The 72089-nt window shown below is 39.2% G+C and overlaps 2 protein-coding genes across 8 annotated transcripts; one reads left to right on the top strand and one right to left on the bottom strand.

Annotated features, from left to right (window-relative positions):
- The first annotated feature begins 33502 nt into the window (after positions 1–33502).
- Positions 33503–55358, top strand: Crbn (cereblon). Of its 3 annotated transcripts, none has more exons than XR_001785159.1 (11): positions 33503–33611; positions 37605–37720; positions 38405–38607; positions 39265–39414; positions 42611–42770; positions 49123–49185; positions 50093–50177; positions 50576–50691; positions 51075–51139; positions 51768–51955; positions 54135–55358. XR_001785159.1 is itself a non-coding variant. In NM_021449.3 (11 exons), the coding sequence occupies exons 1-11, from the start codon at positions 33545–33547 to the stop codon at positions 52670–52672; spliced, it is 1335 nt and encodes a 444-aa protein (NP_067424.2). In that variant the 5' UTR covers positions 33515–33544; the 3' UTR covers positions 52673–55358. The 3 variants fall into 3 exon arrangements, 2 of the variants coding, with proteins under 2 accessions (NP_067424.2, NP_780566.1); NM_021449.3 differs by having other exon boundaries at positions 33515–33611; positions 37608–37720; positions 51768–51899; positions 52492–55358; NM_175357.3 differs by having other exon boundaries at positions 33515–33611; positions 51768–51899; positions 52492–55358.
- Positions 51128–64464, bottom strand: Trnt1 (tRNA nucleotidyl transferase, CCA-adding, 1). 5 transcript variants are annotated; one of them, NM_001242358.1, is made up of 9 exons: positions 64346–64464; positions 63599–63772; positions 60124–60317; positions 59058–59196; positions 57357–57483; positions 55491–55684; positions 54561–54814; positions 54135–54416; positions 51128–51955 (listed from the first exon to the last, which is right to left on the bottom strand). In NM_001242358.1, the coding sequence occupies exons 2-8, from the start codon at positions 63744–63746 to the stop codon at positions 54168–54170; spliced, it is 1305 nt and encodes a 434-aa protein (NP_001229287.1). In that variant the 5' UTR covers positions 63747–63772; positions 64346–64464; the 3' UTR covers positions 51128–51955; positions 54135–54167. The 5 variants fall into 5 exon arrangements, with proteins under 5 accessions (NP_001229287.1, NP_081572.1, XP_006506644.1 ...); NM_027296.3 differs by having other exon boundaries at positions 64411–64464; XM_006506581.4 differs by having other exon boundaries at positions 64311–64455.
- Positions 64465–72089: the final 7625 nt, after the last annotated feature.

The raw sequence follows: 72089 nt of genomic DNA, 5'->3' as shown, positions 1-72089 counted from the left end.
TGTGTCCAAATATCTGCATCTGACTCTTTCAGCTACTTGTTGGGTCTTTTGGAGGGCAGTCATGATAGATCCCTTTTTGTGAGCTCTCCATAGCCTCAGTAACAGTGTCAAGCCTTGGGACCTCCCCTTGACCTGGATCCCACATTAGACCTATCACTGGAACTTCTTTTCCTCAAGTTCCTCTCCATTTCCATCCCTGTAATTCTTTCAGACAGAAACAATTATGGGCCAGAGGTATGACTGTGGGATGGCAACCCCATCCCTCTCTTGATGTCCTGTCTTCCAGCTGGACATCTATAAGTTCCCTCTCCCTACTGTCAGGCATTTCATCAAAGGTCTCTCCCTCAATTGTACCTCACCCAATACCAGATCAGATACCCCCTCCCCATCCACTTTCCCTCCGAAGTCCTTCCCTCTCTCCATCCCCACTTATATCATTGCTTTCTCTCTCCCCAGTGGGACTAAGGTGTCCTCACTTGGGCACTTCAGCTTGTTGAGTCTTTTGAATTCTGTAGACTGTATCTTGTGTTTTCGGTTTTGTTTTGTTTTGTTTTGTTGCTATTATCCACTTATTACTGAGTACATACCATGCATTTCCTTTTGAGTCTGAGTTACCTTACTCGGGATGATATTTTTTAGTTCCATCCATTTCCCTGCAAAAGTCAGGATGTCCTTGTTCTTAATAGCTGAGTAGTATTGCATTGTATAAATGAACCACATTTTCTGTATCCGTTTTTCTGTCGTGGGACATCTAGGTTGTTTCCAGCTTCTGGCTACCACAAATATGGTCACGATGAACATAGTGGAACATGTGCCCCTGTGGCATGGTTGGTCATCTTTTGGGTATATTCTCAAGAGTGGCATAGCTGGGTCTTCAGGTAAATCTATTTCCAATTTTCTGAGGAACCTCCAGATTGACTTCCAGAGTGGTTGTACCAGTTTGCAATCCCACGAGCAATGGAGGAGTGTTCCTCTTTCTCCACATCCTCTCCGACATGTGTTCTAACCTAAGGTTTTGATCTTAGCCATTCTGATTGCTGTAGGTGGAATCTCAGGGTCATTTTGATTTGCATTTTTCTGATCACTAAGGACTTTTAACATTTCTTTAGGTGCTTCTCAGCCATTTGAGATTCCTCAGTTGTGATTACTGGTTTAGTTCTATACTCCATTTTTTTATTGGGTTGTTTGGGTTTTTGGTGACTAACTTTTTGATTTCTTTATATATTTTGGATATTAGCCCTCTATTGGATGTAGGGTGAGTGAAAAATTTTTCCCAATCTGTAGGTTGCCAATTTGTCTTATTGACTATGTCTTTGCCTTACAGAATCTTTCCAGTTTTATGAGGTCCTATTTATCAATTCTTGATCTTAGAGAATAAGCCATTGGAGTTCTGTTTAGGAAATTTCTCCCTGTAACAATGAGTTCAAGGCTCTTTCCCACTTTCTCTTCTAATTTTATTCAGTGTATCTGGTTTTATGTTGATCCACTTGGACTTGAGCTTTGTACAACATGACCAATATGGGTGTATTTTCATTCTTCTACATACAGACAGCCAGTTAGACCAGCACCATTTATTGAAGATGCTTTCTTTTTTTTCCATGTATATTTTTGACGCCTTTGTCAAAAATCAAGTGACAGTAAGTGTGTGGTTTTATTTCTGGGTCTTCAATTCTATTCCATTGATCAACATGTCTGTCTCTATACCAATATCATGCAGTTTTCATCACTATTGCGTTTAGTAAAGCTTGAGGTCAGGGATGGTGATTGCCTACCTGTTCTCTTATTGTTAAAAATTGTTTTTGCTATTCTGTGTTTTTTGCCTTTCCAGATGAATTTGAGAATTGCTCTTTCCATGTCTTTGAAGAATTGTGTTGGGATTTTGTTGGGGATTGCATTGAATCTATAGATTGCCTTTGGTAGGATGGCCAGTTTTACTATGTTCATTCTGCCATTCCATGAGCATGGGAAATCTGTCCATTTTCTGAGATCTTCTTCTGTTTCTTTCTTGAGATATTTGAAGTTATTGTCCTACAGGTCTTTCACTTGTTTGGTTAGAGTTACCCCAAGATATTTTATGCTATTTGTGGCTATTGTGAAGGGAATTGTTTCCCTAATTTCTTTCTCAGCCTGTTTATCCTTTGTATAAAGGAAGGGTACTGATTTATTTGAATTAATTTTATATCCTGCCATTTTGCTGATGTCGTTTATCAACTGGAGAAGTTCTCTGGTAGAATTTTGGGGGTTGCTTATGTATACTATTATATCATCTGCAAATAGTGATACCTTTATTTATTTTTTAACAGTCTGTATCCCCTTGATCTCTTTTTGTTGTCTTATTGTTCTTGCTAACACTTTCAGTACTATATTGAATAAATATGGAGAGAGTGGGCATCCTTGTCTTGTCCCCGATTTCAGTGGGATTGCTTCAAGTATGTTTCCATTTAATTTGATATTGGCTGTTGGTTTGCAGTAAATTGCTTTTATTATGTTTAGTTATGGGCCTTGAATTCCTGATCTCTCCGATACTTTTAACATGAAGGGGTATTGTATTTTGTTAAATGCTTTTTCAGCATCTAAGGAGATAATCATGTAATTTTTTCTTTGAGTTTGTTTATATAGTGGATTACATTAATGGATGTTCGTATATTAAACCAACCTTGCATCCCTGGGATGAAGCCTACTTGATCATGGTGAATGATGGTTTTGATGTGTTCTTGGATTTGGTTTGCGAGGATTTTATTGAGTATTTTTGCATCAATATTCATAAGTAAGATTGCTCTGACATTCTCTTCTTTGGTTGGGTCCTTGTGTGGTTGATTTAGGTATCAGAGTAATTGTGGCTTCATAGAATGAGTTAGGTAATAGTCCTTCCATTTCTATTTTATGGAATAGTTTGAGTAAAATTGGTATCAGGTCTTCTTTGAAGGTCTGGTAGAATTCTTCACTAAATCTATCTGGCCCTGGGCTTTTTTTGGTTGGAAGGTTTTTAATGAGTTCTATTTCCTTGTATGATATGGGCCTCTTTAGATAGTTTTCCAGCTTTTGATTTAATTTTTTTATGTGACATCTGTCTAGAAAAACATCCATTTCATCTAGATTTTCCAGTTTTCTTGAGTATAGGCTTTTGTAGTAGGATTTGATGATTTTTTGAATTTCCTCCATTTCTCTTGTTATGTCTCCTTTTTCATTTCTGATTTTATTAATTTGGATACTGCCTCTTGGCCATTTACTTAATTTGGCTAGGGATTTATCTATCTTGTTGATTCTTTCAAAGAACCAGCTTTTGGTTTTGCTGATTCTTTGTATTGTTTTCTTTGTTTCTATTTGGTTAATTTCAGCCCTGAGTTTGACTATTTCCTGCCTTCTACTCCTTTTAGGTGAGTTTGCTTCTTTTTGTTCTAGGGCTCTCAGGTGTGCTGTTAAGTTGTTAGTGTAAGATGCCTCCAGTTTCTTTATCAGGGCACTTAGTGCTATGAACTTTCCTCTTAGCACTGTTTTCATTGTGTCCTATAGGTTTGGGTATGATGTGTCAACATTTTCATTAAATTCCAGAAAGTCTTTAATTTCTTTCTTTATTTTTTCCTTGACAAAGTTATCACTGAGTAAAGAGTTGTTCAGTTTCCATGTGTATGTGAGCTTTCTGTAGTTTTTGCTGTTATTGAAGACCAGCCTTAGGCAATGGTGGTCTGATAGGATGCACGGTATTATTTCAATTTTCTTGTATCTGTTGAGGGTTGTTTTGTGTCCAATTATATGATCAATTATATGGAGACAGTACCATGAGGTGCTGAAGTGTTCTGTAGATAGCTGTTAAATCCATTTGGCTCATAACCTACTTCAGTTTCACTGTGTCTGTCTCTCTTTAGTTTCTGTTTCAATGACCTGTCCATTGGTGAGAGTGGTGTGTTGAAATCTCCCACTATTATTGATTGGGGTTCAATGTGTGTTTTGAGTTTTAGTAAAATTTCTTTTATAAATTTAGGTGCTCTTGCATTTGGGTCATAAATATTCAGAATTGAGACTTTCGGTGGATTTTCCCCTTGATAAATATGAAGTGTCCTTCTTCATCATGCTTGATAACTTTTGGTTGAAAGTATTTTATTGGATATTAGGATGGTGACTCCTGCTTGTTTCCTTGGACCATTTGCTTGGAAAACTTTTTTCCATCCTTTTACTCTGAGATAGTGCCTGTCTTTGTTGTTGAGGTTTGTTTCTTGTATGCAGCAAAATGCTGGATCTTGTTTGTGTATCCAGTCTATTAATAGGTGAGTTGAGTCCATTAATATTGAGAGATAATAAAAGATGACTGTTGGTTCCTGACATGTTTGTTTTTGTAGGTGGTTTTAGGTGCTTGTGGCTCTCTGTTGTTGACTTTGTTGTGAGATGCTTAATATCTTTTCCTTTCTTTGGTGCAGGTATCTTCCTTGTGTTGGAATTTTCCATCCAGGATCCTCTGTAAGGCTGAGTTGGTAGATAAATACTGTTTGAATTTGGTTTTGCCCTGGAATATTTTGTTTTCTCCATCTATATTGTTTGAGAGTTTTGCTGGGTATAGTAGCCTGAGCTGGCAATTGTATTCTCTTAGAGTCTGCATGACCTCTGACCAGGCTTTTCTGGCTTTCATAGTCTCTGTTGAGGAGTCTGGTGTAATTCTGATATGTCTATCTTTGTATGTTACTTGGCCTTTTTCCTTGCAACTTTTAATATTCTTTCTTTGCTCTGTGTGTTTAGTATTTGGGTGATTATGTGATGAGAGGATTTTCTTTTCTGGTCCCATTTATTTGGTGTTCTATACACTTCTTGTACCTTTATGTCCATCTCTTTCTTTAGGTTGGGGAAGTTTTCTTCTATGATTTTATTGAAGACATTTTCAGGTCCTTTGAACTGGGATTCTTCGTTCTTCACTATTCTGATTATTCTTAGATTTTGTCTTTTCATTGTGTCCTGAATTTACTGGATGCTTTGGGTTAGGAGTTTTTTATGTTGTGAATTTTCTTTGACAGTTGTGTCAATCTCTTCTACCTTATCTTCTACACCTGAGATTCTCTCTTCTATCTCCTGTATTCTGTTAGTAATACACACATCTGTAACTGCTGAACTCTTTCCTAGGTTTTCCATTTCCAGGTTTGCCTCCATTTGTGTTTTCTTTATTGTTTCTACTTTCACTATTATATCCTGGATCACTTTATTCGATTCCTTCACCTGTTTGCCTGTGTTTTCCTGTATTTCTTTCAGTGAGTTATTGATATCCTCCTTAAAGGACTCTATTATCTTCGTGAGGTAGGATTTTAGGGCAGATTCCTGATTTACAGGTGTGTTGGTGTATTCAGAGCTTGCTGTGGTGGGAGAACTGGATTCTGATGATGCCCACATATTTTGGGTTTTGTTGCTTATGGCCTTTCGCCATCTGGATATTCCTGGTGTCTGCTGATCTGGGTGACTGTATGGAGTCCCTGGGTTGCTTCAGGTTTCCTCTTAGGCTTGCAGCCCTGGCTATACCACACCACCTGTGGGGCCTTCCAACTGGGGGCACTTCACAGGGACAGATAATCTGCTGATCTGTAGTGCTGGATGCAGTAGGTCTCGAGAGAGGCCTTCAGATTGTTGGGTCTTCCGTGAAGCAGTCAAGCTGTTGTCCAACTGTGCTGAGTACAGCCAATATTCAATCGCTCTGAAAGCAAAGGATCCTCAACTGCTCTAAGTGTAGTGTGTCCAACTGATCTGAATGCAGCAGGTCCTCTAGGATGTATCTGGATATGGAATCTTCATGGAAGTAGACCAACTAGGAGTCAACTGATCTGAGTGCAGCAGGTTCTCTAGGATGGATTGGGATATAGAGTCTTCATGGGAGCAGACCAACTATGGCCAGGTATCTTATTATTGGAATCAAATTTATTTTACATGTGTGATTTGTACTGGTCAATATTAAGAAACAACTATAGCAGTCCTGCCTAGTCTCTCAGATGGGTATGTTCAATGTCTTTTTCAGTACAGCCCAATTTCCACACCAAACTAGTGAGGAGGTGGGCATTCATTTTCATTTTTTTCTTATTTATTTATTTATTTATTTATGTCTCCAATCCAAACTTGCCCCGAAATCCATATATAGATGAAGATAATCTTGAATCTCTGATTTTCCTGCCTCCATATCCCAAGTGTTAGGTTTAAAGGCATCAGGGTGTGGTGCTTACAAGGGAAGGACTCCATCAACTCAACCACAATGCAGACTTAAGCATTCAATTTCATGCTTTTCCATTTATGTGTCCACCCTTAATGGCTACCATATGGGGCCACACAGAGCTCCTAGAGACTAAGAAGAAGGTAGTACTGGCAGAAAAAATAAATAAGTAAAGGCCCTGTATTCTTATGGAAGAGACGTCTTTGAAACTTGTTACCAGCATGTATTGGACTGTCTATGGTTTTGTTGTTTTGTTTTGTTTTGTTTTGTTTTGTTTTATTGTCTTTCTGTAGTTAACCTTGGAATTTGGTGATACCTGGCTAAGCAACCAAAAGCTCTTTCCTAAAATGAAGTGAGAAATAGTCTCAAATTCCTTGGTTCTTCAGAGTAGAATTATTTGTGGTTTGCAAACAATGAAATTCAAAGATTTGTTAGACATATTTTGTTCATTAGTGCTTCAATTTTTCATTCTCTCTCTCTCTCTCTCTCTCTCTCTCTCTCTCTCTCTCTGTGTGTGTGTGTGTGTGTGCACATGCACATGCATGTTTGTATATAAATATCTGTGCCATGGAACACATGTGAGAGTCAAAGGACAATGTGTGGGACTCAGTTCTTTCTTTCCATGATATGGGACCTAGGAATCAAACTCATGATCAAGCTTAGTAACAGATAGCTTTCCCACTTTGGTACCTATGGCCACAAGTAGGTTTTTAAAATGGTTAAAAACTTAAGAATATTAAATGAAAACAAATGTATTTCCTTCCAAGTGCTTCACTGATGGGCTGTAATAGTGACTTATTGGGAAATAATGTGTTTGCTGCTTTAAATAAGATAAATTCTCTACAGCAGAATTTGCTGAAGGGGCAAAAAGAAACAGCAAAAAGATCAGTTCAGGGCCTAGGCCTGGTGTGGCAAAGTTCTTGTTCTCTTATTCAAAAATAAAATAAAAGCCCACACAAATTCCAAGGCACTAAGAAACCTTCATTCAAAGTAAAACAATAGAAAAGATCAGAACACTGCAAGAAAGCAGTGTCTCCCATAAGTGAAGATGTTCAGGGGCCCTGATTATTCTTTTGGCCTTTCTTCTATGCAGGTTAAAAGAATAAGGAGTTTGGTTATTAAGAGGTTTAGTTTGAAAGTTTCTTTATTTTGATTAACACAATTATATATATATAATTAATATAATTAATAACTATGTATATACACAATAGTATATATACTATTGTATATATATATATATATATATATATATATATATATATATATCCTTTCCCCTATGTGGAATGTCCCTTCCATATGCACCTGAATTTTGTATATACATCTGACTAATAATGTCTATGCATAAGATGGTAAATAGGGGATTCTTCCTAGTTTACTTTAGGACACAATTTTAGCTTAATGTGCATTTATTCAAAACCAGTTCAGACCAGATTGACCTTTCCATTTTTATACTCAGACAGAAATAGAATATGATTAAATAGAATCGGTCTCAGTTTGGTGGTAATTGAAGGCAAGAAAAATTGAGTCCATTGTTCTGAGTGGAGTATGTATGCAGCTCAGGATAGGTGCTGCCACCTATATATGTGTGTGCATCCTGCTACAGATGCTTCCATCTGTACATGTGTGTGCAGCCTGGCAGGGAATTGTGCTATGGAGAGTATTATTAGAAGAAGCATGTATATAGCTCAAGTTAAGTGGAGTCTAAGGTTGTTATTCCCTCCATACCCTGCTTCAGAAAGTTAGCCTATCCTCCAGAAAACTCACACTCTGAAAAGCCTGGCATAACTAAATGGGTTCTGAACTTCGTATACACTCTTATGTCAATCCAGAGCAACTTTGACCATGCATGAAAATGATGAAATTTCTCTCCTACTAAAACGAAGTGGCTTGTATAAGAGAGACCAGTGTGCTTAAGATGTCTGCTCAGATTTGAAGCCTGGTTTACCACTTCCCTGTGTGACTTTGGGCAAATGCTTCTCTGTCTCACTTTCTCCACTGTCTCTCTAAAGTACGGTCCTTGGCCAATTTACATAGATAATGTGCATAAAGCTTTCAGAGTGAGGATATACAACATGCATCCCAATGCATTCTGGCAACAAGTAAAAACACAAATGAAAATATGTACAATTCAGCAGAAGATTATAGTTTGAGTGTCTTTTGCTAGCTTAGAGTGCTACCAAGGACCACTCAGTTTCAGGACTTCCATAGTGTGATAATGAAGAGGTTTTAGCCCATCCTAGCAACTCAATGGAAAGAAGCTAAAAGAGCAGGAAAACTGATTCTGACCTCCATTTTCTTGCAGTTTCTCCCAGCTTCCTGCATTACTTGTCTCGTGGTCCCGTTTTCACATCACATCAACCATGTTTCTGTTGAAGCATCTCCTTCCATTCAGAAAGACAACCTTACTGTGGTTTTAGGAAACACTTGTTACTATATTGACTCACTCATGGCATCCTCAATACTTTCCATTTCAAGATACTTACTTTAAAGGGGTCTGCAAAGTTCTAGTTTTCCATAAAAAGTACTCACAGGGTTTGAAGACTGAGGTGTGTGGAACCACCACTCTACCACTGAATGAGCAGAGATTAACAAATAGTACGGGTGGTGTAGGGCATTGGATCAGATCCTCCTGCTTTATTCAGAGTGGAGGTTCTTGTAGAGCAAGCAGTTCAGGATCAGCATCATTTGGTAAGTACTCAAGCTTGAATACGCAGAATGGGAAGCAGCCTTGGCAACAGTACCAATGCACAGCTCCAGGGTAAAAGTCAGAAGCTGTCGAAAGCAGGGGGTAAACAGAGACCCTTTCCTGCTCTTGGGAGCAGCTGACTTGCATTTATTCTTTGTCCAAGAGAAATGTCACTGAGAGACCTATCCATTCTTTGAAGGTTAAATTATCATTTTTAATATCACTCTGTATTTAACTTGTTTGGTCTTACCATTGTTCAAAATGGGACTTAAAAGATGACTTGTAAAAGTCACTATGCCACTTAAACAGGATTTAAAAGAAAAGGTGTTTGTCCTAATTTTGTTATTAACTTTTGCAGAAGGGAGAACACGCTTTTATAGATGGGGGAACTAAAGGGCTCATCCCTAGCCTCTAACCAGCCACCTGCCACTTCACCACTAACACACAATAGCAGTACATATTAGGTAGAAGTCAACAAAAAACTGGGAAGTGGTGGCACATGCCTTTAATCCCAACACTCAGGAGGTAGAGTCTGGAAGATCGGATCTCTGGGAGTTCGAGGCAAGCCTGGTCTACATAGTTAAGTTCCATGACAGCCAGGCCTGAAAATAAAAAGCAAACAAACAAAAGTCAACAAAAAGTATAGAAAGAGGTTGTGCAAAGTACATATCACCTAGTTATGGACTTATAAAATGTTAAAGGCCAAGTGTTCTCTAAGAGCAGGCACCACAGCCTTCACTTTCTAGAGGACTCAGAGATCTTGGAAGGTCACCAAATGATCCCACAGGAAATATCGCAATCAAGACTGGTGGCCACATTCCAGAGTATCCACTAGTCAGGTGGACTCCAAAATTTCAAATAGAAAGTATGAACTGATTAGGACCCTAAATCAAGAATCCTGGCTGCAGAAAGCTTCTGCAGTGTGAGGATAATCAGTTAGCAAAGTGTGAAGATTGAGTTATTCAGTCTTCTGCCTGGGTGTACTGGAACTGAAATGTATAAGGAGGTACCTCCAGAGCGAAGGAAACCATGAGAAATCCTTGTAGCTCTGTAAGGATGACGACTGGCTGGAGGATAAGATCACGAAAGAAAGAAAGAAAGAAAGAAAGAAAGAAAGAAAGAAAGAAAGAAAGAAAGAAAGAAAGAAAGGAAGGAAGGAAGGAAGGAAGGAAGGAAGGAAAGAAAAGAAAAGAAAAGAAAAGAAAAGAAAAGAAAAGAAAAGAAAAGAAAAGAAAAGAAAAGGAGAGAGAGAGAAAGAAAGGAGGAGGAAGGGAGGAAGGAGGGACGGAGAAAGGAAGGAAGGAGGGAGGGAGGGAGGGAAGGAAGGAAGGAAGGAAGGAAGGAAGGAAGGAAGGAAGGAAGGAAGGAAGGAAGGAAGATCAGCAGTGGCAGTAAGCTTTAAAATGTCAATCGATAGATCAGGGCTGTGTTGTGTGTATTGGGAGAGAGAGATGGAGGCTCATATGTAGAAACAGAAGCCACACAAAGGGACTGCCTGAGAAACAATAAATAAATCTGAAAGCTCAATTCTAAACACAAGCCTAAAGGTTCCAGAGAGTTATCTACAGAAACAAAGACGGAAAGAGTTCACAGTGTGGCAAGGGCAGCCAGTTAGAGTGGAGAGCATAGCAGGCATCTCCTTCCAGTGAAAGGTGACAGTGAGACTGCTTCAGCAGGGAACTGTGTCACAATACTGGGGAAGGGGAGCCTGCAAGGGGCTGAAGTCAAAGGCACAGATTTGTCATATTTTGACCCATAAAAAAGATATACACCAAAGGGCAAGGCCACTGACTAAAGTCCAAGCTATTTTCTCTGTTTTGTTTGTTTGTTTGTGAATACTTAATAATCTTTATGAAAGTGAGAGGAGAAAGGATGTACTAGTGGCAAATGTGTTTTAGAAAAAGAAGAATTCATGTTATTGACAACATTTTGTAAAGTCAAATTTTCTAGTAGAAATTGCTCACACAATTAACATTGGTTTTCAGGTACAAGTTTGGAGGTGTTTTCTTTTTTAAATTTCTAGTTGAGTACTTTTAAAGAGAAATTCATTTTCTTGTATACTTTCATTTTGTGCTTCACTGATAGCAATGAGAGAGGAGGGAGGAGAGAGGGAGAAAGAGACAGAGATCACAGTTCTCAAAATGTTACCAACACACACACACACACACACACACACACACACCACAAACCTTTCTGTATAAATATCAACCACGCCATCTTGTGGCTTGTACATTTCTGCAGTCCTGCTTTAAGTCACAGTTTGAACTGTGCACACACTAAAATTTCTCATTACCTTTAATCATTAAATAAAATATGAATTCTGATATGATGAACATTGACTCTTGTGCAGTGTTAATGAACTAGATTCATATTGTAAAATATTTATTGTGAGACCAAGGGCAATTACAAAGAGAGCAGATACAAAACCCTTACCAGACATTTATGCCTTAATACGGGCTTATGAACTTGGAAGCAATTGTTTTCTGTTCAGCCTAAAGCCACTTCCCTTCATGTTCTCTGCATCATCTCCTCTGTTTCTCCGTTATTATTTATTATTTTGTTTTCCCCTCTGGTCTATATTAGAACTTAATAGACTCCTTGTGGTGAGAGATTTTTATTTCAGTGTTTCAGCATTACATACCCAAATGCCTAACACTGCCCCTGACACACAGCAGGCACTCAACAAATATGTGTCAAATTATGATAACTAATAAAGAAGGCTGAATAACTAAAATTTATCTTTCAAATAAGACTAATGAGAGCACTTTGTAGGAAAGCATAAATTAGAAAAATCTCCGTGACTGATGTGAACTGATGTTTCCTCAAAAATTCAGTAAAACTAGTTTAAATGCATACCTCTAGTACTTTCAAAAGATGCAGCAATTCAGGTCATGTTGCTGAAAGCGAGACTGTTAGGATAAGGCATCCATTATTCAGTGATGTGTCATGAGTCATGAGAAGCCCTCTTACAGAAGCTGTGGCTTTACCAATGAACTGGTACCTCTTTGAATCAATAGTCAAGTCAGAACACCTGGGAAAATCACATTTTGATGTTTGCCAGAGTCTATGGGGTTATTAAGTGACATTTGGATAACCGATTTAAGCCCTGCCATTGGGAGGCTCCTAACTTGCTGACTGGGCCAATTTGCATGCATAGAAAGAAAGTACCAGGGTCTAGCTTCGTGAATATGAACTTAGGTCACATCAAACATGCCTTTAATGGTATCCAATTTATACTTTGAATTCTGATTAGTGCTGTTTAAACACACACACACATACACACACACACACACAGAGAGAGAGAGAGAGAGAGAGAGAGAGAGAGAGACAGAGAGACAGAGAGAAACAGAGACAGAGACACAGAGAGACAGAGAGACAGAGAGAAGGGGAATCATAAGAAGAATCTATTTGTGAGCAAGAGGACATAATAGAAAAGTATCAATGGGAGAGGAGGTCCTTGTTCCTGTGGGGGCTAGATGCCCCAGCATAGGTGGATGCTAGGGCAGTAAGGTGGGAGTGGGTGGGTGGGTAGGGGAGCACCCTCATAGAGGCAGGAGGAGGACAATGGGATAGGGGATTTTCTGGAGGGGGGGACTGGAAAATAACCGATAAAGAAGTAAAGTAAAAACAGAATTGTACATAAGTTCAAATTTTATATTGCATAGAATTTCAGCTTGTGGACTTTATTGCACTTAGCGTCTTTACAGGTTCCCAGATGATTGTTAAGGGAAATGTTCACTTCATTAGGACATTGACAGTCATCCCAAAGAAAATAAAGCACAGACAATTGGAATAAAGCCTTGGAATATTAGAGGGCATGTCCTAATTGGCTGTTTGCCCCACTCCCTATCCTCTTTCAACTCCTGGACAGGATCCCACAGAACTGTGCAGAGGGCAGGAATGTGGTATCTACCAGTCCAATTCAGTTCCTTTGTCACTTGATTCTAAGACAGTATGTTAATATCACCTTGAGAGCTTGTTGAATTGCATAGGTCAAGCACAGGTCAAGGTTGCTTCTTTCCACCTCTATAGATGTGTAAGTACAGGAATCTAACATTCCTGGCATCCTGGTTTAGGTGAGCTTCAGGACACACTTTTGAGTACCTTGGTGAATTTCTATAAATCATGTAGGAGCACACTGTCTTTTGTCCATCCATATATCACAGGTCTTCCTGACGCACAGTCTGTGTGGGTGACTCACTTGTAGGTGTGGATGATGGATGAAAGATTACATATTCACACACTTGAAGAAAGACAAGGGCAGAAGGCAGAACCTTGAATGTTCCAAGGTCCAAAGATCCTTGGGACCTCATAAGTTTCTTATAAATAATATTTTGAACCCCTCAATTTTGTGTGACCATTTTTGTTTTTTCTTTTAAATACCATGTCCCTTTGGCAACTGAGTAATTTTGTCACTTGGGATTAAAAATGGTTCTTTTGTAAAATGGCAAACCATCTTGATGTTTCATCTTCAAACCTCTAACAAATTTCTGTTCTCATACTAAACTGTTCTTCTAGGAGAACAGAGGTGTCTATCTGTAGTTTTATAAAACAAAACACATTTTTATAGTGAGTGCCCAATCAGAGGAGCCACAGAAGAGGAAGCGGTGTCAAAAAGCTTGGGTGCCTGGGTGGCTTGTTGAGCAACATTGAATAAGACATGCAATTCTCTGAGCCCTACTTTCCCCTTTTGGAGAAGTACTTCCCATGGCTCTTTGGACTCTGCATATATATTTAATCACTGAAGTTTTAAACTTTCACCTCGTCTTCTGATGTAAAAAGAAGGTCTTCCTACAGACTTCCACTAATGATAGTGTCGAAATCAGAGTTTACCCAAAGGTATCTACATTCTGATCCTCAGAACCCATAAATGTCTTCCCTTACATAGGGAACTTCACTCACTTAATGAGGTCAATCCTCATCACATCTAATTACAAAACCAGAGAACTGTTCTTAGATGCAGCCCAAGGGAGAGGAACACAGGAGGATGGAGGAAGGGTCAAGGAGAGGCAACATTTGGTAACCTTGTACATGGAGAGAAATGACTGAGTATGGTCCAAGGAACATGAATAGGCTCTCAGAGCTATAAAAGGCAAGGTTTCTTATTACATTTTCAGAAAATAAAACTGCCAACACTTTTATTATAGCCCATTTAGACTGTAAGATTATAAATATGCAGTGCTTAAACTTGTAAATCATGGTTATTTCTTATGACAATAGTAAAAAAAACTAATAAATGTATACTAAAATTAAAAGAAATAGGCAGGAGTCCAGTACTGTGTACCATTTACTGGGCAAGCCAGGACCTACTATAAATGTATTGACAGTGTTGTTTGGCCTGGACCTCATACTTATGAGGGTTCCAAAATTTAGAATTTTAGCACTAATTTACAAGTAATTGGTTTAAAACATGTATACATATAAATTGTGTACATAGAAATACACACATATATACATATTTGTGTATGTACATATGCATGCATTTTGACATGAGTTCAGTTCCCAGAACCTTGCATTTAAAAAAAATATGGGCATGGTAGTATATATTTATAATCCCAGCACTAGAGAGGTAGAGACAAGTGCATTCTTGAGACCCTATCACCAGCCAGCATAGCCTACTAAAGAGCTCCTGGCCAATAATAGACATTGTCAACAACAACAACAACAACAACAACAAAGTGGCAAGAGATAAATGCATCTTGAGGAAATATAACTAGGAGTGACTTGTGATTTACACACACTTACACACTTTCACACACAATCGAAAGGAGAGATAGGGGATAGAAAGAGAGCTTGGAATTATCTCATGACTCTGCTTCGTTACAGAGACTCAGAGGGTCAAGGGATACTCAAAATCACACTCAAAAGTATTCTCACAGCTACAGGAATTCTTATCTTTCAAAGAGAAGCAGGATTGTAAAGTAACCTTATGTCAACAGTATTTTATTTGAGCTTGCCTTTTTAAATTTGGATATTTCTTTATTTACATTTCAAATGTTACCCCTTTCCGAGTCCCACCCTCAGAAACCTCCTATTCCATTCCCCCTCCCCCTGCTTCTATGAGAGTGTTCCTCACCCACCCACCCACACACTCTTTCCTCCCCACCCTCTCATTCCCCTACACTGGGGCATCAAGCCTTCACAGTACCAAGGACCTCTCCTCCCATGGATACCAGATAAGGCCATCCTCTGCTACATATACTGCTGGAGCCATGGGTCCCTCCATGGCCCCTGGGAGCTTTGGGGGATCTGGTTGGTTGATATTGTTGTTCTTCCTATGGGGTTGCAAACACCTTCAGCTCCTTCAGTCCTTTCTCTAACTCCTCCTTTGAGGACCCCATGTGCAGCCCAATGGTTGACTGTGAGCATCCACCTCTGTATTTGTCAGGCTCTGGCAGAGCCTATCAGGAGACAGCTGCATCGGGCTCCTGTTAGCATGCACTTCTTGGCATTCACAATAGTGTCTGCATTTGGTGACTATATATGAGATGGATCCTCAGGTGGAGCAGTCTCTGAATGGCCATTCCTTTAGTCTCTGACCACACTTTGTCTCCATATTCCTCCTGTGAGTATTTTGTCCCCCCTTCTAAGAAGGACCGAAGAACCCACACTTTGGTCTTCCTTCTTCTTGAGCTTCATGTGGTCTGTGAATTGTATCTTGGGTATTCCTAGCTTTTGGGCTAAAATCCACTTATCAGTGAGTGCATACAATGTTCTTTTGTGACTGGGTTACCTCACTCAGGATGTTTTTTTTTTTTTTTTTTTTTTTTGTTGTTTTTTTTTTTTTTTTTAGTTCCATCCATTTGGCTGTGAATTTCATGAAATCATTGTTTTTAATAGCTGAGGACTCCACTGTGTAAATGTACCACATTTTCTGTACCCACTCCTGTGTTGAGGGACATCTGGGTTCTTTCCAGTTTCTGGCTATTATAAATAAGGCTGCTATGAACATAGTGGAGCATGTGTCCTTATTACATGTTGGAGCATCTTCTGGGTATATGCCCAGGAGTGGTATTGCTGGATCCTCAGGTAGTTCTATGTCCACTTTTCTAAGGAACTAGCAAACTGATCTCCAGAGTGGTAGTTCCAGATTGCAATCTCACCAGCAATGGAGGAGTGTTTCTCTTTCTCCACAACCTTGCCAGCATCTGCTGTCACCTGAGTTTTTGATCTTAACCATTCTGACATAAGCCATTGATATTCTGTTCAGGGAATTTTCCTCTGTGCTCATGTGTTCGAGTTTCTTCCCCACTTTCTCTTCTTTTAGTTTCAGTGTATCTGGTTTTATGTGAGGTCCTTGATCCACTTAGACTTGAGCTTTGTACAAGGAGATAAGAATGAATCAATGTGCAGTCTTCTACATGCTAATTGTCAATTGAACCAGCACCATTTGTTGAAAATGCTGTTTTTTCCCAGTGGATAGCTTTAGCTCTTTTGTCTAAGATCAAGTGGCCATAGGTGTGTGGGTTCATTTCTGGGTCTTCAATTCTATTCCATTGATCTTCCTGTCAATACTGTACAGTTCTTATCACTGTTGCTCTGTAATACAGCTTGAGGTCAGGGATGGTGATTCCCCCAGAAATCCTTTTATTGTTGAGAATAGTTTTCGATATTCTGGGTTTTTGTTTTTCCAAATGAATTTGCAAATTGCTCTGTCTAAATCTATGAAGACTTGAGTTGGAATTTTGATGGGGATTGCATTGAATCTGTAGGTTTCTTTCAACAAGATGGCCATTTTTACTATATTAATCCTGCCAACTCATGAGCATGGGAGATCTTTCTATCTTCTGAGATCTTCTTTGATTTCTTTTTTTCAGAGATTTGAAGTTCTTGTCATACATATCTTTCAATTGCTTGGTTAGAAAGCAACTAGCATATCAGCTTATGCAGATTTTTTAACCAAACCAGGAAATTAATCCTGATTTTGAGTACATCAATTGGAAGAGAAGTACTTTTTATATTGCAAAATACCATGACCAAGACAACCAATAAATGAAAGTTTAATTGGCCTTATGGTTTCAGAAGCTTAGTCCATTATGGTAGGACACAGGCATAACAGCAAAAAGTTGTCAGGAATCAGAAAGCAATCTAAGAATAACTTAAGTGTTTTGAAACCTCAAAGCTGGCCCCTTAGTGACACACTTCCTCCATCAAGGATACACTTCCTAATTGAAGCATATTGAATCAATATGGCCCTCATAGGCTCATGTATGGAATCCTTCTTTATTTTTTTTTCTTTTTAAATTTTTTATTAGGTATTTTCTTCATTTACATTTCTAGTGCTATCCCAAAAGTCCCCCATGCCTCCCCCCACCCACTAACCTGACCACCCACTCCCACTTCTTGGCTCTGGTGTTCCCCTGTACTGGGGCATATAAGGTTTGCAAGACCAGTGGGCCTCTCTTTCCACTGATGGCCAACTAGGTCATCTTCTGATACATAGGCAGCTAGAGACATGAGCTCTGAGGGTACTGGTTAGTTCATATTGTTGTTCCACCTATAGGGTTGCAGATCCCTTTAGCTCCTTGGGTACTTTCTCTAGCTTCTCCATTAGGGGCCCTGTATTCCATCCAATAGCTGACTGTGAGCATCCACTTCTGTGTTTGCTAGGCCCTGGCATAGTCTCACAAAAGACAGCTATATCTGGGTCCTTTCAGCAAAATCTTGCTAGTGTATGCAATGGTGTCATTGTTTGGAGGCTAATTATGGGATGGATCTCTGGATACGGCAGTCTCTAGATGGTCCATCCTTTTGTCTCAGCTCCAAACTTTGTCTCTGTAACTCCTTCCATGGGTGTTTTGTGCCAAATTCTAAGAAGTTGAAAAGTGTCCACACTTTGGTCTTCATTCTTCTTGAGTTTCACATGTTTCACAAATTGTATCTTATATCTTGGGTATTCTAAGTTTCTGGGCTAATATCCACTTATCGGTGAGTACATATCGTGTGAGTTCTTTTGTGATTGGGTTACCTCACTCAGGATGATGCCCTCCAGGTCCATCCATTTGCCTAGGAATTTCATAAATTCATTCTTTTTAATAGCTGAGTAGTACTCCATTGTGTAAATGTACCATATTTTCTGTATCCATCCCTCTGTTGAGGGGCATCTGGGTTCTTTCCAGCTTCTGGCTATTATAAATAAGGCTGCTATGAAAATAGTGGAGCATATGTCCTTCTAATCCTATCAAAGAGTTTTAAACTCTTTTTTGTTCTGTTTAAAATACAAAAGGTAGATTATATCCTTCTAACATAAAATGTCAAAGAATATACATTACCATTCCAAAAGGAAGGAACCTGGGCATAGTGAGAAAATGATAAACCAAAGAGTTTTAAATTCTTTGATAGTATTAGAAGGATTAGGTGTTATGGCCTTGATGGAGAAAATATGTCATTGAGGATAGGCTTTGAGGTTTCAAAAGCTCATGCCTGGACCAGTCTTTCTTTCTCTCTGACTATGGATCAGGATGTCTATTTCAATTATCTCTCCAACATCAGACCTGCCATACTTGGTATGAAGTTCCCTGCTATGATGATTATGTACTAAGCTTCTGAAATTATAAGGAAGCACCAAGTTAAATGTTGTTTTACAAGATTTGCTATGGTCAGGACAGCAGAAGGTATTCTCAACACAAAATAATAGGCATAGACTTCTTTGAAATATTTATCTTAATATGTTTAACTTGTATTGTTATTATACATAATAAATATATAATATGTATATATTTCACAGATATATACAGACTTATACAATACATAAACAAATATATAAAATATATTATATAATTGCCTGCATGTTTATGCAATACTTGTTTGCCTGTGATCTACAGAGAACAGAAGAGGGTGATATATTCCCCTGAGTTCATATTCTCCAGTTGAGTTACAGATAGTTGTCAGCCACCATGTGAGTGCTGGGAAACAAACCCAGGTTGTTTCCAAGAGCTACCAGTACTCTTAGCCATTGAGCCATCTCTTCAGACTCCTCCGTTAAAGCATTTTACAATTCACCCCATCTTAAATTATATGGATAATTTTTATGTTATCTCTGATGTGTTTGTTTACCTACTGATCATTTATTGGCTTCTATGATGTTAGACCTGAGAAAAACTTGGATTACCTTATTTTTCTCCAAAATTATACAAATGGAAACATCCCACAAAGGTTAAAGGTCAGTCTTAATGATACAGCCAGAATTTCATATGGGTTTGTTGACTCTCATTCCTGGGATCTTTCTCCTGTGTTCACTCTGATTTAGATGATGCCTTTATCACAATATTTTAAAAGTTTCATAAGCTGCTTTTATAACTCAGCACCATGTGCAGCCATTTTCTAACCTCCAATTTGAAAGTGTGTTCACTAGGAGAGAATACATGGCCCCAAAGAGGAGAAATGATCTCATTCCTCAACTCCTGGGTGAATAAAGGAAAGGCAATACCCTTTCTTCAGAGAGAAGGAAAAGAAAGGCCCTAACTATTTGCTGGTGCTCTGATCATCTCCTTACCCAGACTCTATTTGAAAACTATGGATTTCAAATTTTCTTCTCCTCTACCATATAATACCATGTTATCAAGTTGTCAGCAATTACTCCGACACTTAGTGCAATATACTTAATATTGGATAAAGTTGGTGATTATGAGCCACTTTTATATTAAACCTAACACAAAGATATCATTAAAATACTTAAAGCTCCTAAGACCTTTGCTGGGCCAATTTCTTAGATCTTTGTTCCTGATTTCTATAAATTCAGACCTTGAAAGAAAAAGCAAACCAAATTTCTACCTGTCAAGTGATTCAGTTGTAAGAAAATTCATTTCACTGTTGATACTTCAGGGACAATGGGATTTCAGATTGAAGGCATTTGCATTCCATGGGGACACTTGTTATGTGTCCCTATGCTAACTTTAAATCTCATTCTGGAAATGAAATGTGTAACTAAGAAGAATTTTGTTAAACGATCACTACACATTGAATAATCACTTGCAAAGACGATCATTTAATAAACTAACCTGAAAATATAAAAAAAATGCAGTGTAATTTTTCTTTGATGATTCTGAATGTACTCAAAGACTGAAGTACCTTGAAGTCATCACAGGAGATATAACTTTGGAATTGAAAGGGTATTTGTTGGGTCATATCATTCATGGTACACAACGGAGCTTTGCCAATTTATTTATCTCCAACTATAATTCATTGTGTGGCTCTTGTGTACTAAGCTGAGAGTTCCAATATTATATTTGGACCTGGTAGAAAAACATGAAGTTATTGACTAGTGATATCTACCTTGAGTAGAGAGAGATTGACAAGCTGGTACAGAAGTTACTAACTTTCCTTCACAGTTCCAGACCAATCCAATTTAAGGCTGAGTATCCTAAAGTATTTTCCAGAATAAATCAGCTGATCACAGATATTAATAGTTGGCCTAACAACTATTATCATTATCCTAGCATTCGAGTTCTGAAATTATCAATGAAAGCATCCTGAAAATGGAAAAACAACTTTATTATCTTGGATATCTAAAAACATTTGCAGGGAAAAATAATTTAAGCAGAAAATGTATTTGGAGAGTGACATACATTACCTAGAAAATTGGTGACAGTTCATGGCCTAGTGAAAAAGAATGTGAAGTCACTTTCCCTGTGAGACACCATGTAGCTTAAACTGTAATTATGGTTTCTGAATTCATTTTCAAATACTCAACAAATATGTTTGAATGTCTTCACTATACAAGATACTATATTAAAGTGGTGAGAACAGTAATGAGATATTTTAAGCAAATATTCCCTAGACTTCACTCAACAGACACTTATTGACCATTTTCTGGAGTCAGGCAATGCCTTGAGCCATGGAAATTCAAAACCAACTAAAATCCCTCAATAATAAAGTTGAGGGTTTGCTTCGCACTATATAACGTATAACTAATGAATTCAGCACACTTTGTTTTGTGACTTAGGCCTATAGGAAGCTGGAAGAAACTAAAGACAAGTCTTGAATTCTAAAGACAGTTAAAGCATAGTAAGCAACCTTGAAAATACATTTTCAAAATAAGTTCTGAATGAAGTTCAGAAATGTCTGTCTTTAAACACTTTAAAACCTTTTTTTGAATTTAACACATACATAAATCAAAAATTTTAAAGTCAATGAATTATCATTATATGGTAATTATATGATAATTCATTACATATATGAAACTACCGATCATGCCTAGAAATAGAATCTTACCAACACCAATGATCCCTTTTCTTCTCTCACTCAGTGCCCCTTACACCAGGTCAAGGTTAACTACAGTTCTACAATTTTCATTTTCAACACCAAATTTGTTTTTCTTTTTCTTTATTCTTCTCTCAGAAAAACAAAAATTCATCCTGACCTCAGCTTCCACTCCTTTCCCAACTCCCAGTAACCCAACATATGCTTTCCTTCTCCCCTTGATCCACTGTTCCTCTGTTTCCCTTCATAAAAGAGCTGGCCTCCTAGAGATTTCAACTGAGCATGGCATAACATGATGCAATAAGACTAGACACAAACCCTCATATCAAGGCAGGATATGGCAATCCAGTAAGAGGAAAACAATCCCAGGAGCAGGAAAAAGACTCAGAAATACTCCTATTTCTACTGATAGGAGTCCTCCAAACACCCCAAGATAAACAACCACAAAAACACAATCATAAGTGCAACCACAGCATGTATTTAGAGGACCCAACACAGACCCCTGTAGATTCCATAATTGCCATTTAAGTCTCTGTGAGCCACTATGAGGCCTGCTTAGTTGATTTTGTGGGATGTGTTCTCTTGGTGTCAACTCCTCTGTCTCCTACAATCCTTTCTCCCCCCTCTTCCATAGGATTCCCCAAGAACTGCCTAAATGTTTCAGCATGCTAGATTCACTTTTCTACTTTTTAAGTTTCTTTTGGACAGATTTATATGCACTGCTGTATAGCTGGCTTCCTTTACTCAACAGCATTTTATCCATCACCTATACTATGAGTACTTATAGTTTGTCTAGTGATTTTGTAATCTAATGTCACAATGTATATGGATACTGACTCAGTATTTCAGTGATTCTGAAATATAATTTTCCATATTACTAAAGAAGTTAAATATCCACTCATATTTTGGGGACATTTAAACATCATCTCTTATAAGCCTTTGACTCAGTTTTCAAGTCTCTCGCTCAATTGTCTGTATTATTGCCTTATTTCCCTTAACTGTTTTTTGTTGGGTGATATTCAAAGTAAGAGCTTATCCTTGGAAAGCACACACATATACAATACAAATCAATCAGGATACAGACCCAAAGCATGTGTGCTATCCCTGATATATGAAAAGAGAGGTTGCAACCTGAAGAGTGGCTAAACATGTGCAGATTTTATTAGATATTTTCTTTATTTACATTTCAAATGTTATCCCTTTTCCTGGTTTCCCTTCCAAAACCCCCAATTCCCTCCCCTATACCCCTGCTCACCAACCCACCCACTCCTTCTTCCTGGCCTGGCATTCCCCTACACTGGTGTATTGAGCCTTCACAGGACCGAGGGCCTCTCCTCTCATTGATAACTGACAAGGCCATCCTCTGCTACACATGTGGCTGGAGCCATGGGTCCCTCCATGTCTACTCTTTGGTTGGCAGTTTAGTCCCAGGCAGCTCTGGCAGTAGTGGAATATGCAGTGGGTAAGTGAAAACAGTAAGACATACTGGAGGCAGTATTTTCCAAGAACTAGCTGCTACCAAAGGAACCTAATTAAAGTTACGAAACTCAAAGTTCAAGGAGGAGTGAGTTGAGTTGAATTTTGGACCTCAGAAGAATTGTTACTGGTCAACTAGTGCTAAATCTTTGAGGGAGTGCAAGTCAACTTTTGTGAATGTTGGCAATGATTGCTAGGAAAGCAGGCTGGCACTACTGTGAAGTGCAAGAGGAATTAGACTGGTGCCTCCACATGCCAGATGAGGAAAAGGAGGTTGGTGTCCTTCCAAGTTCCACTCTAGCGCCATGTAGTAGCCGCCAATGTCACACAATAGACTGGGGTGTTAGAGCATATAGACAACAGCTTAATTGGTGGCAAGAAAACCACAGAGCAAGGCAAGGAAGTAGAACAATTCATTTATCAGGGGGAATCGCATCTTGACAGGAGTGTTGTTTAGCAGTTACTAATATCTAAGCTTTGAATGTGTCTACTTTGTTCTTCTCTACAAGCATGCCACAAGCATCTTGGAAGGTATGAACTATCAGGAGTCGGGATAACTCAGCCATCTAGTGGGAGAGCCCACAATAAATCAGTCTGCCTCTATCTTAAGCTTAAAAGCCATGTTTGTCTTTATTATAACTAAATCTCTGTTTTTCAAGGAGAGGGCTGTGCTCCTCCTGTAATCTTAACTACAGATTAGATTACTGCCTGTTCCTGAAAGTGACAACCATGCCTTTGTTTCAAAAGATTGTTATGGTTACCTGTTGTTATGACAACCTCATTATGATAACCTTGCAAACATATCTTTGTTTCAGGTTGTTGTTATGACCAACTTGTTATGTTTATGCTGGTCCTGTAACCCCATCTATTTGCCAGCCAAATTCTCCATTTGGAAACACCACCACCACCACCCTGTGCACACACATACATGCACATACACTCCTGAACTATAAAAACCCTTATCTTATCCATGTCCAATGTTGATCTCTTAAACCCCACCTTTAGGGAGAGATAGCTTATCTACATGAATAAAAATATATTTCTTTAATTAATTACTTGCTTTAATAAAGTTAGCCATGATAGTTTGTATCAGTGGTCTTTCTCCTCATATTTACATGGTTAATAATGCTTAGCATGCACAAGGCATTGTGTTTCATCCCTAACACTCCCTGCCCTAAATCTGAAATATCATTTCTACTGAAAAATTTTATGAGGATGCAAAGATCAGGGGGTTAAGCAGCCTATCCAAGGACATACAGCCAAGAAGGGCCAGATACACTAAATAGCATCTGAGATGAATTTCATCCACTTTTATCTTCATGCTCATATTCAAAAGTAACTGTGATTTACTATTTTACACTGAGAATTAAAATATTTGGTAAATGAGAAACAAATTGAACAACAGGTTTCCTGATCTGAAGGAATTTTACAGTAGTCAATACTTTATGTTCATATGAGATCATAAAGACTTGTAAAATGACATCAAGATCTTTCATCCTTTACTGTCTATATAGTCTTTATACAGCTTTTACTTGGTATTTTAGGAATCTTTGTCACAGACGTGAGAATAACCACAGACTTTGTTGTTGTAGATTGTGCTTCCAGACAGCTTTTCTTTTCTGTACTTGGCTGTTGCAGACAATAGTCATCTTTGAGGGAAAAATTTTCCATGCTCTATAAACAAAACTTAAGCCCAGTCTGCTCCCAGTGCGTGGATCAGGACTTTGTTCATTCCCCATGGATGACAGCTTGACCACAAATTATCTGAGTTTATGCATACTCATAGTTTTCTCCAACCCCCTTTTTAAACCCATGATTGCTGCCTCCTTTTTTTTTTTTTTTTTTTTTTGCTTAAACTGTGAATACTTATTGCTGAATATATAAGAAATTTCACTTGATCCTTTGTGCTTTCTCTGTAGAATAAGGTGAGGTAAATGACCCCCTTTGAAAGTAAGGGTAAAAGACCTCTTTTAAAAGTCCCGTTAGTGTGGATTAGTGTGGGATGTTGAATCATGGACAACGAGAGAATTTAGCCAAGTCAATATTTGGATAGAGAAAGACCTTTTTTTGAGCACTGTAAGAGAACAATAGGAAAGGTAATATCAGAAGAACTATTTGCTGTAAGAATGTGAGGCTATAGGTTTCTACCTGGGAGCTACCTTCCTTTCTCACAACCTAATTCCTCCCAATATGCATACTGGGGTTGATCAATATTTTCTTCTTGGCGGAGGCTGAATTTGTAGTTAATGTACGCAGGCACATGATTTCTATGTTTGCCGTTTGGCTCGAAAACAAATCCTGGTTTTTCATTATGGAAAGGATAGCTCAAAAAAATCTGGAAGCTTTTTGAGAGACACTCCTTGCCTTTGCTCCTGGTGTCTCACATCTCTGAACCTTTGTTTCTACCATCACCATCACGTCATCTTGGACTTTTACCTTCCTGTATCCTTCTTATAAGGGACCATCAGAGAATGTTGAGCTCACCTGGACAACAACTCAAAATTTCCAATTTGGCACATTTGCAAGTTCCCTTTTGCCATGGAAACTAGCATATTTATAGGTGGACATCTCTGGAAGGCTGATATGCAGCTAAAGATATACTGTAACTCTCACCTCTCTTTCCTTCTATACAACTTCCAGGAAAGAAATTCTTTTTCCTACCCTGCCTGTTTTTCCTATCCTATATTAATCCCCTTCACTATGCTTAGTGATTGTGTGCTGCTTCCCTTTGGAAATAGCCTGGCCTAGATTTTCTTTCTCAGCTCTGCTTATTCAGCTGTGCTACCCTAGTCATGGTATATCAGCTCTCTGGTACATTTAGGTTGACTTATAGATGCCTATCTTCTGGACTACTAAGATCATTAAGTAAAATCATGGAAAGAAGTTTCTCCTAAGCCTTGGCAATTAGAGAGCATTATGTGGATATAGGTTATTATAGCCATTACTTTCAGTGTTTCTTTTTTTCTGTCCTGGCTTGGAGTCTAGACATCCATACAGTCCTGAAAGATGATCCCTTTCTGAAAAAGCCATCCCTTTCTGGCTTGAATTAAATTCAACCATCTCTTTTCAACATCTTACACTTTACTTTTTAGCCAACATAAAAAGATGAATAAGTCATCATCTCCTTATCATAAAGGCCCATTCTGCAGAGCACGACAAGTAGAAGAGAAGAATAAAGTTTCATATGATATGGAGGTTATAGCCTATAAGTCCAGTGCTCAGAAAGTAGAGACAGAAGATCATAAATCTGAGGACATCTTGGTGTTTGGAGTCAACTCAAGTATAGCCTGGACTATATAGTAAAATCTTGTCTCATAAAACTAAAGTAAAAAGGAAGAAAGATATAGAAAGATATAGAAAGATATAGAAAGAAAGAAAGATGTAGAGGAAGGAGAGAAGAAAGGGCTTCAAAATAATATATGGAATATCTTTCTTCCTTGAAAAATATCAGAAAAGATTTCCAGCTAAGAGTGAGGCAGAAAGTAACGCTTTGGGAAAAGAGTTAAATAAGGAGCGTTTTGTGCTCTTTGTCTTCATCGATTATATCCCTATCTGAGGCACTGGGCCAGTTTCTTCATTCAGCAGGATTTATGTGTCAGTGTTTTCAAATAATCTGACTTTCATCACTGTTTTTTTTTTCCAACCCAAGTCTGGCAAGGAAAAGGATTGTGAATGTGAAGGGTGAGTTGCAGGATGCTCTGCTTTGCTTGTGGCAGGGTCTGACTTTGGGTTTTGTTGCTGTGAAGAGATACCATGACCACAGCAAGTCTAAAAGAAAAACCTGTAAATGGGGCTGGGTTATAGTTTCAGAGGTTTAGTCATGGGAAAAAAAAAACATGTCAGCCTGCAGGCAGACATGATGTTGGACAAGGAGCTGAGAGTTCTACATCTGGATCCACAGGAAGCAAAGGGAGACTGTGTGGCACAATGGGCTTAGCATGAGCATAGGAGACATCAAAGCCTGCCACACAATGACCCACTTGCTCTGTCAAGTCCATACTGACTCCAACAAGGTCACATCTCCAACCAGTATCATTCTATATGAGCCAATCATTCAAATACATGAGTCTATGTGGTCATTCCTATTCAACCTACCATAGGTGGCATGGTATAAATTGAAATCAGCATAGTCTGTGTATTGGTTAGAATATGATGACTTCTCAAGCACCTTGAGCGAGTCCCGGGAGATGCCAGATGACAAGAAAATGGCCATATGGCAAAGCTCAGAAGACACCAGACTGGGCTGCAAATCATGACACTCTCATTCTCTAGAACCTGACTCCAATCAACAGAGCAGTAGATCTAATTCATCCTATGCTGTACTCTATAAAGCAAAGGCCCTCTAGAAGATGAAGGACAGGAAAGGCAGCATAGTCTCTGAAAGTCAACCCCACAATAATCAACCCAAGCAAATCCTTGTGCATTTTCTGCCACATCCATCAAGAACACTAACTGAAACCCACCCACTTAAGACCGTGTTGATGCTGGAGAAGTAATAAGTGCCAAAGTAGAGCTTCCTTCCAGAAAGTGTTGGGAATCTCTTGGTGTTATGCTTGTACATTCTCCGTGGAAGACTGCAGTATTGCCATAATATTGGGTGGCTGCCAGACTTCTTGACAGACTACAAAATTAAAGTCAGTAGCAATTTTTAATTGAGCCCCAATTTTATTTTGTAAAAACCGAACCATAATCTTCTATATTTTTACATTCCACTAAAAAGTAGTCTTTAGTTAAACATCAAAATGATAACCTATGAGGTCATGTCTATGTATCGGTTACTTTCGATGTTGCAGTCACATCCTTGAAAAATATCAGAAAAGATTCCCTGCTAAGAGTCTATTAATCGGAGTGAGGCAGAAAGTAACACTTTGGGAAAAGAGTTAAATAAGGAACATTTTGTGCTCTTTGTATTCATCGATTATATCCCTATCTGACAAAAAAATGGCCATATGGCAAAATCAATACATTAACCCTCAAAGTTTACAATCTTCAAATGATGGCTGACAGTTAACTCATGGTCTATTGTGGTGTGACTGTGCGTGTGTGTATGTGTGTGTGTGTGTGTGTGTGTGTGTGTGTGTGTGTGTGTGTGTGTGTGTGTGTGTGTGTTTTGACTCTTGCTCCCCAGGTTGCAATGCTGTTTGGGAGATTTTTGTAAACTTTGGAAAGTAGAACCTAGCTGGAAGAAGTAGATCACCAGGTGGCAGGCCTTGAGGGCCCAATTTTTCTGGTCCCATCTCTCCTCCCCAGTCCACATAGATACGATCAAGCAGCTCCACTTGCCTCTGATTTCACAGCTGAGAGATGCTTCCACCATGTCTTCTTTATCGTGATGTATTATATTCTCAAACCACCAACAAAATAACCCCCTCCACGCCCCCAAGGGACTTCTTGTTGCGTCACAGCAATGAGAAAACCGTCTAATAGTTGAGACTACAAAACAAAACATACAACAGTGATTTCAGTGACAACACATATGTAGTATCCTGGGCAAGGATAAGAAATGACATAGGGTGACAAAAAGCAAGATCCATAGTAAGAGAAAGGCTCTGACAGGGTTGATCTAGGCAGTTGAGCGTGTTCCAGTAGGGTAGGGCAAAAGTTAGAAACACAGTAAACAAAGATGTAAGGAGGCTCAGAGAGACAAAGCTGCAGAGACTTGGACACTGATTGAGATGTTGAACATCCTTTGGGCTGACTATCTTTCATCCATGGAAACTGCCTTGTGATTGTAATGTATTGGGATAGGTTGAGAGCAGACTTCTCAAGAGGGCCCTACATTCAAAGAAACCACACACAAAGCCCACATGTCAATCTTGAATCAGAGTTAAATGTTTAACAAACACTTGCTCACATGTGAGTGACAGACCAGAAGTAACTCTTCTGATTTAGAATCAAGTGCCTGCCAGGCGGCCAGGAATTCCAACCAAGCACAGGCATTCTGGACTGCTTTTATTATGGTGACTCATGAAGGTATGATGCAACTAAAGAATTACTGCCACCTAGTGATGTTACAATGTCATAGCACAATACACTGCTCTCAACAATAGGTCATGTCACCCATATAAACCAGTGCACTGTCGTCAGTTGTTACATATCTAGTAGACAATTATTGTGTTATATATTACTAATTTATATATTTACTGTAATATATGATAATGGTTATTTTAGAAGGTATTTATTCTACTTTTTTTAAAGTTAAATTTAAACAGCTCCAGGCAGGGCTTTCTCAAGGTATTCTAGCAAAGACTTTGTGATCTCAAGAGGTCACATTCCAAATATTATGGCCCCAAGTAACCTCCAATGGGACATGATACAGAAGTGGAGCACAGTGGTAGTACACCTGGCCCTCCATACACATCAGCTAATGTGTGTGTGTGTGTGTGTTTCTTAGTTTTAGCCAAAAGAAAATAAGCTTAGAAAATTTAAACATGTATTTTAAAATATAAGAATAAATTATAAAAATCCCAACTTAAAAAAAAAAACAGTGTATGGTGATACAATGTGTTTTTGTTTTTAGATACAAGTCAAAACATTTTTAAAAAATAGTTCTTAAGGTAAACAGGTTTCAATATGCTAACCTTTAATCCTGAAGCAAATACTTTGTATAAATTTATAATATTCTATGTGTATTGTGTTTACAAAGTCTACAGAGCTGTACATAAGGTCTCTTGTCCTCATATACATTCATCACTCACTCACCAACTCATCCAGAATAATCTCTAAGTTCTGGAAGCGTCATGAAGGGCATTGGCCTTGCACGGTGGGCCAGTTCTCATCCTTGGTATCATATCCTCAGTATGGCTAGATCCGAAAGTACTTAACATGTACTACAAGTGTCTATCAAATTCAGGACAGCAACACGCTGTGGAAGGTTTAGGTGTGATGGACTAGACCATGTAGCCAAGATATGTAGTAGAATATATAATATATATATTATACATATTCTATATATATTCATATATATACATACACACACACATATATATACATATACACACACACACACACATATATATATATATACATAGAGAGAGAGAGAGAGAGAATCTTTATATAACACTGAAATCACTTAAAGATGTATTTTTTTAGTTTAGTCCTGTGGCTAAGTAAAACATGACCAATCATTCATATAAAAGTGTCTTTCTGTGTGTGTGTGTGTGTGTGTGTGTGTGTGTGTGTGTGTGTGTCTGTCTGTCTGTCTGTCTGTCTGTGTATGTCTCCACATACATGAAAACCACTTATTTAGTCCCACCCTGAGGCAAATGTTCCTGATATGACCAAAGTCCACTTCTGTGAGGAATATTATTCTTTCACTGCAACTTAGACGGAGCCCTAGCTTTTGCTTCAGCCAACTAAGTATGAGTAGAGGTTGTTAGGCTTTGCTCTGAAGTGAAGGCATTTAGATGACAGTCATTCATTCTCCAAGCCACTGCCTTCTGCTGTGGCAGCTAGTGATTGGAGAAGAAAATTCCAGTGGGGACGTGCTGCAATTGGGAAGTGGCCTAATAATCCATCAAGAGAGAAGAGTAGTGGAGAAGCCCCATCTCCACCTTCTTTGAGTAAAATGTATAAACTTCTGTTGCAGGGAGCTGTTGGTGTTGTGCCATTGTAGCAAGAATATCCAACCACTTGGATACAGTCAACTGTTACAGCAACACCAAGAAATCAGAAGCAGGAGAAGGATGGAGCAATTACCATCCAAAAGGTGAGGAAGAAAGTGGAACCTAGAGCCGCTTCCTGTGCAGTGATCCTCGGCTGTGGTAGAAGAGTCACATGCCATTCGAAATATCCAGGTGAGTCATGAAAACAATTTCGTACGAAAGTCTAAGAACCATAAATTGCACCACATTTTACCATCTTGCAAAATCTTCTCTACTTTACCTGTCAAGGCAGAGATGGATGCGGTGGTAGGAGGTCGCAGTAAATTGAAGCCCTAAGTATTGTCCCAAACAATCATTTCTCACAAATAACCCAACCTCTGTGGAACCTATATACACTCTGGAGGACCAGAAAATATTGCAGCAGCTGTGAAAGCTGCATATAACAATTTCTTCCAACCCTGTATTATTCTACATATAACTGAAATATGAGAGTCATTAATAAAATTGTTGACACTGAGGAGGCCATGAAAGATGCCCTGCCTCTGATGATATTCCAGCTTACAGAGCATGTTTCCCCCTTTCCTCCCCTCTAGACCTGTGCAGAGCAGACAAGATTTATCTTTTATCCACCTGTAACTGGGATTTACAGCGTGAGATGCTGAAGTACGCATCTCACAGCAATAACTGCCAGACCCAGCATTTGACAGAGTACTCTAAAGAAAAGATGTCCTCCTACCTGGCTTACTACACACACACACACACACACACACACACACACACACACACACACACATGCACACCAGTATATGATCATGGTTCTTGATTACTTCTAGTATGTAGGGCTTTAATACAAGAAGTGTGCTTGCTTCAGTACTTTTTTCCAGTGCCACGTCTTGTGAGCCTTACTGAAAGGTAAAGCTACAGATACATGTGTCCACGTTAGAGGGATGACAGGAAGAATGAAAAGAACTAGGTAGTGAATTTAAAGGGAGCAGAGATAAAAGAAAATCGGGAAAGACATACAAATGGGGGCTCTGATGATACTGGAGCATGGCTACAAGTGAGAAACAGGAGAGAGAGAGAGACAGGGGGTGGGGGGAGAACTTTTTTAAGTTCTTCCCAATGATTCCTTCTTTCCCAGACAATTCTTTTTTTTTAATTAATTAATTAATTTGTTTTTTTCACTCCATATTTTATCCCCCGCCGATCCATCTGCAGGAGGTATGAGATGTGGCACAGACAATTCTTGACTGACTGACTCGGGGTTCAGATAATTGAAAGGCACTTTTGAGACACCACCAGCAAAGTAAGAGCTTCCTTATTTAGAGACTACCTACTCTGGGCTAGGGAGGATGCTCGGTTGCTGAAGTGTTTGTTGTGCAAGCATGAGGACCCGAGTTCAATCTCAAGAATCTATATTAAAATGTACTTTTTAATCCAGTCGTGTGGTAAGCTTCACTTGTAATATCCTCCAACACAACAGAGGCAGAGACACTGGATCCCTGGGGACCACTGGGGAGTCACCCTGGCCTAATTGCTTACTCTTAGGCCAATGAAAGACATTGCCACAATAAACCAGGTGTATTACTCCCAAGTAATAAAACTCTAGGTTGATATTTTGGCCACCATACTCACTGACACACTTGCTCCCCTGTGAACCAAAAAGTGTCATCTTACACATGCACAGATAGATATATAAAATAGAAACCAGATGCTTGCTGAGATAGAAAATTCTGCAGCTAAACAATTTATTGAAATTCTGTGAACTGTATTTAAATTGATCCAGCGACAACAAAAATATGTGTGTGTGTGTACAGCTATGCACATTCATTCATCACTTGGTTGAACTTCTTGTTCTCTCTTTAACAGTCACCATCTATGTTCCATGCTCTCTGGTGGTCTAGACCTGAATTGTCCTCTTACTAGCGAGAAAAACACCTTAACTCATTACAATGGCTCATGCAGCTGTTTTTAACTCGATCATAAAAGGCATCAATATTGTATATGCTATTAAAGGGAATACATCTGGGACATTTGCGTTCTGGTTTTAACATTGGGTAAACTGAGTCCTGGGGATATAAAAGTGACTTGGCCAAGGCCAGAGTGACTCAGGGACAGAAGGCTGAGTGATATGGAATTGATAGTGTTAGGCTGAACCCCTGCTCTTCCCCTGTACAAGCTGGGAAACCCAGTCTACTCTCCTTCCCTGATCCCCAACCGCGGAGTGAAAACTCCACCTCTGTCTTGGAGAAAACTCCGGGCTAACATGTCAGCATTTCCTGGAACCCACCCAAGAGTGGCTGCCAGGGGATCAGTTTTTAACCAGGTATGGGCAACAACCCCATCTCCTAACCAACAAGTAATCACTCCTCACCAAAACTCTATAAAGTCACGTTGCTTAAACCTGGGTGTTTGACTTCACTGACCTCCACCTGTGAGACCAGCGAACTCCCCTTAGAGCTGCCTCCTGATAACTATGCCTTTACCTACTTTTAATCTGGTCTAATCTGGCCTATGTGTTGGTCACCATAGGAAACGCCTATCGGATCCAGTTACCATTCCAACGTGTTTTTGGGTTGTGAATTTTTTTTTAATGCAGCATTTTTTTCTTGGGGTAAAAATGTCTTCAAACCTCAGATTCATTAGTTTACTTTTTTTTCCTTCCTCTTATTCTCTGCCTACTACCACTACTTCCTTCTTTAGATATCGTTTGTCATTCCATTATTTTCTTTTCTTCAGTGAAAACGTGTTAGAAATATATTGTATACACTCTTAAAATTGGAAAAAAAAAATCCATCCACAACTCCAGTGCTAGACAATTCTCTTTCTTTTAGCATGTTGTAATTGTTTTTTACCATACATTGATCCATTTTTCTCTTAGTGAAGCCATTATGACTAGGCTAGTTTATATACTGACAGTTTTATTTTCCAGGTGATTATCAGCCTTTTTTGTCCTTGCAAATCTTTGCTTCATACTGATACATGTTAATTTGGGGCTATATCCGAGGGCTACTGAAATCGTTTTAAAAATCTGCTATATTCCAACGGCCCCTGGAACAGTCCATACTTCCAGACAAAAGAGGATGCTGTATAAGGACGTGTTTGCTCCAAGTGGACACTAAAAACACAGACTTGGGTTTCCCACCTGTCAAAACGTCTTTGTGGCTGAGAAGGGAGCTGTGTAACTTGTGTGGGGTCAGTGGGTCATGGATAACTTTGGGTTTCTTGTCCTCCTTAAAGATGGTCCTCTTCATTTGGCTCCGCTGTGCCGCTCTCGGCTCGCCTCGTTGGAGCCGCCAGGGGGCGCTGTGGCCCGGGAGCGTGGCGGCGGCGTATCGCAGACCCTCCCCCTGCGTGCCGGCACCGCCCTTTCCCAGGCTCCTTTGCGGGTAAACAGACATGGCCGGCGAGGGAGATCAGCAGGACGCTGCGCACAACATGGGAAACCACCTGCCGCTTCTGCCTGGTAACCTCCGGGACGGGCGCCTGGCCGTGGGTGGAGACCGAGGACCGGGGCCGATCCCGCAGGGAGGACGGGGACAGCTACTCGGGCGCAGCGGCCGGTGGGAAGCCTCCCGTGTGAGCCTCGCCCTCCGCAGCTCTGCGCTTTCCTCCCGGCCTGTCTCCTGGGCTGTCGGGGATGTTGGGGCCACGGACTTTGGTTTCCCAGAGCAGGGACCCCCATTCCTTTCCATCTTTCTCCCAAGCCGGCCTCCCTGAAAATTTTGTGGGAGTAGGCGAAGTTGAGAACCGGGTGACATTAGCAGCCGTTACTTTTCCTGCTCATCTGCTTTCTCATAAGACTGACAGCTAACATGCAGTAGGCATTTGCACGTCGTGGGCCCCGCAGTGAATGCTTTGCGTGCATTTCTGCTTTTATTATTACACCTGTCATCTGTCCAGAGCCTTGCTTATGGAGGAGAAACTTATCGACGGGTTGTTAAATGTATACCATCCAGTGACGTGGAAGGTCACACAGTTGCAGATAGGGCTGCGCGGTGTACTGATCTGCCACCACAGCTGGTATCTCTTAGCTATCTCTCTGTGGAGGTAGTTATTTAGCGGTTTTTCTCAGGTCTGCAAATAATATGCCTACTTTTAGGGTACTCAGGAGAACGGTATTACCGATTTCTCCTGCTTACTTTATGCCTTTATGGTTTATGACAACTTATGTTGCAGTATTGAATGCTGAAAGTGGATGAACTAGTGGTACGGACTGTTCTTAGAATGCTGTAGAAACACAGACTATTGCCAGAGCCTTTTGGTTGTAGTTAAAAGCCATGCAGTCTGTTAACCTTGTTTGTAGGAAAAACATCAGTCGGCTACTTTTAGGAGGGTCACAGTTAGGATAAGGCTATTGAGAATAATTACAATCACAGGTGCAGTTCATTTAGAGCCATATAAGCAACTGCTGCTGGGTGTACTGGGTTTGTGTTTTTTGCTGGATTGGATACCAGGCACTCCCAAATCCTCTGAGCTATGTCTCCAACTCCTGCTGTGATTTTCATGGGTAGGGATTATTGTGGGATTTGAAAATCTTGTGATGGAGATTCACTTAGGGTTCATTTGTGGACTAGGTTAGTCCTACATTGTTGAAACCGTGCATCCTTAGTCATTTCAGTTAGGAACTTTTTTGTGTGGGGTGTGAAGAAATAATTTCAGGTTTCAGTTTGTTGCCTCAGAAGGTGTGCTTCAGGTGTGAATGTGTTCCTTGGTGGTAGTGTAGACAGAAGAAGAAATGCTGGGTGCAGGGCCAGTGCATAGAAAGCACCTTTTCTGTAAGCCACTGGTTATTGAGCTGTACTCGCGGCAGTTCCTAAAGGTGATCATCTTTCAACAGAAGAGATTTCAGGGACAGCAGCTCCACTGTGAATGGAGCAGACGTTTAGGGAAAGTGGTGGAGTAGGAGAAGGGTGCTCCCCCGCTATTGGCATTCATCAGGTGCTTCTGTGTGAGCCACCGGGAGCTCTGAAAACTCTGTAGTTTCTCAATTTGAAATATTAGAAGGAAGAGGCTCACAGATGTTGTAGATATAGAATAGTGGGTTTCCAAATTATAATAGTTTTATTTCTGGAGACACTTTGGCTTGTCCCCTGAATTCATGTAGTGTAACTTGCTTTGAAAAGTGATCATCCTTAACAGCTAAGGGAATTGCTTAACATTTTAGGTGTGAAGAATCCATATTGGACAAATTAAGTGCTCAAATAAAAACATAACCAAGTTGGAGAAGTTAATTATAGCCTGTTCATAAGCAAATTCTTTTAAAGAATAAACATAGGAAATTTCAGGTGTATTAGCCCTGGAGCTAATAGCAGGTACTTTAAACTTGCTGTAGTAAAGAAGAGAATGGGTCTCTCCAAATGTCAAGTAAAATCTACATTCTCGGAGTTGTAGATGAAAAAATTAAATTCAGAATGTTTTTCTTATTTTAGCTTCGTCTTTATCGCTTGATAAACTTCCCTATTGTCAATAAAATCATGTTTAGAAATGTTAAATAGAAACTATCTGCATACCACTTGAATTATGTTCTTCTCTTTGACAGAGCCTTTTATCTAGGAATTTATAATAAAAATAAAGTAAAATCTTCATGTTTTTTCATAAGAACATCCTTTTAGGTAGTTTGGTGTAAATAATAATTTTCAAAAATGGAAAAGCTGACCAATTTGTAATGAAACCTTATGCATTTTAAAACTTTTTGGATGTATTTAAAAACATTTGAAGAGAAATGAGACTTAGTTTAGGCCATTGTTTCCCAACCTTGAGACTGTCACCCTTTCAGCCTGGAAAACCCCTGGCTATGTTGCAGCACAGTGTGTGTAAGAGCCTAGACAACTCCTAGTCTGCATTACCGGGGTTTTTATAGTTGTGACAGTCAAAGATATCTTCAGACAGTTCTAAACATTACAAGGAACAAAGTCATCGAGTTGGAAATGTTCCCATAGTTAGCAGGAAAAGAACAGCTCACACTTGATAGAATACCACTTCTAGAAAGTAGCGTTGTGTTTTGTTTCTTCAGACTTTCATCTCTGCCCTTGGCAGCATCATGTTATCAGGTGGATCAGCTTAGCTTTCATTTCATTTCAAAAAAAAAAGTGCAGGTAGAGTTCTTAAGATATCTCCTTTTGCCAGGCAGTGGTGGCGCACTCCTTTAATCCCAGCACTTGGGAGGCAGAGGCAGGCAGATTTCTGAGTTCGAGGCCAGCCTGGTCTACAGAGTGAGTTCCAGGACAGCCAGGGCTACATAGAGAAACCCTGTCTCCAAAAACTCGAAAAACAGAAAAGAAAAGAAAAAAAAAAAAGACATCTCCTTTAAAATGTATTTTCTTTGGGCCAACTTTATTTTTAAATTGAGAATGACAAAGCGATGTTTTATGAAAAATAATTGCAAACATTTCACGTTTAAATATGACGGTGAGCCAGGTTTTAATGGTATTTTTTTTCCCAGTTTCATTAACAGACCTTTCTTGCCTGCTTGTGTTTTCCTTGCTTTCTTTTTCACAGAGAAACTTTGTAGCTAAAGTCTGAAAGAACCTCATAGATTACTTTGTTCAAGCCTTCATTGTTTTTTTTTTCAAATGAAAAAACAGCTTTAATCAATTGGAATTCATTGTGTAAGGTGTCAGGATTAGTAGTGATGGAGAAGATAAGACTCATCCATGCAGGAGATGGGCCTAATTCAGCCACGTCAGTCGTTAGGCTGGACCTAGTGATCTGCTTTCCAACCGTGTACGGTGTAACTGCGGGGCAGGGGCGAGGGGGTTTACAGAGAAGGAAGCTGGCGGCTGTTTCTGACCAGAAATCAAGGGGAACATCAGCCCCTGGGTCAGGCTGACTGTACGTACCCTTGATGTGCGGTGAGGAATAGGCGTTGTCCCTAGCAGAACTCTAATAGAGAATGACATCTATTCCCTATTGAGGGATGCTGTGTAAAGTCCTGATAAGGAAGACAGAACATCCAGCATGCGTGTACCACAGGCAGCAAAGGAGCCATACCTAAATATAGCATGGTGTCCTGGAGGGGTAACAGGAAATGGAGAATAGCTGAAAATCAAAGGCAATCCAAATAAGATAAGGCATTTAGTTAACAGTAATGTGCCAATATCGACGACTTAGTTGTCACAAGAATACCAGATGCATGGACCATGCTAACAATGGAGGAAGATAGTCTTGGCATGCTAGAATTCTATTTTTCCAACATTCCAGGAAATCTTAAAGTGTCCTAAGATAGTTGATTGTTAAAAACAGGGAAAAAAGAAAGGAAAGGAAAAGAAAGGAAAAGGCGCCATGACAGAAAGAGCACAGACCCAGCCTCTGCCGCTGTCTCTGCACAGCTTTCCTTTTAAGAGTGTCTTTCTTCAATTCAGGGTGTGTGAATGGAACCAGAACTGACTTGCTTTTTTCTTTTCTTTTTTTTTTTTTTTAATGAATCTCATTTTTTCCCTCTATTATTCTCCTTCAGCAGACAGTGAAGATGAAGATGATGAAATTGAAATGGAAGTTGAAGACCAAGATAGTAAAGAAGCCAGAAAACCGAATATCATAAACTTTGACACCAGTCTGCCAACCTCACATACAGTATGTGGTTTAGTCATTGAGCAAATGCAGTATGCGGACCTTTATCTATGGCTGGAATTTCCTAAGTGCAGGGAGCCACACTAGGGGACTAGTGCAGGGGACTGACTAGAGGGTTCCTGCATATTCGCTGACCCTAGAATCCGTGCATGAGAACAGACTTATTTTCCAGTGCATAGCATGTAATTTTAGAAATGGAAGCCGTGTCGTACTATATCCTCATGTGATTCTTGACTATTTTCTAATATGTAAGCTGATATGTAAACATTAAAGCTAACATATAGCTTTATGTTTAAACTTATCTTGGGAGGGACTCTTTGAGGAATTGTCTTCCTCTGAAGGGTTCTGCTAGTAACTGAGCCATTAAGTGTTCTTAATGTTGTTTCAGAACTGCTGGGATGTGGGGCGGTATTATAGGTACTAAAATTCTGTCCTATGCTTTGTCAGTTTTGGACATAGAGGAGTTTTGGTGAAAATATTTTGAATTACAAAATAATGATCGATTCTTGATAAAAATTGGGAGTTCTAATAGGAAATACTAGATCAAAAATTAGAGTTTGATGGAGGCATGCTTATATAACAGATTATTTAAATAAACATGTGCTCTGTTTAGTGTTTTCCTCTGCTTTATTCTTTAGTAGGTTGACGTGTAGTAAGTGTGTGTCTTGACTCTGTGCTCTTGAGTAGTACCTGGGAGCTGATATGGAGGAGTTCCACGGGAGAACTTTGCATGACGACGACAGCTGCCAGGTGATCCCAGTCCTTCCTGAGGTGCTGATGATCCTGATTCCTGGGCAGACACTCCCACTGCAGCTCTCTCACCCACAGGAAGTCAGCATGGTGCGGAACTTAATCCAGAAAGACAGGACCTTTGCAGTCCTTGCATACAGGTAAGAGATTAGACAGATCTGCTTACCACCCTGCCAAAGTCAGTGCGACAGCTAAAGCCAACGGGGATTTGCAGATACTGGACAGGAGTGTGAAGCAAACGGTCTTGTGTCACATTTTCAGTGTTTCGCTGTTTTTACAGTGTAGCTGTGTTTGGCTCTTGAAAAACTTCCACTCACTTAATGGAAAACCTCCCTGTTCAGAACTGTCTTTATTTAAAAATAGCTAAGTTTTAAAATTTTCAATAAAGGTTACTTTTCTAAAGTGAAGCTGTTCTTCAGTAGCCTGTGGCAAATGAGGGAACCGTGGTGGAGGCAGGAAATGGAAACAGGAAACCTCCCATCACCCCCGCTGACCCTCCCCTCAGACAGTCACAGTGCTGCCAGTTAGTGCGACCATCATTGCCTGCCAAAGTGAAAGGATGCTCATTTTGTGAAATAACGATTTAAAACTTCTTAGCACTGGTTATCTCAGTGAAGCCTAAAAGTCTACCTTTATTCTAAAATATGCTGTTTGCCTTCCGGGGCCTTGTGTGTCAGCTTCCTAGTGAGGGTTAGCTGCTGTAATTGTCACAGTGTTTGCCCGATCTGTGTCGCTTTTGCCACCTTTACATAATTATGAGCCAGAGCTGAAAACTCTGTCCATTTTTGTCTTTGAAGTAATGTGCAAGAAAGGGAAGCACAGTTTGGGACAACAGCAGAGATCTATGCCTATCGAGAAGAGCAGGAGTTTGGAATTGAAGTAGTGAAAGTGAAAGCAATTGGAAGGCAGCGGTTCAAGGTCCTCGAACTTCGAACACAGTCAGATGGGTAAGGAGCACTGAACGGCTTACAGGGAGATGGCTCGGCTGACTTATATTTATAACTTACTGGTTCTGTTTGAGCTTTCTTACTTGTTCTCTTCGCCTGCTGAGGTGAAAGCCCGTACATAGTTCCAGCGCTGATGTTTAGCAGTCACCTGTTGAGTGTAAAACAACTGTAGGTGCTTCATTCTCCCCTCTCAGTCCAGGGTGTGACTTAATGTGGGGTGAGCTGTGGCATTGTAATGCCACTCCGGGTTGGAGAACAGTAATACAGCGAGGAATGCTGGGGAAAGGCTTTGGAATTGAGAGGAGAAGGCAAAGCTGTGATCAGTCAGCATGCGCAGCAGGAGACGTGTGGCACTGGCAGCATTACGGAGCTGCTTGAAAGTCACACTGAGTACTCTGGCCAACTGCTGCACTGTAGCTGCACCGGCCGTGAAGATGCTTGCTTGTTTGCAGTGTGAGTTGCGTATCATCCCATCCTTTATATCAGTAATGAAGAAGTGCTGTCCTCTGCACTGTGTGAAGCTTAGAAGTTCCCTGGGGATAGTAACGTAGTTAACGTAGCTTTTCATATGATCAGGAAATACGTGTTTGTTTCTCCTTTCCTATCAAATTCTGCTGACTTAGCCTATCTTCTTAAGGAATGAATTAGAAGCAAGCATTTGTCTTACCTGGTGTCATGTCTTGTCTCTGGCACACAGGAAGCACCTGTTAGGTCTTTGGAGACAGCCTCTGGGTTCTACCTTTTTTTGGGGATTCATTCACTAGTGTGTGGTCAGAATTGAACGTTCTGTCAGACTTCTTTATTTCATGTGGTATCTGAGCGCCAGAAAGTTGGAAGACTTTAGGAATCAACAAGAAAAGCTGCACGAGGACAGGATTTATGGTTGGTGACGCTCATACTGTAAGCTGTGACGCTCATACTGTAAGCTGTGACGCTCATACTGTAAGCTGTGACGCTCATACTGTAAGCTGTTGTGAATATTAGGTAACAACAGTGGACAGGCAGGCAGGATGTGGGACAAGAGATTGTGTAGGGTGTGCATACTTCACTGGCTTGGCTTGGTCTTGATCCTTCTCTAGATCATTTTATTATACAAATTCAAAACCTTTCTGAAGCTCCACGCCTAAGTCCCTCATTAGACAAGCTGCTGGGGAAGTGACTGAGACACTTGTGGGCCACACTTGGGTTAGCGTTGCGTGAATGACAAGTGCTCGGAGTCTATACTGTAGTGACTGACTGGCTGTTTTCTTACTGTGCATTTCCTTGACACTAACAAATTTTAATTTACTTCTTGCTACAGATTGGTTATCGTTGAATATTACTTTCTAGAAGCTAGAAAATAAACTGACTTGGGAGATAGTATATTTCTGTGTGTGACTTCAGTAATTACTTGTGCGCAACTCTAAAACATAAGCTGGAAGTAGTCACTGTCAGAAAGTAGAGCATGAAGCATGGTTAGAATCTAGTGAAGGCTGACGCCACACTGACAGGTGGACAGGCCTTGGAAAGGAGAAGTGTTTCTAGTGTTCCATTTTCCACTACGTTTTAAGGTCTCTCAGAAAGATGGGTCTCAGCTGAAAGGCCCTCTGGAATAAGATTTCTTTGTTCCCACTTCCTTGCTGGTCCGCTGTCACTTAAAATAGTCAAGTGCTCCACACCATGAAGCCTCTGCTTTTGGCAAGTGAATAAGCTTAAGGATCAGAGCTTACTTGCCCAGAGTCATACAAGTAAATAAGAAATAGCTGACTTGTTCCACATTCTGACTTCAAACTAGCTTTTGACCATTATACCAGAATTTCTTTGTAGGACATTGAAAATTTAACCCTATGAGATCTGTAGATTAAGATTCAATTTCTGTTTTTGTTTTTAACCTAAATTACACTTCATATATGAAAAGCAGTGTTACCTTCTAGCCTTTCCTTTGAAAAGTCTGTTTTTCAAATATATACATATATATACATACACACATATATACATACATACATACACACACACACATATATACACACATACACACACACACACACACTTTTTTAAAAGTAAGAAATAGAAGGGTGTATTTGACTCAGGACTCTTCAGAAACTGTTTTTAGAAGTATACAGAAAAAGAGAAATTCATATTCTGCTGGAATTACAAGATTTCTTATCTGTCATATCTGAGATAAGTAATTTGTAGTTAAAAGAGTTTGAACTATATATCATAAACACTTTAAGTAAAAATTAAAATAGTGTAACATTTGGTTTTGAAGAGACGGGGTTGCAGATCCACTGGGATGTAGGTTATGCTCCGGCACTTTCTTTATATATTAACCATCTACACTTGTGTCCTTGTTGCAAGCATTATAAAAATAGTCCCTAGTCGGTGTGAATGCAAAGTCCTAAAGTTTTCAGATTTTCCTCAATTTCACATGCTTTTATAACCTTTGTTATAAAACGATGTTACTATAGTCACAAAGTAACTGCATAAACACATTTGGGAAAACAGACACACACACGCACACACATAGGCACACACCCACAGACATGTTGAATAAAGACCAAGAAGACTCACTTCCTCTCCAGTTTTGAAAGCTGGTGCTGCGAACATAGAGGATGTTGGTTACACAGTGTCTTTGGTATATTTTTTTTTAGGAACCGTGTGTGTGTTGGGCGGGGGGAGTACGCTTGTAACGCTGTAGTCTTAACTGTCCAGAGTTTGTGTGGGTTTTGTCCATTCTTTCTCTGTGTTTGCTCTCTGGATAATAATAACAAAGAGTTTGTGAGGCCCACAGTCTATCTGGATAATAATAACAAAGAGTTTGTGAGGCCCACAGTCTAGAGTTTAGGGGATAGAAAATTGTATTATCTAAAGTTATCCAAGAAATTAGATGTGTCAAGATAATCTGTAGCCTCTATGATGTTTATACAATAAATTTTGCTTCATTTGTGCCTGCATATTTATCTGAAATGTATAATCTCTTGATTCTAATTCTGAGACTGAAATACATATTTAAGTTACCTCATACTTTATATTAAGATTTATTAAAATTGTGTTGAGAATTTCTTGTATATATCTATGCATTACCATTTGGTCAGTTTGCTTAATAAGGGGAACTTGAGAAAATCTTAATATTTAAAATTATTCTATGTCGAGAAACTTATAGTTTAACTTAGTGTATCTTAAAAATGAACAACATACTTGATTCTCTTTATTTTAGAATCCAGCAAGCTAAAGTGCAGATTTTGCCAGAGTGTGTGTTGCCGTCAACCATGTCTGCAGTGCAGTTAGAATCACTCAATAAGTGCCAGGTATTTCCTTCAAAACCCATCTCCTGGGAAGACCAGTATTCATGTAAATGGTGGCAGAAATACCAGAAGGTGAGATGCTAATTTCTTATGTGTCTTCTAGAACTGAAGACAAATTGCTTTTAAAAAGTCACAACTCTTATGATATTCTGTTGACACTGTAGCTCCCTTGATCATAGATGGATTTAAAAATAATTCGCCGGCCATTATTTATGAAAAGTAGCTTACAGTAGTGGTAAAATGTTACACAGTTGTAAAACGTTTTGATTTTATGCCTGTCATGCATGTATTAATGGCCTGTGGGTTTTAGTTTCCATAGGAACCAGAGTTCCATAGGAACTCTGATCACATATTTGGCTTTGAGTTAAGGGCTGCAGTGAAGAAGGGTCAGAGTTGTTGGGGCTAGCATTCAGTGGCAGTAGAAAGGATTGTTGTCCTGGGACTTTTCAGAGGAGAGATTTTTGTCAGTTATTTTTCTCCATGCTTCCTACCACTCAGAAATTGATGTGAGTTTAAGGTATTGCTTCCTTGCTGCAGGAGTGTAGCTCAGTGGTTGAGGTCTTGCCTAGCGTGTTCAAGACCCTACATTTGATCTCAGCGGAGGAAACGCAACTATGTTTGCTTGGGCATTACTTATGCATTTCTTTGGCTAAATGATTTCACCTCTTAGGACCAAAGTGAAAGCTCTTCTGCCTCATTTCACTGTAGGTGCTCATGTACATACAGCTTTAGGTACAAACACGTTTCTGAAATTTATGATTTCCCCAAAACTCAAAAATGTGCTCATTTGTAAGTTTAGAATAAATTGGTTTTTTTGTTGTTGTTGTTTTGGTTTTTTTAGTACTTTGTAACAGTTCAAAAGTGTTATTTCCATTATAAACATCAAAGTCCTTACTCTTTGTTAAGTTAGAGTAGGGATGGTTTACATTTTGATGTGAGTAGCATGGTATCCTAGACTGATATGAATTAATATTTCATTTTTGTGACAAGAATCTCATTTTCTTTTCACTGTTCAATCACATTTAGTATTTAGTTTCTAGAGAAGTTGTGTTTGATGGTCTCATAACTCTTAGGGTATACAGTTAATTTTTCTTCTTGTTCTCCATTCTGTTAGCCATTCATGAATAGTATGGCATGCTTTAGTTAGTGTTTCTAAGAAGTATAATTAGACTTCTTAAACACGAGCCGAAAGGATAATGAAAGTAATATATTTTGAAGCTTTGACATTGTTATTGCCTTAAGTTGAAGGCAGCTTTCAGTTTATCTACAAAGTACTTCCTTTTCCAAACTGCACATAGAGATTTTAAATGTATCTACTCCTATTTATCAATACAACAGCAGGGAATTATGTTCACAATGCTTTTGAAAATAATTCTTAGACTGTGTCAAATGATAACTCTGTCAAGGAGGTTTTATTTTTCTTTTTTAAATTAAGCTATTTAATGCTTAATTTTGTGTCTGCCACTTGTTTCCTAGTGAAGTGGATATGTAGAAAATTCCTCCTGTCAATGCTTGCTTCCTACATGCCATGCCCATATTTAGTTGTCCATTCAGTGGCTCTATGTTTTTTCAGCAGGACTTAATTGAGATTTATAATTCAAACTGGGATGGTAATGGGACTCCTTAATTAATCTATTTTTAAAATTCTTTGAAAAGTTCTAAGTGTATGATGGGACTGTAGTTAATAACTGACTTTTTGGCCCTGTGTAGCAAATCCTGTCTGGCCTACAGGACCTTGAGATTCTGAACTTGAACTTCAGTTCCAGTTCATAACTTAGGAACGTTACCATTTGTGTTACTTACTGGTTAAACTCCTCATAGTCTATGGCTGAAGTTCCTCCACGTGCTTACATTGAACACTGACTTTTTTTTTTCCTTTACAACTTGATTGCTCACTGGTTCCAAGAGCAAAGATTGGTCGCTGCTCATCTGGGGACAGGTATCTGACATTACTGAGTGGTCATCCTAGACTTGCCCTCAGTAGCCCTTTGCTCATTGTCACAAGGCCTCAACAGGAGGAAATAAGGCATGGGTGAGGAAGGAACAAGAGAATAAAAGAAAAAGAATCCTTCAGCTTTTGAATTTTTTACATTGTTTCAAAGGTTTCCTTATTCAGGTCAAAAAAATAAAAAATAAAAACTGTTTTTAGAAAATGTATATTGTACCCAGTGACTTGTAAACTTTGTTGTACCTCTTAGACCCGACCTATCCTGTGTGTAAAAAGTATAGGCTGTGAACAGGAGTGCTCCGGGGCTGCTTGGTCAGCACTTCCTGCTAAGTCTGCATACTGTGCTTGTAAGCGGGTATTCAATTACTTTGAAAAATGGGGCATTCATTGCTTGGGTTTAGACAGACCTGGGGTCAGTTCAGCCTTCAAAGGTTTTATTCACACTCACTTGTACATCCCACCATGGAGCAAAGTGCAAAGGATGCGTCCTTTCCCGCTGCTGAGCAGGAAGTAAGGTGGCGGAGTTGAGAGGCCGCTTGCATGATTTGAAGGTCGTTGTCAAGCCTCTTATAAGGAAGATAAAGGGTCTTGGAGACGATGGTCTTCCTGGGATATAGTTAGTTAACCTTCAACATGTATAAACTACTCCCAGATCACTTCAAATAGGGTCGAAGCTCCCTTAAGTGTTTTGTGCTGTGTCCCAATGTGACAAGTAGCTGTAGAGACCTGATAAGACATACACACACTTGAACATGGTGGATGTTGAGAAGGGGGAAACATTAGCCAAGTTAATTGAGAAACACTTCAGACCCATTCTACAAAGAGAATTGATTTCCTGATAGCTGGGCTTTGAAATTGGCATTTACTTTTTCTTCTTTTCTTCTGTTTTACTGTTAAATTATGGTACCTTTCTAAACTCACTATCATGATTGGAAGAGGTGGTGTTGGATGAGAAACTTGTATTTACCTCTTTGCCCAAAGCTTATCCATATATAAGACTTGTCCTGTTAATTGCAAGAGTTGACTGAAATAGAAAGTAAGTGGAGTATTGAATGTTCATCCACAGGGTTGCCCGTGTGCATCCTGTAGAGCAGGGTAGTAATGAGCACTGACCTACAAAGGCAGGGCCCTCAAATATGCTCCCAACGGCTAACATTTAGTCTTCTTGAGTGAATAAAGATAGGGAAATGCATTTTTCTTATACATTATGTAAAAGGATAACCACTATCCTTCTCTTTGCTAACAGTGTCTTTCAGGGAACTTTTCCTTATCCTTTGACAGACACATTTTTTTAAAGCTGTAGCCTGTAGTTACATTGTAACAACACAGCAAGGCCTCCTTGAGCCTGCAGGAAATGTCCAGATTGTTTTTGCACAGGTACATGTGCTCAGCATTGTCAGTGACTTGGCTGACAACAAGGGCTTGGAGTGGACTTTAACAGCCCCTTACAAAAGATGTTCATACTGTTACCATTCCTTGTTCCCATGGTTTCACAGCTCACAACCACATTTGATGACCTGCTAAGTCTGGCTTATGAACTTAACTTGAATGTTTACTTTTAGCATTTTATTTAAGGGCCTCGTGTGTTTGTCTATGTAGTTTCTGTTTCTTTTTCCTACCAGCATGACTTTTGTCATTGTAATCACACTTGTTTCCTCTCACTCTCGGCTGTCATCGGCTAGTTTTGGTTTTGGTGTGCTATTTTACAGGGAGTTTTTGACTTTATGTAAGTATAGTTTAGTGTGCTGCCTTAATATTCTAAATTGTAACTAGTAACTTCCTAAGAAAGGGTATGCACCTATTTTTCTCTTGTAAACAAGAGCCCGCTGTGCAGTGGTGGCGCACACCTTTAATCCCAGCACGTGGGAGGCAGAGGCAGGCGGATTTCTGAGTTCGAGGATAGCCTGGTCTACAAAGGCTACACAGAGAAACTCTGTCTTGAAAAACAAAAACAAACAGAAAACCAGGAGTCCATGTGTACTCTAGAATGAGCATCGCTGTCTCCAGACGGCTATTGGCCCCGTAACAGTTGGCCAAGAGTTTATGCCTCAAAGTGATCCAAGTGCTCTCCTTGGATCAGCTAGGTTTTAACTTTTATTCTCCTGTTATTCTCTATATACACTGTACTGCTGTAGCTTTCTCAGCTTGGTAAACACTGAATACAAATGGGGTCTCTGGCCTTCTCACTGCTACTTTTTAGTGAAACTTCCTAAGTGTTCAGCTATTGACACACAAAGACTTGATTTTTTTCCCGTTGCACACAATATTATGCATATATATTTGTGCTACCAGTTATAAAACACTAGAACAGTAAAGATCAAACCAGCTCTCAGTACTAAAGAAATTTGATAAATGAGAGAAAAGCAAAAAATTGTTAATTTCAGTTCATTTAAATAAGTTTTATCATTTACTTTGATCACTGTAATATGAGACCAAACCAAAAATCTCTCTGTGCCCATGTAAAGGAAGTCAGTAGAATGACTACTTTTAACTTTTTTCCCCATATCTTATCAGTTTCATTGTGAATTTGATAGACTTTTCACAACTTTTAAATTTTCTTAGTTTCATTTTAAGGGCCGTTATGTGTGCTGTCATCAGTAAATGTGGTTCCCTGAATGGCAGTCCTTATCCCCTTGAATACCTCAACTTTCTGGCTAGTATTACAGATTCCTTAAAGGATAACCCTTTACAACATAAAGCCTGAGGAACAGCTGTGAACTCCTGAGTGTTACCAACAGCACTGACACAGGAGAGAAGCCACTCTGTGCTGCCAAGTCAAGCGGACCAGTGTTGAGTTCAGGGCATTGCTGTGTAAAAACTAACAGTTCTCCCATTTGTGTGATTACTGTTAAAAACATATTCAACACATTTCTTTGTACAGAATAAAGATTTTTAGAAGTCCTTTGCTTCAGAGGGAATTGAGACACCAGCTTGTTTATATGTTGGGGCCATGCAAAAGGATGGCATTGTTCATGCATTCCTGTTACTATGTTAAAGATGCCATTTATCTTTTGCTTATGATTATGTAAATAAATACATTGGGCTTCTCTTTATCTTGTGTCAAATTACACTTTTGCACTACATTGTGTAATGCCTTGATGCTACCTAAGTAATCATCTTAATATGAAAGTATGTTTTACTACCTAGTTAAACATGTGTCCACCAACCACCTCAAGAGAAACTTTTTCTTGGTTTCCTGTTATTTTGTAATTTAAAGAATTTCTAATTTTAGGAAGTAGACTTCTTTCCCAAAAGTATAAGCCTCATGGGGTGTGATTTACTTTTTAATGTTATTTATAATATACATAATATTCCAAATACACAAAAATGATCAACACATTGAATAAATACTGGTTAAATCCTAGCTACTTGATTATGAAATCTGTGACTTCCTGTGCCTGCCTTTACTTCCCTTTAAAATGGAGATGCTTCAGTAACCATCTGGTATTATAATAGAAGATGAAATTCTTGCCATAGTATTAATGGCTTTCATGGTAATTACTCATTAGTCATGTGTTAATTATTGGTAGCACATTTTTTAAAAATCTGTAACAACTATGACATTAATGCTTGTCCTTAGGTACATGGTCTTAGAAGAAAAGAACAACTTCCTGGAGAGGACCTAAGTCTTTTGCTCTGGCTCATAAGGGTAGACTCCTGAGATAAGCAGGAGTAGGAAACCACCCAGATCATTTTTAGGTAGGATGAGATAGAAGTTTATGCCAAGCTATATTTTTTTTTCTTTCGAGTGTCTATATTGATACTTGAAAGAATACCAATGGCTGCTTCAGAAAATCTCTCTCTACCATGTGGTAATTCCTAAAATATTTGCAAACAAGAGTCATATTCCCTTGAAATACACTTCTAAACTCTCTACTTGAATTTTTCTTGGGCAAGATTACTGAAGAAAATAATTTATTTAATATGTGTTACATATAGTCTGTAGCAATATTTAGACACCAGAATAATTAATAGAATTATTAATTCTATTCTAATTCTATTCAGAATAATCCATCCATGGTAAAGGTCCCATATTAGCATAGCATTTATTCTTCTATACTTGATAAAGCTTAGTTTATAGTATTGTGTTTTAGTTGCCTACCATATTCAGTCCATATTGCCATGTGAGCTTATAGTCTAGGAGTAGTGTGGGTGTATAGTTTCAACACTCAGGTAGTGTTGAGTGTACTTTGTGAACAGCATTTCTCAGAGTGGCTCCTTGTCATTAAAGTATTGAAAGTATTTACATCTCTGTTCCAGATCTAGTAAGTATTTCAAAAGCATTAAAGTGTAATTGTCAAACATTGCAGATAATCACCTTCCGTGAGATGTGAATACATTTGAGATAATAATCTGTTGGTGATTATCTTTTTAAAATTAGAATTGTTTTTGTAGGACTAATAATTTTCAGATATTACTATTTGTATTATTAGAATCATTCCCTTGAGTTTTAATAAGTGACACTTTTTGTTTCAGAGAAAGTTTCACTGTGCAAATCTAACATCATGGCCTCGCTGGCTGTATTCATTATATGATGCTGTAAGTAACTTGACTGAAATTTGTATGTTACTTCAGTACTTGTAATTTATTAAAGTAAAATAGGCAGGTGTTACTGGGAAGTTGCCTTTTATTTGAATTTTTGTAGTCCTATAACTTATAACTTAGCAAAATATGATGACACACTTTGGTTACTAAAATTATAAAGGGTCATGTGAAAGTAAGAATATATTTTCCAAGCAAGTATATTGTTGCTTATCTCTGCATCATTAACGCGCGTCAGGTACATGAGTACAGTGCCCCTGCTTACAAACCCACGAAGAACCAATACTAGGGTAAAGAAGCTTGATGGTAAACACATAGACCACCTTCAGAGCCCGATGCCAGTTACACTGGTCTGGGACAGATGGGTATAGTTAACACATAGTAAGCATTAAACAGATGTATTTCTTAGTAAACTCCTGCCAAGAAATCTAAAAAACTAGAAAAATTAAACAAGTAAATTTGAGCATGTATGATGTACATACCACTGAAGGGAAATGGAGTTGGCCCCTGCCTTTCAGCAGCCTTTGAGTCATCACAAAGGCTTAAATGCAGTCTGAAAGTGTGCTAATGCCTAGGAAAGCCAGACAGCACTTTCTATAAAAACCAGTTGTCTAGTGGAAAGTGTAGATAGCAAATGTTACTACAGGAACACACTGCGATTTGCACTAAGTCAAAAAAGGACTTGAGAAAAGTTACAAGAGGGACCAGTTCAAGCAGCAACCTACAAGAGCATCCAAAGGCATTTAGAATCGTACTCCTTGGAATAAACAACCTAAAGGGGAGAAGCCTGGGATTTAAATTCAACCAGCTTCATCTTTAAAATACAGACATCGTACGTGGTCTCAGGTTTAGTACCAGTGTATGTTTTTAAGGGCTAAACATTATGGCTTTTGTTTTAAACCAGGAAACATTAATGGATAGAATTAAGAAACAGCTACGTGAATGGGATGAAAATCTCAAAGATGATTCTCTTCCTGAAAATCCAATAGGTATGGCAAGTACTTGCTATCTATCTCTGGCATGTTGGTAAAGGGAAAACAAGCCTTAAATATTACTCAGTTTAAACCAACCTTTGAATTCTGAAAAGGCACTTACATTTCTTTTAGTTTGAACATTTTTTAAAAAGGAATTACTATTGCAAGCTACAATGGAATCCTTACTGTTAATTTTCTAACTTAAGTTGAATTGCAGACGTGCCTCTCATGTAGATACTTCCTGTTCTCTACAGAGCCTTTACAAGTGAAGCTGGCTCCATGACTTACTTTGATATGTCATCTCTATTTGTTTATAAGTCACTTCAAGTATATGTTTGACTTAAAGGAAAGTGACTGAAGTGTATATTAATGACTCCTAAGTTTAAAGCCTGCAAACCTCTCTGTCTTTTAAGACTTTTCTTACAGAGTAGCTGCTTGTCTTCCTATTGATGATGTATTGAGAATTCAGCTCCTTAAAATCGGCAGTGCTATTCAACGGCTTCGCTGTGAATTGGACATCATGAACAAAGTGAGTAAAGCCTCCACGTCATCATTTAGTCAGTCAGGCTACATAGACACATAAGAGAGTCGAGATCACAAGCTACCTCGACTGTGTAGTAATACAAGCAGATGCTACAAGTACTTGTTTACCTGCCACAGTTTGCAGTAATCTGACATGCTTTATAACTTAGACCATTTCAAATTTGGAGGATTAGGAATGTATCAACAATAAAGTCTTGTCCAACTTTGAATAAGGTATATTCAGTGTGAAAATTTGAGCCATTTATTTTTGCAGTCAATATAAATTTGCCTGCTTAGGTATGATCTACAGCCCAAGACATTAGTGCCATAGAAAGGTTTGTTTATTCATCATCTGGGTAACATGCCTATTTCTCCATTTAACCTTTGTAGTGTACTTCCCTTTGCTGTAAACAATGTCAAGAAACAGAAATAACGACAAAGAATGAAATATTTAGGTAAGATCTTTATTACATTTTTAATATATTTCCATATTCCCTTCTGTGGTTCCACTTTCCATATTTTCTCCAGTGCCTAAAAAATATGCGTTTATCTCAGTAAAGGAGATAAACACAGGGCAAGCTGTCTTACAGCCTGGAAACATCTGTAATACAGTCTTTTTCCCCTCAATTTTTGTTTAGACACATCCTATCTTAAAGCATAATAGGAATGCTTCAAGCATTATACTTCAGCTAGTTCTGCTACACGGGACCAAAATTGGGTGGGTCTCTGAACATGTGCTGATGCTGTGAAGCTTAACACTTTGATGAATTCATTAGAACTACAGATCAAGAAGGTCAGGAAACTGATATGTAGGTAAAGTAACTAAATGTCCAAAGATGAAAACATGACCTCACTAGGCTTTGTAAACACATATATTTACCTTTGAATCATCAAAGAACATTTTTAAGCAACAGAATATCTGCCAACCTCCTGTATACTTGTCTTACATTTTACACAAAGTACTATATAATATCTAAAATTCAAAGGTTAAAAAGCATAACTTATGTCCCAAATAAGTAAAAAACTGGGATTACTATTTTTCTTTTCATTGTCTTATTCTCCACATTATTTCTTTGTCTGTAGTTTATCCTTATGTGGTCCAATGGCAGCATATGTGAATCCTCATGGATATGTACATGAGACACTGACTGTGTATAAAGCGTCCAACCTGAATCTGATAGGCCGGCCTTCTACAGTGCACAGCTGGTTTCCCGGGTAATACAGCTGTTTACTTTTCTTGTTGACTCTTCATTTAGTTTTAGATGAACTTTCTAGGAAGATACAAAACAAACAGGACAGGAATAGTTTGATCACTTCATGAATGGGTTAAAAGCAGGGACATGAGATGTAGAAACCAGTAAATCCTGCTTTCTCTAGCTTGCTTTAACCTTGCTCTCCCTTTTACTTTGGAAGTGGCAGAAGAATTAGGGATTAGTGACTTATTATCTTATTATCCTTGAACAAAATCCTCTTATTTGGCATCATTCTTGAGGACTGTAAAGCTAACATTAATATGCAGAATCCTCTACCTGAGAAAAATGGTACCCTGAGAGCAGAAGTGCCTTGCCTGTCTTCCAGGGGTTCATGCTCTCCTGCATCACCTTCACGTGCATCTCCAACAGAAATGGAGAAGAAAGCTGTGAGGTTAAAGCTGGAGCCAACAGCAACATATAGACACGTGCAGTAATAAATTATCCAGTTATAACAGGGTGGCTTTGTAAATTTGAGGTGTCAGAGAAATCTCACGAGAAGCCTAGTACAAAGGCTAAAAATAGGTTTTAACTTATATCTTTCCTTCATTTTATAGGTATGCATGGACCATTGCCCAGTGCAAGATCTGTGCAAGCCATATTGGATGGAAATTTACAGCCACAAAAAAAGACATGTCACCTCAAAAATTTTGGGGCTTAACTCGCTCTGCTCTGTTACCCACAATTCCAGAGACTGAAGATGAAATAAGTCCAGACAAAGTAATACTTTGTTTATAAGTGCACCTGTAGGAGTGACTTCCTGACAGATATTTCCTCAAGTCAGATCTGCCCAGTCATCACTGCCTCTGATATATGTGTATAGTGGGTTACAGCATTTGCCTACCAAGTTCAAGAGCATATTTAGGGAATGAGAAAGCAGTATAAAACATAAGGCTGGGTTCCAAAATACTTGCTTTTTAGTAGCTTGGTGCCATGGATTATCCTGTTGAGTCTATGTCATGACAGGATAGGAAAACACAGTTGAAATAATGGGAATGGCCATGGAACAGGATAGGGGCACCACTGCTCTAAATGATGAAGCTCTAAATGATGAATGCTCCAGAAACTGGGTTGGTAAGCACAAGATAGAGGCAAGGCAGTGTAATTTTAAAAGGACTTTGCTCCTTTCAATTTTCCTTAGCTTGTCTGAGATACTGACCTGTACATTTTGAACATATTAAAGAGTAACTAAGTATTCTGAGCAGAAATAGCAGCATTTGGTGTAGTTGCACTTTTGATTTGATGAGCCTGTGATGTGCTAGATCCCTTTAACTAATGTATATGTCCATTTTGCATTTTATTTGCAAATATAAGTGAACAGTATATATTTCTAGGATTATACCATTTAGGAAACAGGTTTACATAAACATAAATATCCAAATCTATTCTATTTGGCTGAATTATGTCAAAGTAATCAAGTAGAATACTGAAAAGTGTAAGTACGTAATAAAATGCAACTCAAGAATAGGCTGCTCCTTAATGTCATTTTTTCAAAAGTTCTACTTGTGTTTCATTCAAGCTGCTGTGATGGAGTGGGGAATTATGCCTTTACTGCTGCAGTATAATCTGATGATCCATGGACTGTTTACCATTACTTTCAGATAGGACTGTTTAAAGGAATCTTACACAATATAGCAGCTTTGATGTCACTCCATCTGTGCAGATGACAACAGCAGAAACTCCATAGTTTAAAATCCAGGTATTTACTGACCTGGGTGAAGTAGATTTTGACACGCCCTTTTATAGCACATCACCTTATTTGACTTCAAGAAAATTCAAAATCCAAAAGCTGCTGTTTACTTGTACAGTACACAGATATCTATGAGCAGCTATGCAGTAAGTAACTATGTAAGCTATCAGAAAGCTAAGCCATATCCATCTAACTTGTAAAATAAACAATGTGTTCACTATCTGTGGCACCTGATATAAAGGCAAGAGTCTCAGCACAAGCCCTCCTGTTATTCCTGCAACTTTCTGAAATCAGAACAATCCTGTTATAAATAGATGCTACTATGGACTCATTCAGGAAACCACTAAGAAAACATAGTTTCTCTTCAACAGTTACTACATTTTAAGATCAACAGCACTGCTCCACAAGCATTGGGAAATTCAGGAGGTAGACTTGAGCTTAGTTTTTCTACCTACACTCATGCTGGTTTTGGGGTCTCAGTAACACAGGAGGGGAGAACACCAGCCTTACCAAGACTTCCCCTGTTTCATACAGGGCTCATCTTTAGGTCTTCTTTATGTAACTTAGTAGTTCATCTTTTTCCATCCGGTAACCACTTTTCTTCCACTGTTCACGCAACTGCTGTAGCAGGGCCCCAATTTCCTTCCCTGAAGAAATACCCACTTTCCTGATGTCATGTCCACTCACAGGGAACGGCGGGACAGACCACTGCTGCATCTCTTTGAGAAGACCATGCTCTCCTTGGTACTTCAGCAGCTCACAAACACGGGCAGTTGCATCTGGTTCCCTAGACTAAATGACACAGTTTTATCACATACTAAACACTCACAATTTCATTCTACTATTTAAATACTTACATCAAATCTACAGTGTGAAAAAGTTACTTTTCTCTAGTTAGTGAGAACTATTTTCTGCTCAGACCTAATACATACTTACGTCTATCACAAAGTCTTGGTATGGTTTCAATGGTTCTGAACTATCTGTTGCTTTAATCAAGTCTTTCCTGTTTTTAACTATAAATAAACCCAGGTTTTTCTCCTCTTTTGAAATTTTCAATCTCAAGTCCAATTTTGTGACATCATCTTGTACTTTGAATAAAGAAGCCAAAAGAGTCATTGGTTTTGGTGAAAAGCCTTCAACATTTTTACTGACTTTGTTAAATTCTTCTAAATTTGCATTAGCAGGTAAACCTGTAAACAAAAGAGAAAAGTCATTTTTTTCTTAACTACAAAACCCTCACTCACCTCTTAAACTATGCAGATTTTTAAGAATGTGTAGTGTTCTTTCTCCACTGCTTATTATCAGCCCATTCGTCACTCCCTTAACTCCTAGAAGAAATCTATCATGTTCCTGTTTCCTGTAGCAGCATGTCTTGTGAAGCTCAGGAGCTGTGATCATATCAGGTACCAGCATATGCCTTCTCAGTCATGATCCTGTCTGCACACATTCCCTACTCAGCAATTGTATGTTCTTGTAAAACAGTCAAAGTTACTGTCTAAAATATACTGGCTATAGTTATTAATTTCCTTTCTATATATTAAGTGTTTTGTGAAAGAGCTTATTATACATTAACTTATTGCTTCATCCTCCTCTCTATGAAGTAGCTTTTATTTTGAACCCTTTGTGATTATAAACCAACCCAACCTGCAAAACCAGTAAGCTTCATCAAATTCAGGTGTTCTCTCTGAACTATTCTTTACCAATAAATAAACTATTTCCATCTTTAATCCCAAAGTTTATCTCAGAATTTCATTTCACTACTTTAAATTCCTTAGGTATGTATGTAACACAGGACATTTTACTTTAATGCTTTTTACACTAGGTATTTTGTTGCTAGAAATTCACACCCTTATAACCTGTTCTCACCTATGTGAGGAGCCACACCAAGATCATAGATCAGGTGGATCAAATGGTTTACATGGTCACCAGTAAGAATTTTCTTCAGTTCTACCCAAATCCTCTCTCCTGATATTCCAGCCAAACCTTTGGCATTTTCTGCAATTGCTTCTAGAGTCTCATGGTCATGGTCACCAGGTCTGTCGACAATTCTGCCATAAAACCTGTAAGATATTTGATGTGTGACCCTTTTTGTTTGTTAAGTTTATTACAAGAGAAAAAAACATCCTCAAGAGTTTTGTTACCTCTGTATACGTACATGCCTGGATCAATATTTTCCATTTTTACTAGGGTTGTCCCGTCTACATCTAGCTGAGGTATCAACCAACCATAGACAATGCTACACTTTTAAATCTTGATGTTTGGTCTGTTATTAACAGACTGCATAGACTCAAGTTTAGAAAACTTCGATTTATTGATAAAATATGCTATGCTACACAGTACTCTGATCTCATCAGTGAACAATGTTACTAGATGTACCCTAGCTAGGTAGAGGGTTTTTGATTTTTTTCCTTAAAGGTTAAAATTTGGATTTAAAAAAAAAAATTTACTGGTAAGAAATTATCAAGATACAACCTACAAAATGAATGGCACATCTGATGAGGCATTAGATTATAGAAGAAACTCAAATGCACATGAAATTACAGGATATTATTCCAGTAAGAATAGCACAAGTGAGACAGAAGTCATACAGAAACCTACTTGCAAAGCTAACCTGAAATAAACTAGTACAGGCCCTGTGAAAGCTGGGGCGGCTCCTCTGAAGACAGAAAAGAGATGCACCCTCGAGTTTATCTATCCAAAGGCAGTCAGGTCTGTGTCAGGATGTGATCCTGGCTCTCCTGTGTTCACTGTGGTTCACTTTTGAAAACAAACAGCCAAGAAATGAAAGTGAACTGATGATCCACTGACAAAAAATGGAGCACACCAAAAATGTGGTACAGTGACCTCAAACTCACTGTGTAGCCAAGGCTGGCATTGAACTCATGGCCTTCATGCCTTAGGATCCCTCAGTGTTAGGATTATAGGCATATCCACCACCATATCTTGTCATTTATAATAATAAAGTTAGAGATAAGAGTTAAATAATCTGGACACAAAAAGCCAAGTAATGCATAATACACATGTAACCAAACTAGGGTAAGCTGAGGACTAGGATATGTTAGTTGACTTATCCATGAGGACTAAGGTACAAGGACACAGATGACATTCTCATCACTGCTGCAAAGTAGAGGGACTACAGATAACCAAAAAGTTCACAAGGGGATTGAATGCTTTTAGCCTAAACATGATAGCTTTGAGGGAAGAGATGTGTTTACCTTCAATACCAATGTATCAAGACATTATATATACATGTATAACTAGTGTTTATGCATCAGTTAAAAATCTACAAAAATTAAAACCACTAATACCCACACAACTATCACTGCATTTCACACTTAGCCAGTTTCTCCAACTTTTAAGTATCGGAATACTCTGATTTGTTGTACCACTTGCTAGCACTCTCTTTCTGTGTCATTTTTTGGTGAGGCACCGAATATGTTCCAGAACATCGACTCTAGGTCCTTGAGGTAGAGCACAGCTTAAGTCATTTCTCTGTAGTAAGATCACCGAGCACAATACCTGGCCTGTGGCAAGAATTTAAACTACACAATCAATGAAGGAAAAAGACATTAATGATGTAAAGCTTTTATATAAAACATACTACAAAGAACGGTTTGATTATGTATACTTCTGAATAAAAGCCACAGAATGCTACTCAACAGCTACTTGGGTGTCTCAAAGGGTGACACGCAAAACTAAAATTTTCTAGTGTTGAAATTTATAAGTTCTTACCTGAAATACCTTAAAATTCGAAGATAATCTTCCTGAATTCTCTGTTTTGCATGTCCAACAAATCGAACCTTTTTATTTTTTAAATCTGCATAACCATTGAAGTAATCAAACAGTGTACCATCAAAACCTATTCATCAGAAAAGAGGGAAGAAAAATCATTAGCAAGGATTTAGTGGGAAGAAAAAACATCTGAAAACTACCACAAACAGTAAAGTTCAATAAGAGTAAGAGTTAAAAATGAAAGCCTAGGTTGTACCAGTATTCATATATATTACTATTAAATGAGAGACAGAACCTTCAAGAATAAACAATCAATTTACCACACTTGTGTACAGTAGGATGGATGGGAAGACACCAGATAGAACAGCAGATAGACATAGAAGATAAACAGCAATAGATAATCTTCTAAACTTAAGACTTGATATTCCTAAAATAACAGGAGAGAACTAAAGAGCATTAGATAATCTTCTAAACATAAGAAATACTATTACAAAAATAAGCATAGCAGGAGAGACCCTGCCTCAAGGGAACAGCTGGAAAGTAATGCAGAATAGTCAGCACCTTCCCTAATCTGTGCACACGCCTGCATACATTCAGAAACAAGAAAATCTTTAAAACACTGTAACAGACACAGTAGTAAAACATCTACTCCATCCATGAACTGCTGGAGCGTACCAAAAGGCTGGTTCTACAAAACCAAGGATACAAGATCTCATTGACACAGGTAACAACAGGATATCCAAGATGAGTCCCAGTGAGGTTTCAGTATTGATGGTGTAGCACAAGCCGGAGGCCATGTACCAGACCAAGGAATCACTTTTGTAGTGAAGATTTGCAAGCAAAGAAGTACGGACAAAATGCTATACTGTGAGACACACTATAGCTTCCACAAAGAGGTTTTTCTCCTTTGTCAGGGAGGTTACAAGGGCGCAGGGCTGATACAAGGGGAGAAGAAGATGAGTAGGACTGGGGTACACGATGTGTACTTTAAAAAAGATTCAATAAAAAGTTTTCATTTTTTAGAAAATATAAATAAGCTTACTGGCAAAAAGAAAAAATGGAAAAGTTACAAGCTTGATTAAATTTCTGGGGAAAATTATCTCAGTACCAAAATACTAACAGCTAATTTTCCTAATATGCAAAAGCTGTTTTGAAATAAACAGACCAAGATGGCAAAATACATATTAGGCTCAGCATTTAAGATACTGAGAAGTGTTTCTAAGATGATCTGAACACACACTCAAAATTCAAAAACAAAAAGCAGACCATATTAAAAACAGGTTAAAAAAATTAAAATCCAGAAATCTTAAAAAATAACATTTCAGCCTTAAGTCACAATACAAGTTTTTGAAAAGCTTGTCAGATTTCCCTCAGATTGGGTAATCTGATAACAGGCTCTAACAAAGCAGGCACCCTGGGTGGACTCTGTGAGCCTATTAATCCCTCCCTCCCTCCCTCCCTCCCTCCCTCCTTTCCCCTCTCTTATTAAGCACTGAGTTACTTCCTAATCTTCACTACAGTACTAAAATGGAAACTGACAAAAACACTCCAGTTTCCAGGTAGTGATGTTAATATCAGCCAACAGACTCCGATAGGTTCAACGTAAATGATGGATAACATCTCCATAGCACAGGCTTAAACACAGGCTTAACACAGAAGGAGGCTCTCAAACAGACCAGTCCTATCTTCTCAAAAGATTACCTAGAAACATAGAATTTATAGTGAGATCTCTTCGTTCAGCGTCTTTCTGCCAGTCAGTTGTGAATTCTACCTCTGCATGTCTTCCATCAGTGGTAACATCAATTCGGAGTGTAGTAACTTCAAAATTTTCTTCATGAAGCTGAAATTAAACACAAGTTTTTGTTGTTACCGTTTGAACTTTTAGCATAAGTATACATGTGTTTGCCACAGCCAAGGCCAACTTGCCCAAATTTGTTGTCTCCTTCCGCTATTAGGGTTCTGGGGACAAAATTCAAGTTGTCAGGTTTGGGAGCAGGTGCCTTTCCCTACTGAGCCATGACACTGGCCCCACAAGCTTCTCACTAGTTTCTGTATTTACCACACTATATTTTTTCTAGTTATTTTAATGTACATCATATGTCATTAATTTAACAAAGGAGATATATTCTAGGAAATTTGTTGCTAGGCAATTTCATTAACATTTATTTAAAACTTTTTACAATAAATTTTGAAACTTAAGGTACAACTATAAAAATAGTTTATGTCCTATTGTAAATCATACTCCCTCTTTTTAAAAGGATTGTTTTGTTAACCAAACACAAATTAGTTTCATTCAATGAGGGAAGGATGGAGTTGGTCGTTCCCATGATAAGAGTAGTGCCTTGAGGAACAATCCAAAGACCTGAATATAATATAGTTCCAGAATGCATGCAAACTTTGACCCTGAATTAATGAAAAACTATAGTATCAATACCCTAGAAAGGCAGGCAAGGGAGGATTATATGTGCTTGCTGTGGAGAGAGAGGTAGCAAGGAAGTTATCTCACAGGAATGATGAGCATCTTCATACCTACAAATTACCAACATAATCTAAGAGAGAGGACTTACTTGGTTTTACCGTAGAAAATGTAAAAGTGAGAAAAGTATCAAACGTATATAAGTAGCTCCAATGAAAGAGGATGGAAGATTCCAGAGGGTAGGCGGCATGGACATTTCTATTGAGACTTTTTAAAACACGGGACAAAAATGTTACACTTCAAATAATCACAGAATGCCATAGCCAGTACGGTCGGGTCGGCTGCACTCACCCTGGCAGTGATAGTCCCATGTTTCTCTCCTTTGTTGTTGATCATGCGAATGCCAGCTGACTGGAACATCTCCTTCATCTGAGTAGGGGTGGCAGTGGTGGCGAAATCCACATCTTGAGGCTTCACCCCATTCAGTAAATCCCTCACTGCTCCTCCTGCTATTCTTAATTCATGATTCTCTTTGGCAAATAATTCTGAGGAAAGAAGGATTTGTTTGGTCTGGTTTTTGTTGTTTTTTAAGTGCAATGTATGATTAAAGATTAAGGATCATATAAGAACAAGGTTTTGTCATATATTACAGATAGTAGAGGTCAGTGAACTGAGCAATCTTGTATGACAGTGAAAGCAGGCCCTCTCTTCGGAAATGGTTCTTCTACTGTAGAACTGCAGGAGAGATCTTTGAAAACTTCTTTCTTCTCCGGAAGGTAGTTCAAAGTTCCAAGATGACTTAGAATCATCACTATAAATATGATAATCATCAACAGAAAAGCAAGCAATAAAACAATTGTGCTTGCTTCTCTCTGGTGTTATGTGTGTACTTTAGAATCAAAGTCTTCTATACCCTTTGGGACAAATGTAGACACAGTATGCTTACACAGGAAACCTATGAAAAACATTATAGCAAAGAACCCTTAAAAAATAAAACTGTATACTGTTTGAAACCAATCTGCACATGGGCTATACACAGTATGACCACTATCCAAGGATGCCTTCCACAGCTCATGAAGGATTACTCTGGCTTGCCAGTCAGTTTTAATCTGGGTTCTCACCACCTAACTACAGAACTAGCTTCTATCCATGCAAAAGCTAAGAATGCCATCAGATAGCAACTTGGTCCTATACAACAGCTGCCCTCATTTCATTGTACCTTCATCAAATGTACAACCAAGTGTGTATTTTAAACTCGCACTGATTTATGACTCTGTTCTGTAAAACTACAAAACTTCATGAACCTGCTTCCATGTTTGAAGGTGGAATTTGAGGTAACCTAAATCTGTTTCCCTCCGATATGGATACCCAAATGGCTCCCCTTTAGAAGAGAGCTGTGGATTTTAAGTTGATAACCAAAGATAATGTCTACTTTCTGAAAACATTATGCAGATCCCATTTCCTAAACTCTTTCTACACAAACTAATCCAGGTCCCAATATTGTAAAGAGTCCGTTCCAATGCCCTCTTGTGGGTCTGTGTAGACAGCATTCTTCTTTTACTGCAAGAAGCAGCTTGGCATATCCTTGGGGATCATGAATCCAGCTAAGCCCTTCCCTAATTACAACTCAGGATAGATTCCTCAACGTCGCTGTTATACCATACTCTTCCATCTACTCTAATCAAGCTGTTTCCCTCTGTAGATTTTCTAAAGTGGCTTGACTAAACAGTCTTGCCTTAGGTAAACATGGGCTCTTAAAGAGGCTAAAACTTCCTTCCATAAGCTCTCTACAATAAGGGTTCATGCCCCCGTAATTCTCAATCAAGTCTCTCAACCTATCCCTCAGCTAAGTATCTTTAAAATATAAAAATTCTATCTCCAATGTTCACAAAATTAATGGAGTTCATGTCCCAAACAATTGAAAAGCTGTCCAGACTGGGATCCGCCTCCTTTAGCACCTAGAGCAGTCCTCTACACTCTGGGCTCATTCTGACCCAGAACTCTCGAGTGTCTTCTTTACCTACTTGCTCCAGCATCTAGCCCCTGAGCTCCAGTCTCCATAGCTGGGTTACTCTAAAGCCCCAGAGTAAATACTAGGCACATCCTCCTCCCAGAGTATCACCGTGATGTCTAAGTGATGTCACTGTGATGTCTAAGTGATGTCACTGTGATGTCTAAGTTCTCTAGCACAGTAAGCAATGGCTCCCATAACCAACTTTGTCTCATCTCTCTCTAATCGTTGCTTCACACTTTACCTACACTGAACTCTCTCCTTGTGGTTTACTTCCAACTTTGTATGCTTTGAGTACTTCACTCCAGGCAGCTTAACACCTTGTTCAATCCTGCTCATTGGCTAGTGGTCAAACTTCTTGTCCAGTAACATCAACGACTTACAGAAAACAGCAAGACAGGCTTTAAGGGTGTGGCTTCTGGTAAGATGACCATGTTCTACACTTAGGAATATATGGGCAGCACAAATTGGAGTTGATGCGTTATTTAAAAACAAACAAAAAAAAGAACTTGGGAGAAGAAAGTAGGAATTAGTTTGATTCTGATCAAGCTGTATGAAATTTTCAAGAAATGAAAATATCTTTAAAAATATTCAAAAACCTATAATACTGAACATCTTTAATATTGTTTCTAAAGAAGAGGCAACAGAGAACAGGAAAACTAGGGCTGGGAGAAGATATGAGAAAATGTAACAGGTTCACTTAGCCCAAATTGGAGCTGTTATATCTGCAGTGTTTACTCGGCATTTGAAATGTGTGAGTTTGATAGACATGTTATATGTGCTAGATATATTCTACATATACTATTAATTTCATTCATTTCATTTTAGTTTTCTAGTGGACAGAGAATTTCTGGAATTTTTCACTCTGATTAAATCACAGTGTAAACAGCATCATAAACTTACATTGAGCTTAAAATGTTCTCCTCGGTAGGCACCTAAAATACCATCATCTCATTTCAAGAGTAGAAAAGTAGCCCTGGAAATACCATAATCTTCAGGCAATGTTTCTCACAGTTTCTTCAACATAATTTATGGAGTAAAAACAAAGCAAAGAGAGTCAGCAGAATCCCACTGTTTGATTTAAAAGTACTTCAAGGGTCTAGGAGGTGTCTGAGTAAAAGTCTTTGTCACCAAGACTGACAACCTGAGTTGCATTCCTGGAACACACACAGTAGAGACTATTGACTCCTGTAAGTAGCCTTCTGAGCTCAACACAGAACAAGCACCCTGGTCATCCCAGGAATAACAAGGCACCTCAAGTGCATGTCCGTCTCTGAGGTGGTTTACACAACCACACACTATACTCCTGGAAGCCAATTTTTTTAAATATATCAGCAGGTTTTAAATTGCAGTTCTATATTTAGATTTACAGGCTTTTTAGGTGCACACACAGAAAAAGAGGGAAAAAAATCTATTTCCTTCTGTTCTCTCAGAGAGCAATACAACAAAGGAAAACAGAGCTTCGTTGTTAACAAATCAGATGACATCAGACTCTATAATTTAAAACCCAGCTCCTTCAATTACAGAAACAGACAGGCACTTCACTTCCCAAGCACGTGTTCTCTTCTGTTCAGAACACATATCTAAAGCTCTTGGGTCTCATTACATAATGTATGGTAAATGGAATTTCTTGGAGGACACAGAAAAGTTGTGCTTCATGCTGCAGTCAACTTCCCACCATTCTCAATATACCCCAAGTTGGCCTGTCTTTCATTGGCGCTACAAAAATATCCCAACACTGACAGAAAGATGTCTGCCTCGTCCTTTTCTGCAGTTAACAACTCCAAAGCCCAGAGGACAATCTTAACTTCTCACCTGTCAGGCTCTTCAATCCTTCGGTGAAAAGGGACTGGAATTCTGGGGACTGCAACTTCATTGTAAACAGGTATCGCTTCAGAAGGCACAATCTACTCCAACTACACCTCAGGACCTGCCTGTGCCAAGGATACAGGACGCTCTGCATCTGGAGACAAGTCGCCAATCACACATCTAAGGCGCAAACACACAGGTAACGCCAATTACACTTCAAAAGGAGGGCCAACAAACGCTGTCCGAAATGAAAGTGATCCTTTCAGGAACGCTAAACCACTTCGGTGGCAGCTACCCAAGTACTCTTGCTATGATTACTATATGGGAAGCAGGAGGGATTTGGAGTGCCAGAAAATAAAATATTAGATCGGCAGCAACAGCAGGTTTCCAAAAAACACATCAGTTGCACGTGCTCACCACCCTCCTCCCCTACCCAGGGTCGGCCTCAAGGTTACAGCATGCCAAGTTGGAACTCTGCGGGGTTGCCTCAGCAATTCTCGCCGCATGCCCGACCTCTAAGAGGTGGGAGCTCTTAAAGGGCCCCAAGAAAAGTAGCGCGCCGCGAGGACAGCGACGCTCAAGCCGGTCGCGTATCTGAGATAGCGACTTTCTCCCCTAACTCTGGAAAACTGCGGGGAACCGGCCCTGAGATACGACCGCCGCCCACGGCTCAATGAAGAGAGACCGGGCGTTGCCTAGAGTAGGGAGCAGCCTCCACCTCCCGCCATCTCCCAAGGACGCGTTCAGACGCACGCTGCACAGCCAGGTCGCCAAGGTGTCTTAGAAACGTGGCGCTCCTACTCCGAAGACCCGCTTACCCGCCTGCTGCCCGGGCCGCACGCGCACTTCCGGGTCGCGGACCAGTGACGTCAGCACGCACGAAGAGCCGCAGCGAATGAGAAGCCACTGAGGGTCCCACCCACTTCCTCTGGGCGGGGCTAGGCTTTACTAAGTGGAGCCAGTTCCTCCTGCGCCTGCGCGCATGACAGGCAGTGGGGTTTTTTTTTTTGTTTGTTTTTTGTTTTGTTTTGTTTTTTCGGGCTTTAGATAGAGAAAGCAATCAAGGTTCTTGTCTTGGTGCTTGAGATGGGGTCGACTTGCTTTATCTTAGCAGTTAACAGCTTTTCGTAAACTTCGCCACCGGCAACAGGAAGAACTTTGATTTTATTCAGTCCTATGCATAGTGGAGAGATTGGCAGAGAATAAAAAGACAAACCTGTGGCTTAAACTTCCTTAACCTTCCTAGTTTTCCTTGAAAAACGCATACGCCATAGTATTTCTGTGTTTTCTGTCACCCTGCCTCTTAACTTCAGGGGTCATGGGTATCTAATTTTTTAAACGACAGACTAACTATCCCATTCAAGATTCACAAACACCGATAATGGAGTCCAAAGCCTGAATCTCAGATCCCATGGCCCTGCACACTTAAGTAGATATTTGGATAAATTCTATTAAAGAGAGAGAGAGAGAGAACTGCACTGACGTAAGACAGGATGTTTAACAATCTCCAATTAATATCAACAAATAACAAAAAAAAATATTAACAAACTGAATTGCACGACATCCAGAGGATTTGTCCATAAGTTTGGGAATAAATGTCATGAATTAAAGTTGGAGTTAATGTTCAGAAACCAGTTGAGGTAACTCCCATACCAACAGACCCTAAAAGAAGAGCCATTAAGTCACCCTAGAGACACAAAAGAGCTCTTGTGTTTTATACAGTCACTCAGAAAATTAAGGTTAAAATTACACAATGGAGTACTACTCAGCTATTAAAAAGAATGAATTTATGAAATTCCTGGCCAAATGGATGGACCTGGAGGGCATCATCCTGAGTGAGGTAACACATTCACAAAGGAACTCACACAATATGTACTCACTGATAAGTGGATATTAGCCCAAAACCTAAGATACCCAAGATATAAGATACAATTTCCTAAACACATGAAACTCAAGAAAAATGAAGACTGAAGTGTGAACACTATGCCCCTCCTTAGAAGTGGGAGCAAAACACCCTTGGAAGGAGTTACAGAGACAAAGTTTGGAGCTGAGATAAAAGGATGGACCATGTAGACACTACCATATCCGGGGATCCATCCCATAATCAGCTTCCAAATGCTGACACCATTGCATACACTAGCAAGATTATGCTGAAAGGACCCTGATATAGCTGTCTCTTGTCAGAGTATGCCTGGGCCTAGCAAACATAGAAGTGGATGCTCACAGTCGGCTATTGGATGGATCACATGGCCCCCAATGAAGGAGCTAGAGAAAGTACCAAAGAAGCTAAAGGGATCTGCAACCCTATAGGTGGAACAACACTATGAACTAACCAGTACCCCGGAGCTCTTGACTCTAGCTGCATATGCATCAAAAGATGGCCTAGTCGGCCATCACTGGAAAGAGAGGCCCATTGGACACGCAAACTTTATATGCCCCAGTACAGGGGAACGCCAGGGCCATAAAAGGGGAGTGGGTGGGTAGGGGAGAGGGGGTGGGTGGCTATGGGGGACTTTTGGTATAGCATTGCAAATGTAAATGAGCGAAATACCTAATAAAAAATGGAAAAAAAAAAATTACTTCCACGGTAAAGGAAAACGCACCCGAGTAAAAATCTACAGCTCATATCAGATTAGCGAAAATTTGCATCATGTGTCTCTTAATATTTGGAACTTAGCAGTTATTCAGTATATGCTGTGTTTTATAAAAATAAAGAAAGAATATGGTGGATGTGTAGTCAGGTGTGGGGGGAGGGGGTGCCTCCGCGGACCCATGCTGAGGCATCCCTTCCCCCTGAGGGACCAGCCCAGTATAGTATAGAACAGAGTTTATTCAGGGAATGGGGAGAGGAGTTGAGAAAGTAGTAGAGATAGAGAAAGGCAAAGAGATAGTAGAGGAGTAGAGACAGGCTATGAGCAATTGCAGAGAGGTAGGGTGCGGGGAATGGGGAGAGAGGGGGAAGGGGCAAGAGGACAGAGCAAGAAGGCAAGCTAGAGAGCAGGGGCCAAGCAATTCCTTTTATAGTGAGTCAGGCATGCCTGGCTCTTGCCAGTTAACTCTGGGGCGGAGCCTAGACAAAATGCTAACAGTATAAAAGTAAGCATTGATTTCCATCATGCTAATTCCCCATAGTAAAGACCAACTAGCTTTTGGAGTAGATAGAATCAACATTGTGAAGAATCGCCATTTTATGAAAAAATAATGCATAGATTTGATGCAAACCACGTTAAGATACCAACACATTATTCACAGATATTGGTAAAACAAACTGAAATGCGTTTGAAAACACAAAAGAACTAAGATAGCCAAAGGAAACTTAAGCAAGAGAAGTGATGCTGGAGTCTTCACCACATCTGACTTCAAGTTATACGACAGAGACAATTTTAAAAGCAGCATGATACTAGCTCAAAAATAAACATTTGTAAGTTTTAAACCGAAAACAACACATGAGGCGCCTGTTTAACTATGAAAATAGACCTGGCCTCTAGGTTCTCCCAGCATCCCTCATTCCCATCTGTAAAGCATGTGGCTGGCATACCAGAATTCTCCAGCACAGTAGCTCGGCTGTCCTTCCCTATATAATCCAGACATTTTGGCTACCCTTCCTTTTTTGTATATTTGGCCTCCTGAATGCTGGTCCTGGTTCCCCTCTCCTCTCCTTTCCCCTCCTGCTCGCCCCACATGGCTCAGGGGTCTAATGGCTCTGGATGCTCCCAGATGCCTTTACTCTGGCTGTGCTCTCCTACATATCTATCATGAACGTTTTCCTCCAACATACCTAGGAGCAGTCATGACCTTTTTCTTCATAGATCTGAATGGAATATAGAACAGAATGGAAAACCCAAGCATGAAAAATCACAGCTACAAATGTGTTAGTTTTTTTTTTTTTTTTTTTTTTTTTTTTTTAACAAAAGTGTTGGTAATACTCACTGGAGGAAAGCCAGTAGATCACAGGTGGTAAGTTAAGACCAGAAACTGAAAATTCCAGAAGAGAAGGTGAGAAGGGGTATGATGCTAGACAGCATGGTTTCTGAAATGTGGAACCAGAACTTGTGACACAGAGGGAGCCTGGAGACCAGCCCTTGCTTTGGTATGCTAATAGGCATCCATTTGTCACTTCTTCCAGAGATAGTTGTTTGGTATGGGAAAACCAGCCTCACAAGTTTCTGAGGAGTGCCTGTTTTCATCTCACCACCAGAAACCCTCCTATTGTTCAGGTTGATCCAATTTCTGGATATTTGGACTGCCTTTTGGAGTTTGGGGAATTGGAATCTTCTTTGGACCTAATACTGCCCAGGATGTCTTATCACAACAACAAAAAGGAAACTAATATAAAGTCTTTCATTACTTATGTAAAAAGAGAAAAAAGGAAATTATAGAAAACAACAACAAAACCCTAAACCCACAAGTAATATGTTAGAAAGGTCTCAGGATACATGATAAAACTCACAAGTTATAATGTTAACCTTATAATGTTACAATATAGCAGCAAGATGTATACAATGGAAGCATCTATAGTTTTATATAAATAAAATACATAGGGATAAATGTATAGTTAAGGTGAAGAGATATTTAATATCATCAAATTGCTAGGGAAATAAAAATCACACAGAGTCACTATTAAAAACCTACATTGCTACGCTCTCTGGTCGAGTCAACTGGACAAGCTGAGAGGCTTAAAAGTCACTCATGAGGCAAAAGAGTTTCAAGGAAGCTCTCCTCCTGGAGTCTAGCGTTCCCTACCCATACAGTAATTTTTCATTCCCATGTTCCATTCCCGCGTTAGTCTAGTGTATGGATCCACGTGCTCTCTTTCAATATTTTCCTATCATAAGTACCTTTTAAGATTGAATTCTGACATAGCTAAAGCCGTCCGCCAGTGTTCCAACAGTCCTAGTTTGTCCTTATCAAGACCTTGGGCTTGGAATTCGGTACTGCCCCTGGTATTACACTATCTCTTTGAGTAAAAGTTAGGTCACTGCCCTTCACAGGAATTTACCATCACTAAGGAAGAAAGAAGTTTCTGACCGTAGGAGAAACCAGAATAGATATTTAGAATTATAGCTGAGTTACACCTATATACAGGAATTTACAATGGTTTAGGAAGTAGATCCGGCTGTGGTTTTAGAGTATTGCATTATTCATGAGATGGTTAACTAGAATGGAACTCCCTAGTTAGAACCATGACTTGGGTGTGAAAGCCCTTGCCCTAGGAGTGAAAAGTTCTCACACAGGGCTTCTAAGACTATAGCTGACCTTAGATAGGGCTGACTCTGACTCAGTTATTTTATTGCCCAGTTCCTGCCAGTCTTTACATTTTCATTTCCTCTGTTCTGTGTAAGAGTCATTAAGCATCCAGTTACCTCATTTGTACCTTGTGGGTATGTCACCCAACTACCTTGTTGTCTTCTGCATAAAAAGTCTGATGTTCGATTTGAAAAATTACATTCAGATTCCACACAAACTCTCCTGTGTGTGTGTGTCTGTCTGTCATTCATCCACGCTTTGCCCACCCGCGTCGAGAGACCCCGTTCCACGCAGACACAGGGACCCAGAAGGTCTGCGGCACTACATGATGTTTAAAACTGAAAAAAACCTGGCATTACCATGGACTGGTAAGGACTTGAGGTGAGCAGAATTCTCATACATTGTTGAAAGAAACAATTGGTTTGTTACTTTGGAAAACAGCTTAAGCTTAGTATTGTGACATAACTTATAACCTAGTAGCTGTGCCCCCCCAAATACTAAAATGTGAAAAATATGTTCATACATAAAAGAATGTTTTCAATGATTGTAGTTTTATCTATAATTCCCAAACTGAGTATCCTAAATTTCCTCCAACATATGAATAAATGCGCAAACTTCAGTATGTCCTTAATGAAATCCTACTTGGCAGTGAAGAACATTCGAGTAATACACACACTAGTACATTTCACTATTAAGTGAAGACAGCCTGGTGCATGATATTTAATTGTACTGTGAACTGTGAGATTGCATTATTTACTGGAAAAAAACTTGTTTCTAGTTATGGAGTGACTTTGCCTTAGCTCACACCTTTAATTCAAGAATTTTCTGTTTATTATAAAAAAGCAAAACAAAACAAAACATTAAATACAGTGAACCATAGGTCAAGAGACAGAGTAAGCAACCAGGAGTGAACATAGGATAAAACCATAGAGAGTAAAAGAAACTCAGAAGGGATGGATAGAGTGCACGGGAAAGGGAGGAATATTCAGTCTGAGGGGTTTTTGAGACAGGGTGGAGAAGGAGAACTTCCTTTTCTTTTGGGGACTTCGGTTGAGGAAGAAGGTCAATTAGGTGTTTTCTCTGCCTCTCAGAGCTAGCATGCTGGCTCCTGGGTACATATCGGTAAAATCGAGCTTTTGTGATTGGTTGAGATTTTGAGTAGTTTTGTTCAAAACAGCAACAGCCAGAACCAGGAGGTTACATATGATTCCATTCATATAACATGTAAAAACCAAAAGGTTAGAGACAGAAACAAAGCATTTGCTAGCCAGGACTGAATATAGAAAAGGAGTTTACTATGAAAGAACAGAAAAGAATTTAGAGGGAGGGAAAGGAAAACACTGTCCTAGGGATTGACGTGGTTTGTCAATATATATGTGTGCTTGTCAACACACACACAAGTACACTAAAAAAACTGTTTTGGAAAAAAAGGTCATTTTGGGGTACATAATCTTACATCAAATAACTCCCCCAAATGCCTTTTTGTGTACTAGAAATATGATTAGAACATAAAATTATACTTGAAGACAAATGCTTGTATTTTGATTGACAAGCAAGATACAAAAGCAAGATCAAGAACTTCGATGCTATTTAATTAAAAGAAACTTATATGCATAGAATGTGCAATTGAACCACCAAGATGTTATGAGAACCTCTGAAGATCCAAAATTCTCTATTTTCCACAAGATGTTTACTATGATCTTGTATTACAAGCCAGCCTTAAGAGAAATGGAAACTCGGTGGCTGGAAGAACTGGTATTCAATACTGAAAAAGCCCAGGAAGAATTCACTCTTAATATGTGCTTTATACTCTGAGATGAGTATAGTACAGAGTACAGTCTGTAAGGGGGTCTGGTAAGTTTTTACTATTCTAAACACAAACCACAGTCAAGACTACTATTCATCAGTTAGAAGCCAATATGTGATTAAGAAAGAAATATCAGCAAAGTGAAACAAAAGCAATATAGACTTATATGTATGTGTATATGCGTCTGTCTTTATATATAATATGTGTGTACATACACACATATATACATATCTATGTATACACATATATTCAAATATACATATATATTATATATAAAGGGAATTTACTTACAGGCTGTGGTCCAGTTAATCCAACAATGTCTGCCAATGGATAGTCTAAAAATCTAGTACTTGTTCAGTCCATGATGCTAGATGTCTGTATATGCCAGCTGGTCTTCAGTATATCAGAATCCCAAAGAAGTAGGCTCTACTGCCAGTGAAGAATGTATTTTCCAACTATAGAGACAGCAAGCAGAAAAAGCAAGCATGCTTCCTTCTTCTATGTCCTTTATATAGGCTACAAGCAGATGGTGGGACCCAGATCTTTCCACCTCAAAAGAGCCAGATCAAAATGTATCTTTCTACCTCTAAAGATCCAGATTAAGAAAGAGTCTTCCCGTTTCAAATGACTTAATTAATAAAAATCCTCCGAAGCCTCTAGGGTTTAAGTTAATTCCAGCTATAATCAAGTTGACAACCGCGAATAGCCATCACAGGCTTCAAGTAGAGTTTTGGATTCAAGCACTTTGATTCAGAACTGTTACTCAACAATGATTCCACACAGGGGAGGCCACAGAGATCAGATCAGACAGGGTGACACTATGCATCATCACACTGGACCTATTTTTAACTTAATAGTAAGGAGTTGATGGTTTTACTGAAGTAGGACTTTCTATAAACCCATTTCTCATTTCCCAAGGGTGATCACTGAAGCATTGAGGCCCAGGGAGGAGGCTGAAGCTGCTGTCCTTATGCACAAGGGCTGTGTTAGTGGCACGGGGGCAGGGGGGTGGAAGAACAAAGAATGATAACTATAAAGATGAATCAAGGAGAGGAAATGACTGGCAAGTTACTACATTTCTGGAAGTCTACATTAGTTACTTTTCTTCTGCTGTGACAAAGCACCTTGACCAGAAGGGGTTTATAGGAGGGGGAGTTTATTTTAACTTATGGTTTTGGAAAGATAAGCCCTCATCATTTTGGAGAAGCATAGCAATAAGAGTCAAGGGAGATAAGCAAACTATGAGTGGGGTGATATTACTAAATTTCAGTGCTGGTCCTCAGTGATGCACTTCCTCCAGCAAGGCCACACCTTCTAAATTTCCTTGTACAGCAGTACCGACTGCTTACCAAGGATGCAAGTGCTGAGCCTATGGGAGACTTTTCTAATTCCAAGCACCTCAGAGTCAAAACTCTAAAATAAGTCCATTGAGTGGTGCTCCTT

This window comes from Mus musculus, chromosome 6, assembly GCF_000001635.26.
Source record: "Mus musculus strain C57BL/6J chromosome 6, GRCm38.p6 C57BL/6J".
Taxonomy (NCBI): Eukaryota; Metazoa; Chordata; class Mammalia; order Rodentia; family Muridae; genus Mus; species Mus musculus.
This window is presented reverse-complemented; position numbering and strand designations above follow the sequence as displayed.

Coding starts and splice junctions, on each gene's coding strand:
- Trnt1 (NM_001242358.1), bottom strand. CDS start 63,746: ATGCAGAGCGTCCTGTATCCTTGGCACAGGCAGGTCCTGAGGTGTAGT. Junction 55,685..57,356: donor CGAATTTTAAGGTATTTCAG/GTAAGAACTTAT, acceptor AATATCTTACAG/GTTTTATGGCAGAATTGTCG. Junction 54,815..55,490: donor TGGTGTGGCTCCTCACATAG/GTGAGAACAGGT, acceptor TTTTGTTTACAG/GTTTACCTGCTAATGCAAAT.
- Crbn (NM_175357.3), top strand. CDS start 33,545: ATGGCCGGCGAGGGAGATCAGCAGGACGCTGCGCACAACATGGGAAAC. Junction 49,186..50,092: donor TGTATTCATTATATGATGCT/GTAAGTAACTTG, acceptor GTTTTAAACCAG/GAAACATTAATGGATAGAAT. Junction 51,900..52,491: donor GTGCACAGCTGGTTTCCCGG/GTAATACAGCTG, acceptor TTCATTTTATAG/GTATGCATGGACCATTGCCC.